This window comes from Dipteris shenzhenensis, chromosome 26, assembly GCF_047967505.1.
Source record: "Dipteris shenzhenensis isolate YYH24624 ecotype China chromosome 26, Dip_SZ_1.0, whole genome shotgun sequence".
In the NCBI taxonomy this organism is placed as follows: Eukaryota; Viridiplantae; Streptophyta; class Polypodiopsida; order Gleicheniales; family Dipteridaceae; genus Dipteris; species Dipteris shenzhenensis.
In genome coordinates, this window is record NC_141621.1 from 18,362,077 (window position 1) to 18,434,165 (window position 72,089).

General features: G+C 41.8%; 2 protein-coding genes and 1 long non-coding RNA gene across 3 annotated transcripts; 1 reads left to right on the forward strand and 2 right to left on the reverse strand.

The window, feature by feature from the left end:
- Positions 1 to 5,599: 5,599 nt before the first annotated feature.
- On the reverse strand, positions 5,600 to 10,627 carry LOC147884763 (ubiquitin-conjugating enzyme E2 2-like). The gene is made up of 5 exons (XM_087397370.1): positions 10,358 to 10,627; positions 10,044 to 10,069; positions 9,867 to 9,956; positions 8,986 to 9,074; positions 5,600 to 5,971 (listed from the first exon to the last, which is right to left on the reverse strand). The coding sequence occupies exons 1-5, from the start codon at positions 10,480 to 10,482 to the stop codon at positions 5,843 to 5,845; spliced, it is 459 nt and encodes a 152-aa protein (XP_087253496.1). The 5' UTR covers positions 10,483 to 10,627; the 3' UTR covers positions 5,600 to 5,842.
- Positions 10,628 to 25,639: 15,012 nt separating this feature from the next.
- LOC147884764 (Leucine-rich repeat protein kinase family protein) lies at positions 25,640 to 29,622 on the forward strand. Its single transcript, XM_087397383.1, has 3 exons — positions 25,640 to 25,835; positions 25,968 to 27,515; positions 27,753 to 29,622. Exons 2-3 carry the CDS (start codon positions 26,140 to 26,142, stop codon positions 29,212 to 29,214), a joined length of 2,838 nt encoding a protein of 945 aa, XP_087253509.1. The 5' UTR covers positions 25,640 to 25,835; positions 25,968 to 26,139; the 3' UTR covers positions 29,215 to 29,622.
- A 9,203-nt stretch (positions 29,623 to 38,825) lies between these two features.
- On the reverse strand, positions 38,826 to 41,237 carry LOC147884765 (uncharacterized). Its single transcript, XR_015543520.1, has 4 exons — positions 40,777 to 41,237; positions 40,585 to 40,652; positions 40,304 to 40,411; positions 38,826 to 38,877 (listed from the first exon to the last, which is right to left on the reverse strand). It is a non-coding gene; the product is annotated as an uncharacterized LOC147884765 (long non-coding RNA).
- Between the last annotated feature and the right edge of the window lie 30,852 nt (positions 41,238 to 72,089).

The window sequence follows — 72,089 nt, forward strand, 5'->3', positions numbered from 1 at the left end:
TACGAATACCGAGCAACGTATAGGGAAAGGAAAAAATGATGCTAAAGATGTGATGAGTGATATGGTAGATGATGATGTGAAGAAACGGATGTATTGGAACAATGGAATAATGAGCTGCAATCAGGATGGTGCACCCAATAGAGATAAAACCAATGAAAATTGGAATCCAATTTTCAACATCCCATTACTTAGAGTGCATTTTTATGTGTTGCATGCCTAGATGCGGCTCATTGACAAGTTCCTTTACTTTGCACACTATATATGTATGGAACATGAAACCGAAAGAGAGAGTGGCAATGTGCATTGCAAAGCTTGAAGCTCTTCTCTCACACATGGGACTTCATGGAGGAAACGTGAAGCGATGCAAATACACACAACTCTCATGAAAATCAGGAAATATTCTAAATAAAGTGTACGTGGGGGGGTCAAAGGCACGAAGGATTTTGTCCAATCATGGCAAGAATTGATTAAACATGCTTGGAATTATTGGAAAGACTTGTGTGACTGTACCACTAATTTGGAAGTTGACCCTAATTTTAGAACTTTAGGAGCGCATATTTGAAAAGTGCTAGATAACTCGATAAAGATACTAAGAAAGCCTTCCATAGATAATGCAGATGTGCAACTATATGAAATCGTAGTGAAAGAGTTCACCGAAGCTATGGTGGATGGATGGGGTGAATCACATATTACTCCTTACACAGTTTGTTTGTTCTCGACAATTTCATTTCTTTTCATTTTATTTGATGTTTACCTCACAAATCTTTCATATGGTTGCAGCACATTATTTTGCTCCCAGTCCATGGTTCCTTCAACAAAATGGTTTATTGAACGTTTGGAGTGCTCAAGCGATCAAGAAGTTACATTATAGAGCTCGAAGCACATACTTCAAAAGTACACGACATGGAGGTGGGGTTAATAGAAGTAGCACTCTGAGTGAGATGTTTGAGTGGTTTTATCATGGAATAATTGGGTCCTCGAATGCGAGGGAGAAAGCTTTGCAAATGCAGTTAGCCCAAATAGTATGTTTAACTCAAACGAGTAAAAGAAAGTGTTCATGGAAAGCTTTGGAACCATCCTAAAAGCACAAAGGATGGCTAGCAACTAGAAGCCGGTTAGGAAAGCATTGGGTCATCAAAAGAATGTACATTTGTGCCATTGATGAATCGAACCATGTTGGAAATATCTAATTTTGAGGGGGACGTTAACTTTTTGGGGAGACATAACTTAGGTTAATTTTAATTTAACCATTTTTGGCTTGTAAGAACTAAATTTCATCAATTAATTTTGTTTTAGAGGAAGGGGAACTAATTAATGAAAATAAGAATAAAAGTGGAGTAGGGCACATGTTTCCTATGGACGGCAGTTGGGAGTATTTTATTGGGGGGAGTTTATTTAACGAAATGTTTAACATGGCCATTTATAACTTTAACTATAAAAGTGACTTTAAAAAGTGAAATCCCCTTCATTATCTTAGTGTATCTTCTCCTTCACTAAAACTCCTCTCTCTCTTTCTCAAAAACTAAAACTTCCATCTATCATTGTTGCAAATCTCCTCCTGTCACACCCACATGGCAAGGACAAATCAAACTAGGAAAGTAGTGGACAAGAGGACAAGCAAACCAATACCACCAATAGCAGCTAGCAAACTTGGGGAAGAGCATCAAAAAAATATGGAGGAAAGATGGGAAGACACTAACTTGGAGTCAGATTCCAAAGTTGAAGAAGAGGAAGAACATTAGAGACAAGATGAAAGACAGTAAGAGAAAGAAGAAGACAGTGAAGAGACACATCTTGATAATGACTCAAACGAAGATGATGAAGAAGAACAAAGATTGTAGGCCTCAGGTGATAACAATAGATCCCAAAGATAGCAAGGAGAATCCTCTAGCAAAAGGCAACGTTTGGATGATGAGGAATGGAGGAGGCGCATAGAGCAACAAAGACATGAGGGAATTCTTGCAGCTTAATGGCACGATAGCATTTATAGCCATCTCCATGGGGCATAACAAGGTTCCAAATGTTTCAGCACCGAGACGAACTACTCGTGGAATGTCTTTACTGCAAATACTGTTAAAAAAACCTCGTAGAGGTTGCAAAGGTGGAGGTGGAGGTGGTGGAGCTAGGGCTAGAGGAAGAAGATATCGTAGAAAGCCAGGCATGAACACTCTGTAGGAGATACACACATAGCACAAGAGTGTAGAGCTCTTGATCCCAAGAGCTCCGTTCGCTCGCCTAGTCTAAGAAATTATGGAAGAGTACAAGGATAGCCTACAAATCCAAGCCCTCACCTCGTCTGCCTTGCAAGAGGTTGCCAAAGTGGCTCTGATAATTCTTTTTTAGGATATGGATCCATGTGAAGAGGGTGACCATCATGAGCAAGGACATGCAACTTGCTAGGAGGATACGAGGCAATGACTCCCTTAGAAAATCATGAATCAGATACATCATTTGTGGTGGTTGTATTTTTTTTTTGTTACTTTCACATCCGATTGTGAAACTTTTGTACAAATCTCATAAAATAACATTCTTTTGATCTTGCTAAAATTGTTGAATTCCTTTGGATTTAAATCCATGTAGAGATGATGGAGAGAGAGAGGGGGGGGGGAGAGAGAGAGAGAGAGAGAGAGAGAGAGAGATGTTATTTGTATTTTTCAAGTAGATACTTGAGGATTGCAACAAAAGTACATGGTTCATTGTATATACACATCCAAATCTAGCTTGGTTCCATTCGATATGTGTAAGACTTGCTCTAAAAAACTTGGGTTTTTTGTGACGAAAAGATGATATGGTCTTGGTACTTGCCTAATTTTCATGCCTACGGAGTTAAATTATTTTCATGTAATACAACCGTGTAGTTTATATCACATCTTACACATAGGATCATACAAACAAATATTTGAGAATGAATTGCTTAAGATGCAAGACTATTGTCATGCAACGTTATTGGCATGCTCTAAGGACATCCAAAATCTTCCCTTGTAAATGAACAAAGCAATAAGCTACAAACTATTATTGGATCAAATTTAATATCTAGGGCATGATATTTTCCTTAACCACTTCCAATAGTGCCCATCCAAGCCATTTTTTAATTTGTTTCCTTGAATAATGCAAACCAACCTCATTAGAAAGATTGCATTAGATATTGTGTGTAGATATCAAGAGGTAAAACAACTTTTTTTTTAAAAAGTTGCAAGCTAATAAGCTTGCATGAGCAAGCCTTGCAATGAAATAAATTTTAAAAAGGGTCTCCTTTGGCGTGCCGTCACGAACAGGGGTTAATTTTTTTGCATTGCAAAAAGCAAATAAGCTTGCATGGGCAAGCCTTTCGTCGATTATTTTAATTAAAAAATGGGGGCTCAAGGAGCCCCTATTCATGTGCATTGATGTCTGGCTGTTTGGCACAAACAGGGGCTCCTGGAGCCCCTTTTTTTAATCTTTTTCATTGCAAGCTAATCAGCTTGCATGGGCAAGCCATGCATGGAAGAAGGTTTTAAGAAGGGGCTCATGGAGCCCTTTTTTAAAATTTTTCTTCATTGCAAGGTAATAATCTTGCATGGTTAATCCTTGCAATGAAGAAAATTTTAAAAAAGGGGCTCCAAGAACCCCTATTCATGCCATCGCGCCAAACGGCTAGATGACGATGCTTGGAGCCCTTTTTTTTTAAAATTTGTTTCTTCGGACACTGCTAATATTTCCCATTTCTCCTAAAAATAGAAAAAAAAAATAATAAAATTACCTCTCTCTCTCTCTCTCTCTCTCATCTCTACTTTAATATAATAATCAATGATAGTTATAACACATTGTAAAGGAAGGTTTCTTTGATTACAAATTGAAAATCATGATGCAAAGTACACAAAAAATTGAGATGAAAATGAAAAGTATATGTATATTATCACACTAGTATGTGTACAAAGATGGTGTCATACACTGTAATTTAGAAAGTTTTTGTTTACATCATTTTCTTGTCTTTGGCCACTACTAATTTGTCAATGATAGTTGCTCTCCTCAAGGGTGCCAACATAGTTGGATATGAGAGTGAATCCTTAATTTGTGTGGCATCATAAACACCGACAGAACAACCCACAACAGCGGCTGCCAAAATTCTTCCATCAAGCTTGAGCCCAAATGCGGAGAGCACCACATCTTGCCTGACTAATATGCATTTGTGTGCCATGTGAACTAAAGGTACAAGGGACATCATCTTTGACAATGCCCTACACTTTAACAATCCTACCTTTCCATTTAGAGAGAACTTTGAGTGGGTGCAAACTAGGGTGCCACTCTGAAACAATCCCATGTAATGGACAAGCAAGGAGTCCACACCCAGGCTCTCCCCTCGACCCCTATGTCGCATCCCAAAACTATCAACTTCAAAGGCAGCCTGAAAATTGCAACAATATTATAATTCAAAATCATTAAGACAAGAACATAAAATTTGTAAAATAACATTGATTTTCAGTCTCTTATGCCTCTGTTTCATAAAAGCCTAGTTTTTCCAAGTTCATGAAGCTCTTGCTCTCATCCCCCCCCCTCCCCCCAAACACACACACACACAAATGAAGTGATAATTTGTATGTATTTTTTTAGATAGCTCTCTCAAATTCCCACTCCAAATAAACCTCAAGGCAATGCCCATAAGCATTCATGCTCTCGTATTATTTTCATTCAGTGAGTGCTTACAAGTCCAAAGAATCTTTTACTATAGTACAGCTCGACATTAAGATGCAGGTGCCGGACGGATTATCCTATGCTGTTTTATAGAAGAAATCTTGCATGCCTGATGATAAACTGCTGCTGGCCTCTCTAGGTAATGGACATGTATATTGTGCTTGAGTTCTATGAGAGCTCGTGACTTCCTTGGGCCTGCTCTGTAATTTGATTTCGCATACACCTTGTTTTGCTGTGATCCCCCCTCCTGTTCTTAATACACCCTCCCTCGACAACTCAGCTCCCTTTATAATCAATACCAAGGCATGGAGCATTTCTTACATCTAAACAAGCACCAGAGGAACTTTAGTTTCTTCTTTTGCCCCAACTTGTATTGAATATAACATCCTCAGTATTTATACAGCAAATATGGATGGCATCTCAACATAACAAACAGTGTAAATGATAAAACTGGTTTGAATCACCACCACTCTGTCTCTCAGCTATCCTCCTAAGTGACAGTACCTAAGCACCAGGGAGTCTGTAATCCTTGACTGCACAGCTTTGAAGAACATAGCCAAAACTGAGGGTTTCAGAATCTGTAACAATTAGGAGAGAACAGAGGAAGAGAGAGAGAGAGAGAGAGAGAGAGAGCGAGAGATGGCACCCAACAAGACGTGAACATTGGCAGAGGAACAAGTGATTTAAAACCATTCCTATGATGCCATTATCTAAGCATAGGCTGCTCTCCTGGGTTCCAGAATGAAGGTATCACCACCATCTCCATCAAACACTCAACAAAGGAAGAGAGAGAGAGAGAGAGAGAGAGAGAGAGAGAGAGATTTTCTCACTAAACCAGGATGGCTTTCAAAAGAAAAAGTCTGCGAGTGTGTTATATTTTGCTGACCCACTTATACCAACGATAATTCATTTAGTCAAACATGCAAGATAAACAATAAAAGGATTAACAACGCTTGCAATGAAGTCCCAAATACAACCAAATATACACACTTGGCAAACAAAGTTGCCTCCAGAAGATTACCACCAATGATAGTTCACTTAAAAGTTCAACACCTAAGCCACACAGACACAGGGGGCCTATGCTCCTGATTTTTTCAGAGGTCCAATCCCCCAAAAAAAGCCCTCAATAGCAGCTGCACTGCAGCTTTCATACAAGAAAGTATCTTTTCGATCATTCTGCCGTCCAACTCTGCTCAACTGTTTCTCGGACTCGCCTGTTGTACTCACGACGATTTTCACTGTACATGCGAGCGGCTTCTGAGTTTGCTGGTGAATTGGGATTTGGGTCACACAATAGCGACTGCAAAACATACCAATAATCTGTCAAATGACTTTACAGAAGGTGGTCACAAAGAGTATACCTTTCAATCACACATACCATGATTACCCATGGTTCATTGGCAAACAAGGCATCATAAACACAAAAAGCATGCCCATTTCCCATTTTGGACTATCATGAGACTCCATCATAAACACGCAAAGCAAGCTCAGTCTGGACTTCACCTTCAGTGGTGTTAACTTCACTCTGAGACTCCAAAGTTTCACGACAAAGAATCTCACCATGCATGTCATCAACCGTAGAGTATACAATGCTGAGTTTATATCCTTCCATCATAAAGGTTAGTATTAAAAAACAAAACTACTCACATGCAGTCATTACAATCTCCCAAAATTCCAAGCTCAAACAACACACTTCATTTGGATTACAACAATAAGAGGAAAGTTCTTGGCTTTGGATGAGTTCTCCAAACCATAGAATTCCTTCGACTAGCCTTTTTACTCTTGTGATGAGCCAACTTTCCTTCTAGATTAAAACCTCTAGGACAGAAGTATGTAAAGTTTTCATCCAAAAATAGTTAACCAGGCCTAGCTGCTTTGAAAATATCTTCCAAGTTTGCAATTTCTCCTTCTATATGCTCGATGGGAAAACGATGAAGGATTCGTTTTGTCATTGCTGCATATAAGAGGGCAAACTCAGCCATGACGAAGGCTAGCACTAAAGGATGCACCATTTCTACAGGCCATGGATGTAGTTTCCACAAATCAGAAGCATGCAACCTGTTTAAAGCCATACTTCTGTGAACATAAACCTAGATCACTGGCTAGGTTAGTTAAAGCTAGACTGTTGAAGTAGGCCCACTTCAATGACCTCATAATCAAGACGTAAGTGTTCCTTGGAAGGTTGTTGATTTCCTTGACAGGATGGGAAACCCAAGTTACAAAGGTAACCATTGTCTACCTATGTCTATGAGTTAATAATTTCGTTTGAGCATTGTCTCCTGTTTTCCTCCAGTTTATGTAAGTAGGCATTACCAACTGAAGTAGTTTTTGTCTAATAAAGGCAATTATCTGAGTCTCAGCGTTACATATATTTAAAAGAGTCCCCCATCTTGTTCTTTCTCTCTGTGTTGATCTAAAAATTGCCTATCTTTTCTTTTTTCCTTGATTTATGATGACAAATAATTTCACTCCTGAAATTAACAAATTAAAACTTTAATTCCTGGAACTGCCTCATGAGGTGACAGTTTAGAATTACCGATAGGCTTGGGTTGGTTCTCAACAAAGATCCTAGACAGGTGCTAAGAATGGCTAGCATTTTGTGACCATGGGATTAAGATAGGTTATGTATTCAGTAAACTGTAGAAAGGAGTTTGGTTCCCTAAACCAAAATACTCGTATCCATATGGTAACTTTACCATCCTACTAATTCAATAATTAGCTCAATGAAAAGAAAGATCATTCTAGAGGGAACATCTTGAATTCTTTGCTTTCTTAATGCTGTATCCCTTTTTGCATTCCCTTGCTAGAAATTATATACCTAGATGAATCCAGGGACATTCCCAAACTCATCCTCTAAAAACACAACATAGTGCAGTTTCAATCTCATGATAGTCACTCACAAGGTTGAAAACCATAAACTCCATCATGCATAGCAGGGACTAGCTACTATGACATCCCCACTGACGTCATCAGCGCCCAACAGTGGGTGTAGACCATAGTATAAAAATATGCTCTCACACATACAAATCCACACACCCACACATACTTGAGCATCCATTTATACAAAGTCTTCGTACTGAGTTTCTGTCGGCACTCCGGAGGTAAAGGGCAAACTCAGCCATGACGAAGGCTAGCACTAAAGGAGAAGGCTAATCAAAAGGTAGTCCAAAATCTCTTCATTCAAGCTACAGCTGCTTGTGAAGTCTAAACGTTTTCATTTTAGTCTCTCCCCAACAAGCATCTAAATCTAAATCTAGCTGATAGGGCAACGCACCATTTAAGATAGAAAGAATTATCACAATACCAGCAGAAATTGACAATTTTATATACTTGTTTCTATGTGGCTAGGACTTGACATTTCCCTAAGCTGAACAAACAAGGGGCAGTTCATGGAGAGGATGTTGAAGGAAAAAAACAAAAGCAATGCCATGCTTATGTAGAAATACGAGGGATAGGGTTGAGGGAGAGAAAGGGGGGAATTTTGAATGGGAGCAGAGTGTAGACCATAAGATAGCCCTTCTTCCTGAGTTTCCGTCAGAACTCCAACAGTCAAGGGTACTAGAAATAGGAAGGACTTAACACTATCGGCAGGCCACAATTCACAAGGTTTGGAACTATTCCATTAGAATGCTAATCACGTTCCTCCAGACCTATTGAACGATAATTATTATGAACGTCAATGTTTCACATCCCCAATCATTCATTTCAGCTTAACAGCCAGCTTTCTTAAAAATTCACTCTGAAGCTCCCGCATTTCTCTCCTATTTGCCTCTAGCTCACGTGAGCTTTTCTCAAGTCCAAATCTTATGACTACTGTATCTCTCTTTCCTGTTTCCAGGCTCTTTTTCTGCCATTCCTTTGCGTAGAAAGCCACCGAGTATTGCACACTAGCCTAAAGTGAGTGGTGAGAGAATTACCATGCACATTCATGATTCATTTTCATCTCTCTTACCAGTCTCAACAAATACAATAGCATCATGGCATACTTCAAGGTAGTAACATCCACAAAAGGTTTGACCAAAGGCTTTTCCTGTGAACCATTTTTCCTCATGATTTCCCAGTTGCCTATTTCATGCTTGTCCCATTAAGAGTCATGGAGACTGGAGTGTATGTGTGTGTGTGGAGAGAGAGAGAGAGAGAGAGAGAGAGAGAGAGAGAGAGAGAGAGAAGGGAGGGGGGGGCGGGGGGTTGGGGGGGCCAGGGGGGCAGGGATGGTGTTGACCTGAACTCTACAATGTTCTAGAGCAAATAGACTCCACTGTTTCTGAAATCAACAAAATAAAATATCAATCATCATTACTTTGGAAATAATACCTGAATAGAGGTTAGGATCGCGGCAACATCATATATAGGACTCCACTGATTTTGCAGAATGTCCAAACAAATGCTGCCGTCAGCATAAACTGCAAAATCCACAAAGCCACTTTCAACCAAAATATCCAGAAGGAAATCACACATTGTTGGGACTGCAAAACAGTTGACAAAACAAAAATGCTATTGTAGATCATGCAACCAAGAGTCCGCCTTGCATAATTGGGCCACACATCATATATAAAACGCTACTCTTCAGATAAGGAGTCCTGTCAACGGTCAGACATAGTGTTAATCACTAAACCTTAAGGTTGCTGTAAACTACATGCATTTCTACAAATACCTGCATGAAACTAAAATTCAGATAATCTTACGAATGGTTCTTTTCAAAGAACAAACATCAGAAAGAAAATAACAGGTGCACGATTTCTATGAATACCTGCATGAAATTAAAATACACCCTACCTTGTAAATAAATAGTTATTAGTTCTTTTGAAAAGCAAAGATTAGACCAAAAAAACAGCTCCACGCACACAAAGACTAAGGAGAATATTCAAAGAGAGAGACAAAGTGGGGGGGGGGGTATGAAAAGGGCACAAAACAAAATAAAGAATATGAAAGAAGAGTACTGGATTAAGCAGCGCTACGGTTCTGTTCTCATCACTACAGAGGCATTTAAAGATTATCATGATAATCGACACTAAACTACACATTGCTCTAACCTCGATTGCGCAAACATCTGACGGCAATCTCATTGACGGAAAGTGGCGTTTGGTCCGGTCAAATGTTTTGTGATTTTCACACACAAACCATTACAATGCCATAAAGACATGTTCCGAACCATTAAGATTATTCAATGTTTCTACATGAGATAGAAAGCTCACTATTGGGATGGAACATCTTGGACACGAACCGCACTGTCGGTGGCTTGTTGGGGTAATCTTCTGTGAACTGCAAAGTCAACTTGAACGTGCCTGGCAAAGGAAACATTCGTTGTCACTACGATTTAAGAAGTCGAATATGCAACAGAAAAGAAACCCATCTAAACTAAGAGGACGTACCTCCATCCCAAGGAGTGTCGTCCGGTCTGCACAAATTTCCGTTCAGGAGAAGGTGAGTAATCTCTCGAAAGCCTCCAAATTCAAAGCGTGCAGTTTCTAAGGACGCAGATATGAAGCAGAGAAAGTTGTACGGAGGCATTGTTTACAGTACTATGGGGCAAAAGAAGGCATCCTTGGAGTGCGCAAGTCCGGGGAAGGCCAATCGGTTGCAAAAAAGCGAGATCTTGCCAGATGGACGAAGGGACACACGGAACGAGCAAAACGACATGAGAAAAGAGGAAATTTGTGTGGGGGGGGAGGAGGGGGAAACCTACCCGAAGATGACGGCATTCCAGAGCATGATGTTGTTATCCTGAGGGGCACCACTGATACCGGCGGGGGGGTCATGCTGCAAGCGCTTGAAGTCACGCATGAGGCGTTTGCGGGAGGGAGTGGACATGGCGATGGAGGGAGGGAGGGAGGGAGGGAGGGAGAGAGAGAGATCGGAAATCCTCTGTTCCTCTGTTCTGTGCTCTCTTCTCTTATTCTTCTTCTGCTTCTTTGTTGATGTCGTTGAGAATGACAAAGACCAATCAATCTATAAAAGAGAGCAAGCATGTAGGTTTGCCTCTCATCACACAATGGCTCAAGTCAACATAGTTCTCCATCCATGGTTGATGGAACCCACAACACTTTAACCCAACTTCCTACCTCGCTCATGCATGACCCCTTGCGCCCCTGCCCTCGAGTAGCGGCCAGCACAAACAAACACCGATTGTAGGTCAACCCGGACAGCAAACAAATGGTTTGCAAACCGCCCGTCTCGCGTGAACATACCCTATGGACTGCCTCAGTGCTCGCACCCACGGCCACCTCCCCCGGTTCACACGTGCGGTGTAAATGTTGGACTCCTCGATCTTGCCTAATTCATTTTTGCCACCCCTCTCTGGTGGGTTCCCACAGCTCCATCACTCTCGGCCTACATGGAAAAGGGCCATGACCCAACCTTAGCGGAGCATCAGCAAGCCACGCAGTTTGGGCACTACCCACGTGATCAACTACTGCCCACGTTCGATAAGGAAAGCTTAGGCTTGTCAGAGTCGACCACAAGTGGCGTGTCCCTCGTAGTTGACACCAATCCCTCAAACCCACACAACCTTAGGCATCTAAGGCAGTTTGGGCACTCAATCGATTTGGGTGCTCGCCCACCTCAGCAACTACCCACACTCAATTCCCTTGAGGAACGAAACTTGCCACCTGTGAGCAACTGCCACGTACGATTCTCGAGGAAGGAAATTTGCCACCTATGAGCAGCTACCCATGTACAATTCTCGAGAAACGAAACTTGTTGCATGTCAACGTAGGCCACAAGCGACATGTCACTCATAGTTGGCCGATGTAGGTGAGGGGGGGGGGGGGGACATCTATCCCAACCTCAAGCCCACCCTTAGCATCAAGACTTCAAGCCAACATTTTACAGGAATTTTACTCCCTCTCATTTGTGCAAGGCTCTAAATTTGAGCCTGTTCCTCTTGCAATGTCCATTGTAAAAAGACTTCAAACTCTGTCTTACAATGCATTCTATACAGATCGCTAGATTCGTAATTGTTCAAGAGCGCTTCTAAGCATTAGTATGTGCTTGCATAGAGGTAGATGGATTACCTCTCCAGAACTACAAAGAGCAAACACTGACTGAATTTCTACTGAACATTAGATGCAGTCATTAAGAGTGGATATATTGTGTATAGTATGTGCAACCAAAATGGTAGAGGTCAACCATGTGGTTAAATCTTGGCTCAACAATGTAAGCTAATCTAAGATGGTGGCTATTCTTAGTAATTAGTAAGATGTTGTGATTGTCATCATCCTCCTCCATGTCCTTAAGGTGAGGGAATGGCAACCCCATCATGCATGTGTGATGCTCTGGTAAAAACCTTTAACACACTTCAAGGCAATAGGCAAAAGTAGCAATATCAGTACCCATGGCCTCCATTGAGATAATGACAAAAGACCCCATCAAATTACTTACCCCATATTGCATGTAGGTGGCATGCCCTACGTGTGGTCGTGCCTACATTGGGACCGCTGATAATGGATTATGGTCATTATTTTACATTACTAGGCCATGAGGTAAAGCCTAGACAATGGTTTGTCAAGTTATCATTGTTGACTAGTATGCCACATATCAAATGCAAAGTCATGCTTGGTGGGCCAAGGCAGCAATCTTTGTTCCTCAATGTATGCTCACCCCATTCAAGCCAAGCCTCTCTCACTTTGTTCCTCTTGTGGCCCCTATGCCTTGAAGAGGTTGTTCTTGCTATGCTAACTTATATATAGAAAGTGCTGAAGACTGTTTTGTCACTCTAAGTTGAGTGGGTCTTCCCACAATAAATTAGTGGGGTGAGTCTCACCATGGTATATTAGTTATCTAGATCATTTGTGGATTTACTAAAGCTTGTGGCAAGGCTATTATTCAATATGAGCTCCCTTCATTAAAAACTTTCATTATAAATTCAAGGAGATCCCTTGCAATGAAAGATGCACTCATTTTTGTTCGGAGTATGAACTCCCTTCATTAAAAACTTTCATTATAAATTCAAGTGCAGGGAAATATGCACTCATTTTCAAAGCTTAATCTGCCCCCCCACATACACATTTTCAAAACAAAGGCAGTGATTCTAAGGAGCATTTAGATTCTTTAGGGGATCTTGTGACCATTGAGCCTAGCAAGCATACTAGTAGGGACATACAAGACCTTGCGCTAAAAAAATATTCTCCTAAAAACAATGGGTACAAGCACAGCTTGTAAGAACACATGTGGTAAACTCAATACCTTTTAATCCTTCCCAAAACGGGTGTGATTTTTTGGTGAGCTTTTTGTCATGAGCTTTTTTTCAATTTTCATGAATATTGCGAGCTTTTCATTCACCTGAGAGAGAGAGAGAGGGGGGGGAGGGTTCATGGAGTGGGGTGGGTTGAAAGTTTGGGTTGTGGTTGCAGTTAAGAGGAGAGAGGGGGGGGAAGGGGAGATAAAGGAAAGGGGGAGGGACGAGCGCATGGGTAAGGTGGCATGGAGAAGGGAGGGGAGGGGAGTTGGAACATATATTCATTATCATAGTGGAGAACGTAAAGGGGGAACTTATAAGGTATGCAAAGAGGAGTGCAAGGAGGAGAGAGAGGATGACGAATGTGAAAGTTATGTTCATCTACTAAATGTAAAGGGGAAGGGAGAGCATGTGGGAAATTTGTTTATTTTCAAAGTGTATAATTTGACAGATTTGACCTCATATTTGGATTCCTCGTCGAATTCCGGTCATTTTGAGTACCAACATGACCATATTCTGATAAAAATTGAAAAAATGGTGTTTTTGTCATTTTGGCCTGTTTTGGGCCTATTTTGAGTCTGCGGCTAGAAAATTGAAAAAATGGTGTTTTTGTCATTTTGGCCTGTTTTGGGCCTATTTTGAGTCTAGCGCAGACTCAAAATAGGCCCAAAACAGGCCAAAATGACAAAAACACCATTTTTTCAATTTTTATCGGAATATGGTCATGTTGGTACTCAAAATGACCGGAATTCGACGAGGAATCCAAATATGAGGTCAAAAGTTTCAAATTATACACTTTTAAAATGTACATATCCCCCATAGTTCCTCCCTTCTACTTTGAATATGGACAAATCTTCCATAATTTTTTGCCTCCTACTACCACTCATATCCGCCCCCCCCTTGTGCATAGTATACACTCTTCCACCCCTCCCACATGCTATGAAAATGAACATATTCTATATTCTCTCCCCCTCTTTCTAACCTCCCCATCTTTCTTATAACAAAAACATGTATGGATTTCTAAAAAAAGCTCGCAAAAACAAAGGAAATGGTAAAAAAGCTCACATTAAAAAGCTCGCCAAAAGATTTCCCCCTCCCAAAACAAGGTATGCCTTGTCAATGATGGCATGCCTAGTAAAGGCAGTACACTGATCTAGCAAATGACTTATTGGGAGATTATATAGTATGACAAAGGAGGCATTCTTAGTTAACTTATGAGAAGATTTATTCACTATCCTCATTTTCTTAGTGACCTTCGCATTGTTTAAAGTTAAAGAAGTAAAGAGGACAAGGGTTAGATACTGTAGATTATCCCATGTCATTGATTAATGGATAATTCTTTGGGATTCCTTTTTCTAAAAGGAATATGCCTTTAATCCCCACTCACTTTCTCCTTTTTTCTAAAGGAATATGCCTTCAATCATCACTCACTTTCCCTTCATTATTATTTTGCTCTCCAAAGAGATGGCATCCCTCCATCCTTCCCTCATCTCTCTCTCTCTCTCTCTCTCTCTCTCTCTCTCTCTCTCTCCCCCTCTCCCTCTCCCTCTCCCTTTTGCTCTCCAAAGAGATGGCATCCCTCCATCCTTCGCTCATCTCTGTCTCTCGCTCTCTCTCTCTCTCTCTCTCTCTCTCTCTCTCTCTCTCTCTCTCTCTCTCGACACATGTAGGTACATGCTTACAAACACGTGCACACATGTACACGCACACGCACACACATAGTATAATTGATATTTTTATTCATCTATAATGCATGCTATTGGTCATGCAATCATAGCAACATAGCATAGCAACCCATTGAGACCACCCTAAGATGACCCATGGATTATTTATCTTGCATAGATGTTATGTCCAAATGGGCATAAATTCCACCTTTATAGCTACTTTCATTAACAAATGACAAAGTGGTAAAAGCCAAGCATGCAATAACATGATACAAATGAGAGGTTAAGATAGCCAACTCAAAAATTATAGTCATGATAATTATTCCATTACAATCTAAAAGCTACGAGGATATCCTACATAGATAGTTCCTCCTTTTTATCCACTCTTATTCTCCCATTTAGTGAAGAACATGGTACATTCCTAGTCTTCTTGGGCAACATTATTTGATTCCACCCATTGTATCCATGCATGAACAAATACATCTCATGCCCCACTAGCTTTTCTAGGATGGTTTTCATGAACAGTGACTAGATTGGGTCCTTGATGGTCTGCTCATTTAGCTTTTGATAGTCAACCTCGACTTGCAATTTCCCATTCTTCTTTCATATGATGATGACCAAAAATAAGTAATCACTTTTATCTACTAGTTAGATGAATCCTATCTTGAGCGATTGGTCAATCTTTGCCTTCACCAACTTTGCATAGTTGGGGATCATTCAATCTTTGCCTTCACCAACTTTGCATAGTTGGGGATCACTACTCCCAATTGGATCTGCATCTGGAATGAACGAGATGTGATGTTGAATCAAGCTTTGTGGGATCCCTTTCAAATTCATGTATTCCCAAGAAAATGCATCTTTGTTATCCCTAAAGCGTACTTCAAATTCCTTGTGGAATTCATGGGGAAGTTCTTTGTTGATCTCAATCAACTTTGATGCCTCTCATGATCACGGTTTGATCTTTGTGGCGGCCTCTAACCTTATTTGATTTGTTCGCTACTACCATTGACTCAACTGATTTGGTTTTTTGGTTGTTATTAGACTTCTCTTTGTCCTTCTTTATCTTAAGTGAAGCCTTTTAAAATGCCATGTGGAGCTCATTCACTTTTGTCAGCTAACCCAACCAACACTCATTCATTGTGTGGCCATCCCCTTTCAACTTTTGGCACCATGCTTCACTCTTCTTAGGGATACCTCTGATGCCCATTCCTTTAGAAGCCTCTTTAGCTCCTCCTTCTCGACCTTGGTGATTTTTTAATCATCGCTTCATCTTCATCTTATTTCTTCACTATCTACTTCTTAGTATAGTGCTTTCTTCTCTTTCTAGGGTTTCAGATGCTCCATCTTCTCAAATACTATGTGTTTATTAAGCAATTCATCACATGTCCTTGTTGGGTAAGTTAACTCCATGTTGCACAACTTAGTGCCACAAAGGAGGCCATTCATCACCCGACTGCACTGCCATTTTGTCTTGTGTCTTTTCAAGCTTACTGATCAGCACCCTCATTTGTGCTACCAACAAGTTGTATATTAATTTTTGTTTCTAATTGGTTGATTTGATTGAGCTTTAGCAATACATCTTCCTTACTGGATCCATGCTACAAACTTTGCAACATTTAACATGTTGCACATGGAAAAACGCTCATCATGGTACCAGTCACACACCACTCAATGGATAAGTTTGTGAAAGTGGTAGGGAAGAAGATTAAGTAGATCGAGCGCTATGAAAGTAGATCACTTACTGTTCCTTCATATGGAACTGTAGAATCACTACCATTTGTAGAAAATTCCATAGATAAGATTGGAGATTTTCTTCCTCATGTCACGTGGATTTTTGGAATTTCATTCATATTTTTGCCCTCTTGCTATCTCAGCATCCCAAAGTGGACTGGCTCCAAACTGGTCCATAGGCTTGTTCTACATGATTGAATCTTTGCCCTTGTGATGGTTGTGAGCATCTACTTTCTTATTCTTGCCAGAACTCACTCAAATTTTGTTGTTGGTAGGATTCTTTAACTCTCTTGGCAACTCCCTCCTTCCTCTCTTCATTTGACATAAGTGGTGGAAAATCGTCCCTTAAGGCTTCTTTTCACGTTTCTCACTCAAGGCTTCTTCTCACTTCCCTCAGTTAAGGTTTCTTTCCTTTGGTGATCATTTAGAGTGCTCTTGCTTGAGTTTTAATTTAGGTCATTCACTCTTCTCTTTGTTGTTGGCATCTTAGTTGGCATCATGTTCTTGCATTCGTCATTTTTGACATTCACAGCGAGTCATTTTGTTAATCACTCTGTCATTTTTGACATTCATTGAAATTGCCTTCTACCATTACCTAGTCACAATTGGCAATCATATACAACGAGCTCAGAGGCTACACTCTATGTAGTCGTATTGTCATGGTAGCAAGAACAAATTAACTCCTAGGATTGTAGGACTTTGTATACATGACCTCTTTTGACATTTGCAATGGGTTCTACCTATCACATTTACAATTGTTTGCACCACTCGATCAAAAGGGGATAGGTGCCATTATGTTGTATTGAACTTTTTGACATCTTCCATCTTCACAAATCCTACATTTATCACATCTATCTCTTCCTCATGTACAGATCATTGGCTGTCAGATCCCTCATTGCTTGACTCTTCTTTAGAGTCTGGCCCCTCTGCTATTGCAATAGGTTCAGTTGACTCTGGTAGTTGAGGTCCTTTTCTACCTTGCATTTTTTATAGTAGAGCACCAGCTATGTAGTTGCTACAAAACACTACAAAACTTTTGATGCTTGTCAACAAATAGGAAGGCCAACCTTCAAAGACCATATGCCATTGCAACACATGAACCATTCCAAAAATGGGGATTTGGCCATGCATTTAGACCAAAACAAAGTGCTGACCAATCTCTCTCTCCCTCTCTCTCTTTCTCTCCAAGTTCACAATGATGCAAATGAAAAGAAATTAGACTAATATTTTAGGGGGGGTGGGGGGAGAAGAGACCGATAAATAGTATTAGAGGTCTAATTGTAACATGGATTGCATTGTGTCAAGCATGTATATCAAGTATGTGTATGATGTGCTCATTGTACTTCTTGTTCGGAGAAACTCTCATGTTTTGTGCCAAAATAATGTCTTGCATCAAAAGGACTTTCTTGCTTAAGTTTTCTCTCCTTTTCTTATTTTTGTTGATTCTGATAGGCCTCTTGAATTGGGTTACATCACCTCGATTAATTGCTAGAGTCTCACTGGTCCTTTTGATGGACAACACCTTCATTGTTGTGTGCCCAAGACTTTTTATGTTTGTTTAAGAAGGAAACAAGATAGAGAATGTCTACCTCTTTAGATATAATTGTTCTCTGTTGTGCACCCCTTTCACAATGTGCTCAAGTTCAAGAGTATAGTCTCTTGAGCATGCAACTTTTAATTGTTGGTAGAGTTGTTATTGAATAAATCCTCAAGTGAGGGTAAATATTCTAAAGACATAAGTTTAGTAGTCATTTGAATGACCTAATGCCCTATGTGGAATGCTCATGAGTTTTGAGACCACATCTCATTTTTTTTTTGTGATGGCAGTTCCCAAATGCATGCATTTGTTTTGGCTTGCTGCTTTTGGCTTTCTTAGTGTTTTTAATCCCTCTTCAAACATTGCAAACGTGTATTCCTTGTCATCTATTTCTTTACTCTTCAACCTCCTCCTTGTACCCTAACTAAATCTTTAAGATTTTCTATTTTGTAGCAAAGTGTGCTCTTTTGCTGTCTCTTTGTGAACATGTGTTGCCTTTTTTAGGACTTGTAAGTAATACAGTGGGAGAAAGTACTCTCTTATGGTTTGACAGTGAGTGGCCTCTTCATGGTTATTGTGTGAAAGGACCCTTTCCTCTTTTGGAGTTGTGATGTGGTGGTATGAGAGAGGAGTTTTCTGGACGTTGAATACTATGTGTCTTTTTCTCACATGAGTTTTGAGACCACATCTCATCTTTTTTTGTGTGATGGCAGTTCCCAAATGCATGCATTTGTTTTGGCTTGCTGCTTTTGTTTTTCTTAGTGTTTTTAATCCCTCTTCAACAATTGCAAATGGGTATTCCTTGTCATCTATTTCTTTACTCTTCAACCTCCTCCTTGTACCTTAACTAAATCTTTAAGCTTTTATATTCTGTAGCAAAGTGTGCTCTTTTGCCATCTCTTTGTGAACATGTGTTGCCTTTTTTAGGACTTGTAAGTAATATAGTGGGAGAAAGTACTCTCTTATGGTTTGACAGCAGCGAGTGGCCTCTTCATGGTTATTGTGTGAAAGGACCCTTTACTCTTTTGGAGTTGTGATGTGGTGGTATGAGAGAGGAGTTTTCTGAAAGTTAGATACTATGTGTCTTTTGTTCCCTACCATATGGCAGATAGCTCTTCATAGAATCACACTACTAAGCTTATCTCTCTATTGCATTAGTATTGTGGGAAGTATATTTGAAATTTCATGGGATTCGTCCAGTAAAATAACATTTTAAGTGAGAAGATTGATTCTCTGATCTACGATCTCGTATTTCTGTTAATTCATTTGGTCCTTGAGATCCTCTCAGTGGCTCTAAACTTTCATGTGTGCTGTTTTGAAGGAGGTACAATATAAGGAATGTCATGATCTCTAGAACCTGTAATAATCCCTTTATTAGGAGATGGTGCAACAATACTTTTAAGCACTATTTCTAACATTTTTTCTGTGAAAACTAAAAGCTAGAAGTAGGACTTAGAATGGGAATGAAAGAGATTTTCACATTCAACTAGAAGATTGAAGTGCTAGAATTTTGTTGACACGTTGACAATTCTTTAACATCATGTAGAGCTTGTACATGAGTTGTTTATGAACTAATGTTAGATAATATTTAAGAAGGGCTAGGAAAAGAAATTTAGCTCACGTGTCATTATTCTAGAACCTTAGCATCAACTTTGAAGATAGAACTTTGTAGAAACTAGAGATGCCATCGCATGGGATTTCTGAGCCTTCTAAGAGAAAGCATCCACTTTGCATCTCCACTAGTAAAGATGTGGAGAGTTCCAACAAGTCAAAAAATTGCATGAGTAGCCATCTAGAGCTTGAACTTCAGCAAACCAATATCCTTACTATGAACGATCAAAAGATCCCTTGCAAACTACTAATAGAATGAAATAGGAATGCAATAAAGAATACCACATGGGTTAGACTTCCTAGAGATTTGATGAAAGATAAATCCTCACAAAAAAATTACAGAGGGAATAAAGAGGTGTCGTCTCAATAAAAGCGATGGAACCCACTTGCTTAGTAACAATTATAGCCACAACACACAGAGTGATGAGTAGGGGCTCTGAGAACCAAAGCATTGCAACCTCAAATCATTGAAGTTGTTTCAAACGTAAGTGCTTGTGAAGGAACGTAATTCATGATAGAACCTATCCCACAAAATAGCAGTAGGATGGAAAAGCAGTCGATTGTAGGCTTGAATAGAAGCAATATAACCCCCTCTTGGAACATGGTGGTAGAAGTCCTTGAGCAATTTCTCATCCCAGAAACCTACAACATAGTAGAATAGAAGTCTCTTGTGTAATATGGCAAAGTCTACTTATAAGGATAACTCCTTAATAATAGTCGACAGCTATAGTAGACCTGGAAACTTCTGCATGATACTCAAGGAAGATGGGGAAGGATCTCTAGATTAGAGAGTGAACATGGCTCTGATACCATGTCACAAAACTAGAGAGTACAACCTACAAGTGTGGAGAGAGAGGAGGAGATAAGAAAAGAAATCAACCACACACAAAGTATATCCAAATGGGTCTTGACCCAATTGAATTTTAGCCCATATGAGTGGTAAAAAGCACGAGGCTACTCTCCCTTTATAGATGTAGGTGAGAGCTATCTCCCTTAAGATAAGCATGAGGCTAAGCCTTTGTGAGCCAACATGATTCATGCATCTAGATTACATGCCTCCTAAGGAATGGTTTCTATAAGAGGGGCATTTTAACATATTGACCCACTATAAGCTTTAGAATTGAGGTGCATAAGTTAAAACTGAGAGTTACATGGCCTAGTTGTGTTTTCGTTTTGACATCATGAGATTGAATTCTTAAAACATGTGTAAGGACTTCATCAAGGCTTTATGTACTCTGCGGGATGTAAATACTAATCTTGGTTTTAGAATTCAAACAAATATGCTTACATTTAAAAAATTGGAGTAAAGAATTCAAATAACTCATCAAGATCTGCAATTGTTTAGAGACAAAACTTTAGACTACACTCCACATCTATTTTGTTTCACCTTTAATTGATGTTACATAAAAAGCATACAACAACGCAAACTTTGAAATGAGAAACTTGCCATTACATCTCAAAAATTATAATTGATTTCTTAAGTTAATTGAATTATGTTATTGTCAAATCAAGCAATACGAGTTCTTTTCCCATGTGCATGAGTTGGCTTATAAGGATGCTTAAAAAAGGGAAGGGTTGAAAATGATGGTTGCTAAAGTTATTAATAAGATATATTATAATGAAGCATCTACATTTAATAAAATATGATCATGATTAGTTTAATTAATAGTGGATGTTACAATTAATTTCAATGATAAAATTCCATATCAAGAATAAGGTTGGTGCACCTGACGATAGAGAAAGACCAAGAGGTTGCATACAAGAAAAACATACATCGAAGCAATATCATTTTGATATTTTTTTGTCAATCAAGTGGGTCTTTGATAGTGATAGGGGATACATTACACATAGAATATGCAACCTTGATATACATAAGAGCTAATGGCTCCTAGGTCTATAAAAATCATAATTCAAAGTCTAGAATTTATAATCAAGCATAATTTCTCACAATAGAGAGATACAATTCAAGCTCAATATAAACAATTAATTGACATCATATGAAAACATAGTGTACATAATGTGTTTGTTTAGAACATTGTATTCATGAAAGTCATGATCATGTGGGATTAACCAATGGGTACACCTTTACATTTTTTGGAACTTTACAATGTAATATAATCATTTATGGTTTTAGGAATAGCATCATCACTTTATTAGCATTATAGACTTCAATCATGGTTCTTTGTTAGGTCTTCTGTCTCTTATTATACTATCTTTGTTAATGCCTAATTTAACATTAGTAGGCATACTTGTAGTGCTTGTTTTATCCCATTAGAAAACTAGGGTTAAAGCTCACTTTTATGCTATCATTCGAATTATCAACATTTACTATTTCTTTCTTGGAATTCCTTTTGAAGTAGATTCTATCAATGTGAAGATTTGTTATGTGTGAAAATTTATTTGTAAAGAAGATGTTTCTAACATTATTTGAAATCATAAGTGTTGTATTTTCCCCCATTTCCATACCTCTACCTTGGTATGATGTAACCCATAAAGATGCAATCTGATAATATTTTCCTATTTGAAGCATTTTAAATAGACACAAGTAGAACCTAATATATGATTCATTAAAAATTTCAAGACCATATATGTGTAGTAAATAATATTAGTTTGTGTTAAGCACACCTTGTTCTTTAGTTCATGTGCACCATGTTGTGCTACATATAGATTTCCATAAGTACTTCTTTGTCTTACATGATTCCACAAACCTAGAAGTATGATTTATGCACATCCTTTTTTATACAACATCTAATCATGCCATGAAATGTGTGCATGTTCTGCTTAAGTCCTCTACATTTACTAACTAGTAGGTTGCTCTTTATCCCGACTTATGTATTGCTACTTACCTTAGTGACATTTCGGATAGTTTTTTAATAAATCCACCATATCATTTGTATTTACATATGGAATAGTTTCCCTCCTCACTCACTTGAGGATTTTCTTAGCAATGGATGCTTTTTGCAATAACTCATCTATCTTAGGTAGGATACTTAAGTCAATGTCAAACCACTAATCCCGATAGTCACATTCTTCCTACACTTTAACATAAGAAACTAGAGCTTTGATCTCATATTTGCATCTTTTTTATGCCATACCACAATTTATTAATGACAAATCATTGAAATACTTGGAATTAAAAAAAATTTACAATATACGAGCATGTACTTGCTTCGGAAAGTCAGCCCAACTATCCTAATGCAAGTGCTACACACAATTATTCAAACGCCACTTTACAAATCCAACAATGTAGAAATCAACAAGCAATGGACAGAGCTTTTGGAATGAATGTTGTTGTTGTGTCTTGGGACACCTTGCATGCTTTTCAAGGTTTCCATATAAACCTAGATGTAGAATACAAACCACAAATTATGTGTTAACTAGAACATCTACCAATAATAAAATGATATGTGTTGATGTGTAGTGCACAATCATGAAAAATGCTGGACCGAATACTCGCAATCACATATGGACTTTGCACACAAAAGAAAGTTGAAAGGAATTATTGCTATTCTTTACATAGGCTCCAGGGATTTGGTGGAATGAAAGCATTGCTCAAGGAGGGATTTGGCAATGCAATTAGTAGATATGAAAATATTGCCTGAGTAGGGATTTGGTGGTGTGGCTGGTAGATGAGTAGAAAACATTGGCAAGCCCTATTTCAGTAGACGTACAAGTACATGAAAGTGCAAACATGGATATAAACCAATCAACACCGATTTCGTAAACATTAGATCCATAAACATTGCATCCATTTGGAAAATGTTAAAATCACAAACATCAGACCCATATGTCTTTTAAATTGGTGAAAATTCTCAAGGAGGGTGTAGAAGCCAAGGTAGAGGAGGCACAAGCGAGGGCCTTGCAAGCACGAGAGCAAGCTGAGGCCACTGCAAAAATGATTGACATGGAAAGGCATAGAAGAGAAGAAGCAGAGAAGTGCATCAAGGAGCTCCGAGATAGGATTGAAGAAGTTAGAAGTGATGGGGACATCGCGGACAAGGAGCTAGCAATGATGCAAAAGGAGCTTGAAGATCAGAGAGCTGAAGGGAGCAACATGCATGGAAAAAGAAAGACACAATGGGAACATGCATAAGAACTTACATAAAACATTCACATAAGGGACCATGCATACATAAGCACATTCACGTAGAGACACATGTTGGGGCGCTAGGGGAAGGGGTTGTTGCATGCAAAAACGTTTTAATTCTCCTCTTATTTATGGTTTTTGTCTTATTGTATTGTTCTTCAAAATGGGATCCCATACAACCTTAAATAACCACCCTCACATTCTCATGAGATTGTTTTTCCTTTAGTAGGCGATGTAAAGTGGGGCATAGTAGTTGTAAACATTTTCATGAGTAATTCAAATGGAAAGCAAGATGTTGCAAGCATAAAGCTTAAGATCACTTGGCACTACCTTTGACACTTTGATCAAGCATCTTGATGCTTCCATCGTATACTAGATCTATAATAGCCCACAGACATGATCAAAAGCTAAGACATGGATTTTTATTATGAAGGTTATGTGATTGCAAGATAGAAAATGTACATGAGAGTTGAGAGTAGCCAAAGAATTCATACCTTGAATCCCAAATGTGACAATGGAAAACACAATATAGGTAGTCTTTTGCTACCCTTTAAAGACTAAAGGGAAACACAAAGTTTTGACTGTCTAAATAAACCAGAACAAGCATAGTTCATGAACACATCCAAATAATTTTAATAAATCTTATGCGTTTTAATAGGAAGCACCATGATCTTAAGAAGACATTCTAGTTTCAAAATGATAAAAAATAGCAAGTCTTGCATTTAGAGATTTTCTTTCTTGTTGACCTTTGTCTTGTCCTGCTTCCATTAGAACATCATAGGGAGACTGAGACATTGACATGATTTTGGGAGACTAAGATATTGCCATGATTTTATATTGTCTTACTCTTCCACTGATCTATCTTCATTCTTGTTGAACTTTATCTTGTCCTCCTTCCATTACACCATCTTACGGAGACTAAGGGGTTGACATGGTTTTTTGTTTGCAACATGGATTCTATCCACATGGTTGCTTGTGGATCATTTTACATGGGGTATTTTCATTTTGCTCGAGCATCATTACAAGTTGCATGCCACATACTACCTCTCTTATTGCTAGGTGTGACACTATAATTACTAGAGAGAGAGAGAGAGAGAGAGAGAGAGAGAGCTCGAGAGCTCTACACACACACACACACACACACACACACCCCACACACACACACACACACACACACACACACACACATATATAAACATATAAATATATAGATATAGATGTATATATAGTGTGATTCTTAAGTAGAGACCTGTCCATGTCATGTATCACTTCCTATGCACCATTTTGTGTGCATAAGGGGAGTTCACGAATTGAAGGGCCCCAAGAAGACAAAGACTCTCTTCTTACAAGTACGTTAGGACCCTTTGTTGTAGAGGTTTTTTTAAAATGAAAGGTTTCTAATGTGGATGGAAATTTAGGGTGACCCAAGTGTTGAAATGATGAGCCCTTGAAGCTATTTCATTTTGTCTTCTTTGGTTGGTGGTGCTCTCTTTACTTTTTTGATATCAGGTTTTTGCCATTTGATCCTTACCCTCCTCTTTATTGACGGCTTTCAAGGGGGTGCACGATAAGGGCGAGATACTTGTGGTTGATGTTTTCGGGGGTCTAGGGGAGGGACCTAGATATTGGTACAAAAGGACAAGGTTGCATTGATGAAGGTGTTGTGAGATTGGACACACGGTAGAAGATGGAGATTGGACACACTCTAGAAGATGGGGAGGTGATGCACTAGTAGAACGTTGGCTTAGATTGTTTTTGTCCGTTGATAAAAAGAAAAAGGCAAAAAAAAAAGGTAATACGGCCTGGAGTGAAATACGGCATGTGATGATAGGCAAAAATCTAGAGCTTAATTAAATGACAGAGGTTAGCGTAATGAGGCTGTAATAGCCTGTAATGTGTAACGGCCAAATCCAAAACAATCTGTAATTAATGACAGAGATTAGCGTAATGAGGAATGCTGATAACGGCAGGGGGAGACCGGATGAGCCGGTGGGAGAGGGGAGTGAGAGAGGCTGGGAGGGGTGGGGAGACCGACAGGTGGCGGTGGGAGATATAATGTAAATTGTTAGGAGGAGGAAAATTAATTTCGAGAAGGGAAAGGGGAAGAAAAATGGGGGAAAAATGAAAAAGGGGGTCATCTTCTTCAGAGGGGGTTGCAAAATTTGGCAAGCTTTTTTGTTAAGTGGGGGCCTGTGTGGTTCCGCCATAGCCAGACCTTCGAGCTTGCTTCCGCCATAGCCAGCAAGCACCACAGCTCACAAATCTCAAACTCTTTCCTCCTCCATCCCCAGCACCCCCTGCTTTTTCTCCCCATCCCCTCCACCCCTTCCCCTCTCCTCCTCCTCCTGTCATGCTCCGGTAAGAATTTTTTTCCTTCCCTTGCCTGCATTCACTCTCTGCCTTGCTCCCTTGCGAATTTCTGCAGTTTCGTTGCTTGCATTCACTCCTCTCTTCGTCTCTCTCATCGGTGCCTTTGCTTCTCGCTTGCAGGGCCGAGATTCATCCTCGCCATGGCCTTCCCTCTCTAGTTTCCTTTCGCAATTCATGGGGCTGGCGCAGCCTCCCCATCCCCCCCGCATCGCTCGGCATCTTCATCGGAGATCTGTCGCAGTTGCTGTAACCGGAAGGATATGCTGCTCTGCCCTTTGCGCCATCGACGAACATGACGAGTGGCGCCTCCAACACCTGCAGAACGAGACGTAGGACAACGAGGAGGAGGAATCCGCGATGTGCTACTTCCGATGCCCTGTTTCCGCTGCTTCTTGGCATTTGGCTTTGCTGCAGCAGAGTTGTGTCTGCCTTGAACGATGAAGGGCTGGCGCTTTTAGCTTTCAGAAAGCAGATCACGCAGGATCCGTTGGGTGTGTTCAACACATGGAACAGCGGCGACGCCAATCCTTGTGCATGGACGGGAGTGGTCTGCGATCCGAACAACAATGTCAGCAGAATTCTGCTCCAGAACTTCAATCTCTCCGGCACGATTTCCGGCGAATTGCGCAGACTTCATCATCTCCGGGTCCTCCTCCTGGCCAGGAACTTCTTCACAGGCTCTATTCCGTCGCAGATTTCGGAGATATCGAGTCTCTGGAAGTTCAATGTGAGTAACAATGCCCTGTCAGGCTCCATCCCAACGCAGCTTGGCCACCTTGGAAGCTTGCGCATGCTGGATTTATCAGGGAATTTCTTGTCCGGAGGAATCCCAGCGGAGCTTTTCTCAGAATGCGGAAGGCTGCGATACGTTGCGATGTCTAGTAACAATCTGAACGGAACAATACCTCCTTCACTTGGAAGCTGTCCTAGACTGGTCGGAGTCGATTTCTCTAGCAATAGCTTGCAAGGCACCATTCCTGCAGAATTGGGGAGCCTTTCTGCACTCCAGTACTTGTTGCTCGGCAGCAACGGATTTGCCGGATTCCTTCCTAACGCGCTTGCGAATTGCACGTCCTTGAGTTACATAGATGTAAGCAGAAATCAGATGTATGGACAGATTCCTCTCGCGTTTGCAGATCTCAGGAGCCTCTCCGTTTTGATTGCTAGCGAAAATTATTTCTCTGGGGATCTATCGTCCGAAATTCTGTACCAACCGAGCTTGCTATCCCTCAATCTCTCTTACAATGGGTTCTCTGGACAGATAAGTGCTCTGCCAACTGGAACAAACTGCTCTAACATTCAGGTGCTGGATCTTGCCACTAACAACTTTAGTGGCTCTATTCCTGAAACTTTGGGTTCGTGCTCACGACTCTTAGTTCTGAATGTCTCTGGCAATCAACTTTCAGGACACATTCCGACGCAACTTGGCAGCCTTTCTTTGGCACGCATTGTTGACCTGAGTGCTAATAACCTAAGTGGTGAAATCCCTCCTGAAGTTGGAAATCTAAGTAGCTTGTCGATTTTGAGGTTGGGAAGCAATCCGGTTCAAGGCTCCATCCCTTCCGATATCGGAAGGATTGAAGATCTGATTGTTTTAGACCTGCAGAAAATGGAACTACAAGGAAATATTCCGTTGGCTTTGGCAGACTGTAAGTCTCTATTGGAGATGTAAGTGTGCGATTTCCCTTTCCCCTGACATTGTATGTTGTCGCACATCTGGTCTGTTGTAAGCTAGATGACTCGTAAAGCAGTGAATAGAAACAACTTTAGCTTGAAGCGGGAAGGTTGCTTGCTTTTTTTGCTTGACGATGCTACGAATCATCTGTGAAATATCTCGGTTTACGGAGTTAGCTTAGATTCAATGATGCTTGCGCGGAAATCTTTATCATTTCATATGCTCCACAGGTACCTGTCCCAGAATAATCTCACCGGCACTATTCCCGGGTCTCTCAGCAACATTACGTATTTGAAGGTGCTTGATTTGCACAGAAACAAACTCTCTGGCAACATTCCTGTGGAGCTTGGGAATCTTTCAAATTTGGAATATCTTGATCTTTCCGTGAACCAGTTATCTGGGAGCATTCCTTCTTCGCTCGGAAATATTCAGACTCTCACGTTTCTAAATTTATCGTACAACAGACTTTCTGGACCAATACCACGGAATGGATCTCTGCGAAGGTTCAATATGAGTTCTTTCCTAGGAAATCTTGGTCTCTGCGGTTTGCCTTCCGTTACTTCCTGCTCAGCTTCAGGTCCTCTTGCATCACAAGTCAGTACGAAGACTCATGTGCTCAGGGCGTCTGCTATAGCAGCCATTGTAGCTGCTGCGGTCATTGCACTAGGCGTTGTTATTATCACTGTCATGAACATCAGGGCTCTGAGGAGGAGGACAGAAGCTTTGGTCTATGAGAGTACACCTCCTTCCCCTGATTCAAACCCCATTGTTGGGAAACTCGTCCTTTTTAGTAAAACCTTGCCATCTAAATATGAAGATTGGGAGGCAGGCACTAAGGCTCTTCTGGACAAGGAATGCATGGTTGGGGGCGGTGCTCTTGGAACAGTTTACAAAGCCACTTTTGATGTAGGGGTGTCTATGGCTGTCAAGAAGCTAGAAACCTTGGGAAGAATTAAGAACTCAGAAGAATTTGAGGAAGAGATAGGTCGACTCGCAAGTGTGAACCACGGTAACCTTGTGGCTATGCAAGGTTATTTCTGGTCGTCAACAATGCAACTTCTCCTGTCTGACTTCATTCCTAATGGCAGTCTGTTTTTCCATTTACACGAGCGAGGTCCAAGCCAGGCTCCATTGAACTGGGGAAGAAGATTCAAAATTGCACTAGGAACTGCCAGGGGGCTTGCTTATCTCCACCATGATTGTAGGCCTCAGCTAGTACACTTTAACTTGAAGTCCTCAAATGTACTTTTGGATAATGATTTTGAGCCTCATATCTCTGACTATGGACTTTCAAAATTGCTACCTATGCTTGACACCTATGTTTCTAGTAGAAGATTCTATTCAGCATTGGGGTATGTAGCTCCAGAACTAGCCTGTCAAAGTATTCGGCTCACTGAGAAATGTGATGTTTACAGTTTTGGTGTCATTCTATTGGAGCTTGCAACTGGTAAACGACCTGTTGAGAATACCGAATCTGAGGACGTTGTACTGTGTGAGTATGTACGATCCGCACTTGAACAAGGCCGGGGAGCCAGCTGCATTGATCCCAACCTACGAACTGCATCTGAAAGTGAGATTATGGAAGTTCTTAAGTTGGGCCTTATTTGCACATCCCAAACACCATCTAAGCGGCCAAGCATGGCGGAAGCAGTACAGGTACTTGAATCCATAAAGCCTGGCAGTGATCTGTGAGACACCACCTATCATTTTTTGCCTTGCTGTGGCTGTGGGGGCCACTCGTACATATGCCATACCATTGGAGCACCATTAGCAGCAAGGCCTACATTTTTTTTTGGGCATTATGTGATCTGCTTTACATGTTCGAGATTCTATACTACGACTTGTTCGTCAGGCTAACTAACCCGTATGGTGATGCAACATAGCATTGAAACTTGTGGGGAATTTAGGTATTAGGGCACAATTCTTTGGATAGAGCAAGTACAACTTCCCACTGGGATAGAGTTTTCCTTGGACAACAGGATTGACTTAGTGCCTTGGGTTGCACTAATACAATGGATGTATGCAAATTCAGGCGTGCTTGATTTGTTGGGTCTTCTGACACAATTGGCTAATATATTTTTCTTTCTTCAATGGTGTAGAGTGTGTGGAGTAATTCAATGGAGTAAAATGTGTTTTCCATCTCCTAAGGTTTTGTAATGAATAGTTCCGAACCATTACTGAACATTGGTTCTTAACATCAAATCATCACGAGGGACTGCTGTGCTATACAGTTTGAGATCATTGGAAGATCTATAAGAGTTTTTAAAAGAAGAGTATGCAAGATCTATGTTTTTTGCAGTATTCCTTGTAAAAATAACCATGCAGTTGTTAGACTTAATCGGATCCCCAGTGAACACTGAAATTGCGGCAAAGCTAAGTTTCACTCGAATTGCAGACTTGAACGTTTAAGTTAAACTCGAATTGCAGACTTGAACAAATGGGCTACAACCTATTCTTCAGAAGGCAGAAGGGATGGAGCAAAGCCTTGTTCTGTATAGGTGCCATCTGTTTCTATATTGGAGGGGACAATTTGCAAAAACCATGTCAGCAGCAACATATGTATCAAATGCAATATGTATGACTTTTTTGTGCGCAGATGATACTGATATACATGCGTTTGTCTGTTTTAATGGGGAAGTATAAAATGTGATATTCTGCATGCTGAAAAACGCGTTTTTGATACTGTAGGATATTGTTTTTCTTAAGCTTCTCTTTCTTGTTTGTTGAAAATGCAATTGCCTTGACGAGAGCGTTGTTCTCAATGGTGCAGTGTAGCATTTTCCACTGGAGTTTCATGTATTGCAGTGGAGCAGTGTTTGGTGGAATTCATGCTCCATCCTTTTACCCTACTTGTTGCAACGACTCTCTGCACTCGCACGTTGCCTACACTGGCTCGCTCTTGTGCATAAACTGCCATCAGCCACATTTGGCGCACTGACCACAGCCAGGCCTCAGCCCATGGCAAAGATGATATGGACAGTCACAAATATTTGCCATATGAGTCATTTTGGTGTTAGCGTGGGGCCCCACCTCTGACTAGTGTTTTACCATGATTATTATGGGATCACCACACATTGATATGATACCTAGGTGACTTTCACAAATTTGGAGGACTTCAACAATGTTTGCCATATGGGTCATTTTTGGGCAGTATGGGGACCTCTAGCTGGTTGTTTCCCAATGGGTTTTGAGGTAGTATGGGGACCTCTGGCTGGTTGTTTCTCATTGGGCGAAGTCAATAATGTTTGCTATATGAGTCATTTTGTTGCATAATGGGTGCATGTTATATTTTTGTTGTTTTTGTAAGATTTCAATTAAATGGGATGGGTCCTTTTATTGTACTAGTATGTCTATAGAGAGACGTATTGTTTAAACTAATTGGAAAGGGAATTAGGTCCTTGAACATACGTATATACATACATTATGTATGTGCATGCGAGTGTACGCATGCACGTGCGCGCACACATGCACACGCACATGGATACACACATGTGCACACACACACGCATGCCACACGCATGTGTGGCCACCCCACACACACACGTACACATGCACATGCACACCCATGCATGCACTCACACGCATAGACAAACAAGCACACACGTGCATGTGCGTGCACTCAACTAGGTAAGAGGGGGAATTAGCTCTATACACAACTAAAGGTTTGTAACTAATAAGTAACCATCTTGTATAGTTTTGACTTGGCCTCAATCTTCAAAATACGTAATAAAAAAATTGATTAAAGTAGCATTCCCACGGCGACCTTTTAAGTTAAACCTATATTTCTTTGTTAACCAAAAAAAAAAAAACCTATATTTCAAGTTCTTTCCCTTCACAAAATGTCCTTAAGGTACCTATCTCCTAAAGGTTAAATTTTCGAGCATCTTTACCACACCATTAAGAGATTTAACATAACTAGAGACCCTTGAATCCCAATCAAAATGCACACTTTGGTTAAAATCCTTAACTAGTAGTGGGAATAAGCCCTTGCGATTGTAGAGATCATACTGTCCATGTAAGTGACCATGGATTTATGATAGCTTTTTTGCTAATCAGGGTCGATGGCCCTTTTGCATGAGTATCGGGTCAAGCTCAACCTGTTAAAAGTGGGATTGAAAGTGGGATTGACTACCATTATTAAACTTAAGATTTATTTGATATTTTAATGTTGCCTTTAGCATGAGAGCTTATGATAGTTATTTAGTTATTTTCAAGCTAACTACAACACAATTCCATTCCCATTAGTATCCATTATGTTATGCATGAAGTATTCTTAACTAGAAATTTCGGACATTGTGATGTCCATTGTTTGATCTTCCAATTACAATAGATGCTTCTTTTCAAGGGTTGCACACTAGTTCAAAATCTTTAGCTAGTCCTTCTTGACTACTAGTGGGAATAGGCCCTTTAGATTGTAGCTAGCATATTGTCAAGTAACGGACTATGGATTCATGTTGAAATTTTTGCTAGTCAAGGCCAATGGCCCTTTTTGGCCTGCCCTAGAGGGGGAAGGGTATAGTGGCCGGTGTGTGTTCCGTGAAAGCCAAAATTCAAAATTTTCTTTTTGTGAAAGTCCTAAATTTTATGATTGGTCCAACTCCCCACTTTCTATTTCTTTCCCTTGAAATCGTTCACCTTTTTCTCTACCCCCCCCTTCCCTTCTCTCTCTCTATCTCTCTCTCTCTCTCTCTCTCTGTGTCTCTGTCTCTTGTCTCTCTGTCTCTCTGTCTCTGTCTCTGTCTCTCTCTCTCTCTCTCTCTCTCTCTTTGTGTCTCTCTCTCTCTCTCTGTCTCTCTGTCTCTCTCTCTCTCTCTCTCCTTTATCTCCTGTGGTCTTCCTACACACACCATCTCCAGTGTATTGTTTTTTGCTTTTTTGATCTTGGGTAGGCCTTATGAATGATTAAATATCATTCACGTTGTTTATGAGTATTGGGTAAAGCTAACCCTATTAAAGTGGTTTGGACTACCTTTATATACTTAAAGATTCATTTTGTATTTAGTGTTACCTTTAGCATTGCTTGAACCACACACTAAGAACACTTCTTTGTAGACAATGACAAACTTGAGAACAGTATAAAGAAATCTCTTTGCTCCTGAGTTAGGCATTGTGCTTTGAAGTGCGCCAACATGAAATGGAGTGAGTTGACAGGTGTTCTTCTTGTGGGAGGCCTAGATTCCTATCATTGCATGTGTGACCAATAGAATTAGGGTACCAATGTAGGTGCACATGCATGATTTGATATCTCATCCAGTGTTTGTTTCTAGAGGCTAGTTCAATGGGCTTTGGACTTGTTGAGGCAAGCGAGATCATTTGTTAGCCCTTATAGACGAGTGTGATTTCGGGGTTTGTCGATCGAATTGCACCTGATGGGGTGAGAGATGGTGACCAGAGGGGAGAGGCTTGGCAAGGTATACGTTCTGAAGGTGAGAAGCTTGTGAGAAGGATCAAAGTCGTATGCAGAAATAGTTTTGTGTAAATTGCTCAGAGAGTCTTCTATTTTGTCGGAGGAAGAATCTTGGAATATTGTTTGTGCAGATGTGGCTCACACAGAAAATGAGCCTATGAGGAGGGATTTGAAGGAAAATGGAATGAGGCAAAAGTCTGTATGTGTCTAGACTTCAATTTGATGCGATTACACCTGAGATAAAAAAAGATGGTTAGTGGGGGGGGCTATCTATTTTTTATTGGTATTGTTACTACTTTGGGAGACCTTCAAGTGTTCTTGTCATATCCTAGTGGAAGGATATGCTACAAGGTTTATGGGATGAGGGTCCTTCCTATTGCCTTGTGTTTCAAAGGCCATTCGGAATGACATTATAGGGACGATCTAGTATGGGTTGACTTTCTAGTGATGCCTGCATGGATGGGTACCTTGGACAACTTTGCAGAAATGGTGAATGATGCGGTGGCAAAGGGTAAGCTCTGTAAATATGCGAATGTTAGACTCCTAAAGTTATTCCCAAAAAGGCAAAATAGATTAAAAGTGTGGGATTGGAGACCAATCTTGCTATTGAATACATCTTATAAAATCATTGCAAAGGCTTTTGGCATGCAAAATAAGGTTGATTTGTAAAACTGTGGTTGATAGGAAGCAATATGTGAGTGTCAAATCTAGAGATATATTTGAAAACATCGTGAATGTCTCTTCTCCATTGGATTTTGCTACAAAGGCAAGGCAAAGATGCATATTGTTAGGATTTGACTTTGATCACAGGCTTATGGTTGGGACAAGTAGGATTATATTTTAGCAGTGTTGGATTGATCTGAGTTTGGTATTGGCTTTTGTAAGTTGGTGGGTGCTTTGTTTTGGAATGTCTCTGCAGTCCTCTGTCTGAAAGGGAGTATAGTAGGAAGATTTAAGTTACATAGATCAATAAGGCAAGGACGTCCATTGGCACCATTGTTATTTGCACGATGCATAGCTCCATTGATTCATTTGATTGAAAGAGGGTAGTTGTTGGTGACATTAGGGGACTTGTGCTCCCTTTTGGTAAATAGTTTTTCCCTCAACTATTTGTTAAGGATATTGTAGCTTTAATGTTGGAGATTGAGAGTGTGGAACAGCTTTGTGTTGTGCCACAAATTTTTTTCTTAGTTTTGGGTTTAGGTTATAGTTTGGAAAAGAATTTTGGCCTTAGAGTTGATTTGGGTGGTAGGCCTGGATGGCTTCCTGAGTTTCTTGTGAAATGGATTGACAAGGGAACATTGATTTGGTATTGGGGGACCCTCTTGGTATAGGTGTCACCTTGAGGCAACAGTTTGACTCATTTAGGGAGAGTTTGGCAGAAGATAAGATGGTGGTTTGGGACTACTTTGGGGTGGAATGCAAGAGTGCTTGTTGTGAAACATATTTGACGGTTTGAAAAGAGTCATTTGCTTGAAATTGAGAAGTGGCTGAGGGCATTTCTTTGGGTTGAAGACAAGGAGAGGCGTAGGTGGTGTTATGTCCTGTGGGATGCCATGAAAGTCTCTTAATCTAATGGGAGTTTGGGTGTCCCTGATGTTGGGAAAAGAAATATTGCTTTGATTTGTAAGTGGCTTCCTAGAATTTAAGTGTCGGGCTCCGTGGGTGGTGTGTGTGAAGTGGTTCTTAGGTAAAGAGTGGGGACATCGAAGGAGATGATTTGATATGATAATTTGTGCTCATGGTTCTCGATCAAAATTGTGGGGTCTAAGATCTAGTGGAGGCCTGGAAAGCTTGTAGTAAGTTGATGCTTTGGAAGGGTACTAGGTAGATCTGGTCTTCGAGGGAATGCAAGCTTGTTGGAATGTTTCTGGTGGAGTTGGGCTGTGAATCTTCAAGAAGGCAAGGCCTTGGCTTGCGGTTTGCACCTTTTAAAAATACCTTTTATAGCCCAATGCCCTTTAAAAAAGCGTCCTCTTTCTCATTTGCATCCAAAAGTGCTTGCTTTACTACTATATTAGCCCATGTGCATTTGTGCACTCTTGTTAAAGACCTGGGGGTGATGATAGGCAGAAAAGACTCCTTAATAGTGAGTCAAGTATTTTTTGGAGTATTTAAACTTTTAGTCAAGCATGGGCCATATGTAGTATATCCTTTTTGGATAGCCGAATTTGTAATATATTTTTGCTTTTCTTACAATAAAAGATGGGGAGTTTGTATTAACAAAAAATAAAAAATAAAAGCAATAAGGAGTTAAGGTTTTCTACATGTAAGACACTTCTTCAATTCCATGGTTCCCATACATTTATTGGCCCTTCCCTCTCTTTCACGTGTCTCCTCCTCTCTTTTCATTCATCTTCCTCTCCTCATATGTATTTTAGTGTCTCCTTCATTAATCTTCCTCTTCCCACATGCATTTTACTTCCACTTGCTTTTTTGGCCTACCCTTGGAAGGGTAAGACTAAGTGAAGTTGTGAGTCGTTCGAGAATGAAAATTAATTTTGGGATTTTTTGTGTGGCTTGGCATTTTTGAAAAACTAATTTGGGGCATTGAATGAATGCTCATAGTAAAAGCCCACGATATCACTGACCAGTGGAGGAACCCACCGCATCGCTTATGTCATAGCTTCACGCATACACTCGCTTGAAGCTTCCCCATCTACTTGGTTAGATGAGCTTTAGGCGTGCCCTTGTGGAGCTCAGGATTGCACATGTTGTCGAGATTCCGAAGAAGATCTGCATGTGGACAGAAGAGAAGGTCCACGATGCTACCTTCAAGCTTGCGTAGCCTTAGCTGAGAGAGCTTGGGAGGCCTAATGACTCTCGTTCATTTTGTTCTTCCCAATATACTCATGTGGCCTTCCCCTTTTACATGCTAATGGAAGATTTTATTTTTGGCTTGCCGCTTGGGGTAGCCTTAGCAACGATGCAATTTGGGCAAAGCAGAAATTAGGCATTTTTAAATTTTTTGGAAGTGCATTTTTCCTACTGGACAATATGTTGATATGTGGCTTCTCTTCTTCATTGGACTTGAATGCATACTTTAAAGTGCTTGACTCTCTCTCTCTCTCTCTCTCTCTCTCTCTCTCTCTCTCCCCTTCTTTATCTCCTCAAGTCTTCCTACACACCTTCTGCCCCTCCCCCCGCCCCCCCCCCCCTCTCTCTCTCTCCCTCTCTCCCCTTTATCTCATGGAGTCTTCCTCCACACCATTTCCAATTGATTCCTTTTTGTTTGCTTTTTTAAATCTTGGGCAGGCCTTATGAATGACTAAATATCATTCACCTTGTTTTGTCAATTCGTGTGCTTCAAATTTTTAGCGTGCCATGGGAGGCCTTAGTGAAGGCGAGGCTTGCTTCCAAAGCAAAAAGTATTTCTATTTATTGCTCCACCATTTTCTCCCACTTCTTCTCAACTCTCTCTCTCTCTCTCTGTCTCACTCAAGCTCTCGATCTCTAAGCCCACATTATCATGATGCCGCCAAGAAGCTGCAGCCTTGCTCCAACTCCTTTTGGACAGGCCTTATGAATGACAAAAGTCATTCAACTTGTTTTAAGGGGGACTTACTAACACTGTAGTGGGTATGCCATTATGGGACTTTGTCTTACTATACGAAAACATTACATGTCTGCATTTGGTTTCGTTACAACTCAAGAGAAAAGTTGAGGACCCAGACAGTATCAGAGCTCCAGACTGTCAAGTATTGCACACGGACAATGGGAACGCAACGGGCTGGGAAGTTGGAAGACGACGTTGACAATTAACCATTCGACACAGAAGACTCTACAGCGGTTGGCTCCAGAGTCCACGCAGGTTCAACGATCACAAAAACTTGCCAAGAAGGTTGGGTCGACACACTGGCCTGTTGGTAGACTATTGGCAGCCGTTTCGCACGGTTATCCTTCCGTCTCTGCTCAGCCATGAGCCATCCTTCTCCCCAGAAGGCCTCACAACTCATACGCGGTTGCATTCAAGCTTATCTGCTGCAAGTCACGGATCGCACTGTTATTCATGTTTACGACAGCCCAACTTCCCACTTCTACAAATATTTGGCTCCGTGATTCCATCAGCTGTCGGTTGCGATCCGTGCTATTGAGATTCCGGAACACATAGTGTAGTACTGTAATTCCTATATGTATTTGTCGACTTATTTAGTAACGCCGATGCACGTCCCTTCACAGAACCCGAGGCTGATATCGTTCGAACAGATTCTCGACGGCACAACTTCCGCGCAACGCTGCCCAACCGCGTTTTTGTTTGATGACGATGATAAATAACGTTAACCGTAGTCTTCGGATATGGACGTGTCGGCGTCAATATTGCTTGCGTTGAAACGTGACAGCAGCCCTCAAATTTGAAGGGTGCCTTAGCCTTTCATTTTGAAGGGTAAAATCTTTCAAGCATCTCTTGAAAGAAGGGTGAAAAAATACTTCTCCCTTCTTTTGAAACTCAATTTTTTTCACACTTCTTCTTTGAAGAACCAAAAAGAGAACTACTTTTCTTTTGCATGGTAATATGTTTATTACCCTTCACAACATTAAACTAAAAAGTCCAAAAAATCACCATCATGTGAAAATAAGTCCAAGAGTGAACTAATAAATTTCAACATTAAAGAAATAAGTCCAAAAACACCATCATGTGAAAATAAATACATCATGTATATAAAAAGTTTGATGTACAAAGAGTTTGATGTACAAAATTGGTTATAATATAAACAAAAGCTCATATCAAGACCATGCAAAAGTGCTATACTAGGCTACAATAAAGGCATTCCTTTCTTCATAGTGCCTCAGCTAGAACTTGGGGATTTTAACATTAAACAAATTAGTCCAAAAAATCACCATCATGTGAAAATAAATACATCACATATATAAAAAGTTTGATGTACAAAGAGTCTAATGTACAAAATTGGTTATAATATTAAAAAAAGGTCATATCAAGACCATACAAAAGTGCTATACTAGGCTGCATAAAGGCATTCCTTTCTTCATGGTGCCTCAGCTAGAACTTGGGGATGCCTTGCCTTCGTATCTTTCCAAACATCAAAGATTAAGTTCCAATCCACTTCGTGTACTTGCTGAGGAGCTGAAAGTGAAACAAACATCAACATATCCAAAGTCTTTAATGACAAACAAGACCGATCATTACTTTTAACTGTTTTGCTTGGAGAAACCTCTCTCACAGCAAGCAGAGCTTGTTGGTAATACCACCACAATCTACCATAACTTTCTAAGTGCAGGAAACATTTGTGACCACTCAATTTCTGAGCTACATTGCTCCCATGCATCCAACAACCCCTTTGAAGGATATGCCTCAGCAATACTAAGAACAAATCACTGCAACTCACCTTCACAATGCTTGGATTGGATAAGTGGTGTACTCCCATTTCCAAACTTGATACAAAGCTGATCAAGATATTGCCACAGTGTGGCCCCGAATATCAAGATCTTTGGGATAGTTTTTTGGTGAAAATAGTTTGGCTGCATTGAACAAATGGTGATCATGAAACCATTCATCAAAGGTAGAGACAAGTCTTCGAATGAAAGCTTAAGCAAACCAAATATTCTCCTCCACACTGACCGGCCTAGTATTATCAAGGAAAGATGTATGTTGTAACACATGATGCTGCATTACTCCATCCTTATTCTTGTAAGATAATATGCCATTTTGGACTGCTTTTAGAAATCCATTAAAATTTTTGGAATCTTGAGCAAATGAGGCATGTAGATATTGAATCTTCAAGATAGTTAACATCACATCAATCTCTCTCCCAATCATGGATATATCAACACTGTCTGCTTGAAATTTTATATTTAGCATATCGACTTCTTTTAACACATTAGCTAAGAAGTGGACAATAAATAGAAGCTGAAAGTTTGTTGCTCTCTTGTACATTGCTGGGTATTTTTGCTTCCAACATTTAAGCAGAACTGGCATTACCTTAACCAACCTAATTCAAAAAAACAAAATACTGATTATAAGCTAGCTTGCATGAAGTAAAACTGTCATAACTTAATCAAGCTAGAAAAATAAATGAGCTCACATAAAAAGTAGATTTTAAAGAAATTACCTTTTCATAATAGCACCTCGAGATAACCATCTCACTCCATGAATCCTTAATAATTCATAATGTTTAGGGAAAATTTCCTCCATCAGTTTCTTCAATTCTTCCCTTTGCAAGGATGAGTCACCCACCCATTCTCGTACCTTATTTGCAAACTGACCCATGAGTTTGCACTCACCAAAACACTCACATGTATCTTTGACAACTAGGGCCTCTCTATGGGCTATGCAATGAGCACCCACAAGGTGTGGCACTTCCCTTCGCAGCATTGCAATCAAGCCACTATTTGCTCCAACCATTGCTGCTGCCTCATCTGACCCCATAGCTATCATTTTATTCAAAGGCAATTCCAACTCTTTCAACACATTTTGTAATCCTTTATACATGGTATGAGCTTTTCCATCTTTTACGCCCACTAACTTGACAAATTTGGTTACGGCAGTCCATTTCCTCCTTTTGTCAAGAAAGAGATGTACAAAATAAGATGTTTTTCATATCTGCGATCTATACTTTCATCTACCAATATTGAGTACACCGGGCTTTTCAGAATTTCTTCTTTGAGCTTTTCCCAATAAACCATATAAATGGTTGAAAGAAACTCCTTTCCCGTGGCTGGATTTATGTAAGTAGAATACTCACAAGACAAGGGCATATTCGGAGTCCTCATGTACATGTGGAACCTACACTCATCAACAAAAGCTTCTAAGGACATGTCTTTTTGAGTTGCGTGATACATGATATGGATTATACTAATAATCCTTGATTTCTCACTATCAACTCGTAACTCAATATGCTTCTCAATGCTTATTATCTTGTCCTTCTCAATGAAAGCTTTGCGCTGCTTTGCCTACTTGTGCGACTCAGAAGAATCATGGATAGCTAATGCTTGCTTTTGGACTGTTGTACTACCAAGCTTTGCATATGGATTATTCATGCTCATTTCCGTACAAATAGAGCATTAACTCTCTCCCTCCCCTCCTCATCAAACATTGAGTATGACCATGGATACAACAACTTCCATGTAGGAACAAACATGTGCAAATAAACTCTCTTTCTACCCCCATCTAACTGTTGCTGTACTTTCCCCATCTTCGAAGCCTTCCTCATGCACTCGTACACTTTGTGTAACAATGCCCATTTGCTCCAATAGACGTTGGCGTTTATCTTTTTTGGGCCTTCCCATCTACCTAATGATTCATGCATCCCCAATTACTATTGCATCATACATGATACTCAAAATAGATATTATCATCACCTTATAATAAAGAAGCTGACAATAGTAAATTAATGTGTAATGGAAAAGAGGCCTCACTTGGTAAAAACAATGAGAAAGAGTAAAATTGCAACTAAATAATGCTATTCTTGGAGTCTAGTGTCACTAATTGGATAGCTTCAAAATCACACAAGATGTCCCTCAAATCTGTAACATTCAACAAAGGGTTCACACTTTCTATGGGTGCGTGAATTGCCATTACATTATGGTTACTCATGTGGATCACATTATTCAAGGTGCAGATAGCATATTACAAAGCAAATGGAGAGACATGACGATGCTATCCAAACATTAATTTGCAGGAAATTTTAGCCACTTGCCTTTTTGCACGGGCGTCGCAATTCAAGTGAATAAAAAGAAAGATGAGCGAATCATCAATAGTGCTTGCCTACACCATAGCAACGAATTCTGATCAGAGCGAATTAATTGGAAGGGATCGAAGCAATAATTACATTAACTTTGCTAAAACAAACATTCCACTAAACATACATAAAATCCCATCTGCATCTTACCTTAACAGTAGGCCACAGAGTCGATTGAGCAGATTTCAAAGAGACCGATGCTCTGAACAAATTGAATGAGCCCTTCAAAAGATCCTCCAGCATGAGCTTGATAGATCATAGAGTATGAACGAAACTAGTCGAATGAACCCTTCATCTCCCTAAAGATTCTCCCTTGCGTGAGCTTGACATGGCTATTTTGCAATGAAATATCTATGTTTGAGCTGGAGCTGGCCCTCAAGCCTAGTAGCCTGGTTGTTGACCTCCTTTTGGGTTGCCATTTTGCAATGAAGATAGCCCCCTTTTCTGTGGAAATTTGTGTTCGAGATGAAAGGCAAAAGCGAGTGATGGACTACTTGATTATACCATGGGCAGGGCCTGGATTGGCGGTTTGATCAATACCTGTGGCACTATGAACTACAAATTCCAATGGGGTCATGCTCAATCTCTAGCTTCTGTGACTTGCAGAATAGCAATCCATCATCTGCAGCTAGCCATGGTTTACACATCATCTAGCAATGGTTTTGGACTCAACTCAAAGATGCATGATGCTCATCTCTATCCAATCTCTAAGGTTGAGTCCACACGCTTCATTTGTTCTTGGATATGGCATACCCCGATATGGCATTCGCTCTTGGATATGTGGTTGTAATTGGCCATTGCATGGATTTTTTCTTGTCTGCAGACTGTCGTTCTTCGCTTTTCTATTCAAAGGTCCCACATGTAGTATGCGCTCGCGGCTCTACTATAATATATCCTTTGCTTTTACAATGTGCCCTCGATCCCTATCGTTCACCCTTTCGTATGCCCGACATGCTACCTTCTCCCACATTGCACAACATCATTGGCACTCGACCGTTCCAGAATCTGGGGGCAATTGTTGAGGGGCTGTAGAGTCATGCACTGTGGAGCATGAAAAGAGCAGTGTTAGAACTTAGAAGAATGGGATTTGGGGAAAACGCACGAACTGCACGAGACCTCTGATGCAAAACGAATAACGTTAAACGATTGAAGTCTCAAAGCATTCGCTGTAGTTCGAAAGATCAGTGGGCATACGTTGCATCCATCGTATGAATATTGCGAACCAGAGAAACCACTTGCCCCTGTCACAAGCACCATTTTATTTGCTTGGAAGTTTGGCACTGTTATATTTTGAGGAAAATAACGATGATCAATAATTCCCAAGTCTTGCCGAATGCACACAGAGATTAGAAAAATTTATCATGGCTGTTGGCAATGCAGATCTAATGCCAATCACTTCCTTTCTAGTCATACCTATTACCCACTATCGAGAAAAGGAACTTAAGAGCATAGCTGCTGAGCCATGTGCATTTGTTAGGAGAAAGAGAACAAAATGTGTGAGCTTTGAAGCATCGACTTGAGCCCTGAAGCCGAATGTTGAAACCGATTGTGCCTTGCTTAGATTTTTGGGAAGCTTTGCAGCCCGCGGGGCGTAAGGTGACTCTGTTGATGAAGCAAATAGGACACAAGAGAGAGCTGATGCATAGAAGCCATGGTTTCAAACAAACAACCACAGAGTTCAGTTTGTGCAAACCTTTGAGCTAGGGACAAGACTCAGACAAAGACCTCCCTGCTCTGCACTGTTGAATGTGTTTCCCACTAGTTTGAAGGCATAGCATTGAGCAGTCCATTAAACGTTTAGTCAATCCATGGCGCTTCAATCAATCCATGGCTTCCTTTCGCTTCTTGTGGGGAAAAAAGAATGATGACCATTGCCTCTCAAGCAACCTTGGTCAGGGTCTGGGTACAAGAAACACGGGAAGCACAAGGAAAAGATGGCGCTTCAAAATTCACATCAAGAAAGAGAGTGTACCAGTAACCACTACCCACAAAAAGTTTGAACATGGCTTAAGGAGCTATTAACTACCCACAACTTCTTACAATCATCAACTTGACAGCTTGAGCCAATGATTTTTAATTTCTGTATTTATTTTATAGTATTAATAATTTTTAATTTTTAAAATTTTGAAGGTCAAAAATATGTCCGCCCTTCTTTTGAAGGCCTATAATAAGTGCGTCCTTCTTTTGAAACATAAAAATAATAATGCCCTTCCATTCTGAAGGATAACTTAAACATGATAATTTCATTTGAACGTTTAAAAAAATTACCTCATTTTAAAATCACGATTCTTTTGAATGGCTTAAAAAAATTCACCCTTCTCTATAAGGGTAAACCCCCCTTTGAAGGGTGTTGCAACCTTCAAATTTGAGGGCTGCATGATAGCTTCAAGACACCTAAAACATCTAAAAGCCTCTCCACATGAGGCCTAGAATGCGAGGCTAGTGGCCCAAATTTCGAGGCTTGGTTGGAGCACTACTAGTGCGAGAATATGCATCTCCATTTTGGAGGGTGCAAATTTGGGCCTCGGTGCGCAATCTGTCCTCCAACCAATTAGCAAATGCCACATACCTCTCTGCAGCTCAGACAGACCTTCCTGCAGCTCATAGAGAGCTCTCTGCAACTCGTCAAAAGCTCTGTCAGATGCATTAAAGGAGCCAAAATTTTGTTCATATGGAATAATACACTTTTGCATTCAGCGTCACACCAACTACGCATTTCTAACCCTGTCTGCACTAGCCCTAACATGTGGCAATGTTATGGATCTTGAGAAAGCATATGATAGGATAAGTTGGGACTTCATCTTGCAAATGATGGAGGCATTGGGGTTTGGTAGAAGATTCTTCAATATGACCAAAATGTTGTTTGCAAATACGATGGTAGTCATATCGTTAAATGGATACCAGTATTAGAGCTTTACTCTGCAAAGGTCAGTCAGGCAAGGTTGTTTGCTAACCCCCCTCCTCTTTGTTGTAGTGACGGAGCCTCTTTTATGTCAAATTGACCACTAGCTAAACAAAGGTTGCATAAAGGATTAAGAATGCTAGATAAGTCAATGTTTTGTACACAGTTCCAACACCAGCATTCAAGAGGGAATGCATGAAAACATTGGCAAATTCTTAGAGATCTTCAACGAGTTTGCCATGCTCTCAAACTCAAAAGTTAATAGCAGCAAGACTGAGGCTTTATGGCTAGCTTGGGGGGCAAAACCAGATTGGGCAAAGAGCCTACTAACAAACTGGATACCTGCTGGTCAACTGATCTATTATCCGGGCTGCCCTATGGGGGTAGCCACTTCTCTTAAGAGCAAATCCGATTGAGCCTTTTAGAGGATTAGTGCCAAATTGACAAATGGAGTTGCAAGCCAATCTCCCTGATAGGGAGGGTAACTATAGCGAAGCATGTGCCAGAGTCATTTCCAATTTACGTTTTATCTAGACTGCCATTCTCTAATGCTTGCCTTGTGGGGGTTAAAGGTCACTGTGCCTTTACCCCGGTTATGTACAATACTCAAACACATATATAAATGAATGAAAAAGAAGATTAGGGGGTTCTGCACCCACCAAAACTTGTGTGGCTCTCTGTCTCTCTCTCTCCCTCTTCCGTTCTTGCTTCCGTTGAGAGCACTCTCAACTAGTATCAGAGCCCGAGTGATCTAGCTGAGCATGCGTGAATGCTTGAAGCTCAGCAGCTCTGTGGGAGGAAGGAGAAGCTCTGTGGGAAGCTTTGTGGGTTACTTTACTTGCATCCGAGTATGCAGAGACCTTGGAGGAACCTTTGGAAAAGCCACTTTGGTTTTGCGAAGTGGTTTTGAGAGCCTGTTAAGTGTTTTCAAAGAAAAAGTCGTTTTTTGAGCTTTTCCCTGTTCCGTTCGATGACAGAGACTCCGTATTGACTTGTAGAGGCAACTATTGCTTGCTTTTGGTGTCCACTTCACTTCAGGACCTTGGAAACACCTTCATTCTTGAATATGGGATCATTTCATTGGATTTCTGACTCACTGTGTCAGTTTCTGCGTTTTTCTACCCGGGTGTTAGAACTCAAGTTTGGAGCAACCATTTGCAGATCTGTCAGTTCTGCTGGACTCACGAGGTTCTAAAACTTCTATGTTGCTCATCATTCACACTCCGGTGGAGTTTACAAACAGTTCTGTTTCCAAAAACGTTTTTTAGTCCATGTGTTAGACCCAGTGATTGAGACCACAGTTTCCAAAACCGTTTGTACCATTGCGTTTCGGACGCCCAAAAACCCCTATCTGTCAGTTCTTACGTGATTCGGTGAAGGATTTTTAGAGTTATAGATCTCTGTGTATTCGATTTCGTCTCTCTATTATGCATTTTTCATTCTAAGGTTTTGAAACCTTAGATTTATGCCACATGGCAGTGGATAAGTATTGACTCCCGTTTCTCACTCATTGGTTGAGATTTTGGAGTTTCGACAGAAGAGAGATATTTGCAGATTTTCTTACTGAGTCCGATTATGCAATGACGCCCATGTTTCGAGGCATCTCAGGTTGTATTTTTAGTAGCTGTCATTACCGTGGGACTATGATTTCTTGAGCATACCTTATGCAGATCAGTCTGGTTGTAGTTTGAGTAGTGTGTGCTCATTCGTGGTGTGCATTGGGTTGCAGTAGATGATTTATAGGCCATTTGGATGCATTGCGATCCTTATTGGATGCGCTGATAGGCCCAAATTGCCTTGTGGGATGCTATTTTTATGGACGCTTTGCACATGGATGCTATTTTATGCTGAGGGACAGCTTTGACACATTGTAGGTGATGCACTGATAGTGCTATGCTCTCTTGGATGAGATATTATTAATGCATATGCCAGTGGACGGTGTTTATGCTTGAGTCATTTGGCACTTATTGGCATTTTGGATTGCCATTGCAGTTGGCATTTTCTTTTGGGCCAGATTTGCTCATATGGATGCATAGTATATGCACATGAGTCAGATGCTTTGAGACATGAGTTTTGGTGATATTTCACTCTATTGTGGCATACACATTTGGGTGCACCTGGTATTTGGTGTGATTCTCTCTTGTAGGCACTAGCATTTGGGATTTTTGCTTCATTTGCATCATGGCATCCTCTTCCATGTCTGAAAAGGAGCTTTTTAGCATTAAAAAGTTTGATGGGACAAAATTATCTTTGTGGAAAGAACAAATAAGGGATGTGCTTATTCAAAAGAAGCAGATTAAACCCTTGGCACGGATTGAAGCTAAGCCTGCAAATATGTCTGAGGATGATTGGAATGACTTGAATGCATTAGAAAAATCTACTATTAGACTTCATCTTGCAGAGTCAATTTATTTCACAGTAGTAAATGAGCAGACTATGGAAGATTTGTGGAAGAAACTGTGTGCCACTTATGAAAAGGAAACTGCCTCTAATAAAGTTTACCTCATGAAGAGGTTGTTTGAGCTGCAGATGAAGGAAGGGGTCTCCATTGCTTCTCACTTGAATGAATTCAATATTATTTTCAGCCAGAGCTTTAGGCTTAGAAGATGAATTTTGATGCGGAGACTAAGGCAATATTTCTCTTATCTTCATTGCCATCCTCATGGGATACCTTCTGTACAGTTGTCAGTAACTCTGCACCTGGTTGAGTACTGAAATTTGATGATGTTGTGGGTAGCTTGTTGGCCGAGGAGATTAGACGAAAGTCTATGGACGGCAACAAGCAGGATGCAGCCTTAAGTGTGCAAAGGGCCAGATCACAGTTTAGGGGGAAGTCTCAAGAAAGAGGGAAGTCTCGTAGCAAATCCAGGGCACGGAACATTGAGTGTTACCACTCTGGCAAGAAGGGCCATATGAAAAAGGATTGCTACAAGCTGAAAAGAGAGCAAAAGGATAAGAAAAAGAATGCAAATTGGGGTGCAAATCAAAAGGAAGAGAGTCCAAGGGAGGACAAATGAAAAGTGAAGATCGAGGAAATCAATGCAATCACACATGATAGTGACAATGACGTTCTCTTCATGTCTAGTTTATCTGCAGAGTTGCTTACAACTTCAGATGATGCATATTCCTAGGATTGGATTTTGGATTCTGGTGCTTCATTCCATGTTACTCCCCATAGGGAATGGTTCTCTTCTTATGACAGTGGAAAGACAGGTTGTGTGCATCTTGGAAATGACTATGCATGTGACATAGTGGGAGTAGGTGACATAAAGTTTTCTTTTGCAAATGGTTCTGCATTTATTTTGAAACATGTGATACATGTGCCTAAGTTGACCAAGAGTCTTATTTCAGTGGGTCAACTAGATGACGCTGGTTTTCATACAGGTGTACCGACATTGCATAGTGATTCCATGAGTGCTATTTAGCTAGCACGGAATTCGGTCTTTCATGCAAAGACCAAACACATTGAGGTCATGTATCATTTCATCAGGGAGGTACTTGAGGACAAGCGCATAGAGCTTGTCAAGGTTCATATAGATGATAACCCTACAGATATGCTGACGAAGAGTCTACCTAGTTAGCAGTTTGAGTATTGTCGTGTATTGATGGGCATTGGATAGTATGCTCACTGGTTGTTCTTTTTTAAAGGCACATTGTCCTTTAAGTGGGAGGTTGTGGGGGTTAAAGGTCATTGTGCCTTTACCTCGGTTATGTACAATACTCAAACACATATATAAATGAATGAAAAAGAAGATTAGGGGGTTCTGCACCCACCAAAACTTGTGTGGTTCTCTGTCTCTCTCTCTCCCTCTTCTGTTCTTGCTTCCGTTGAGAGCACTCTCATGCCTAAGAAATGAAGAAAGGAGAATCACAGATGTTATTTGGGAGGGGAGGTGGCACTCTTTCAACTTGGACTTATTCACTTACAAACAAGGGGGAGGTATTGGGTTGACTAGTATGACATCAAAGAATGAAGCATTGTGCATTAAGAGGCCTTTCCAGCTTGGAAGCAATTAGCTGTGGGCCATCATTGCTCCTGAATTAAACTGTATAAATGTGCTGAAAGGCATCTCATATCCTTGGCAAGACGTCTTGCTCTCAGAAAGTAAAATTAAAATACCTCAATCAGAGCTCCTCTCCAAGCTCGTTTCGATCTGGAAGGGAAAATCAAAAGGTAGCAAATGGGATGGATTGAGAAACCTATACGAGAATGCATATGGGACCTGGGAGGTTTCAACTGAAGGATGCCATAGCAAGTGGCAGAAATTTTTGGTCTTGGTATTATAGAGATGCAGTTGATTAGAGACATTATTAACAAGGTTAATGTGGATGGGCCGACCAGCCACATATTCAGAGAGACTCTAGATTTTAAAGGGTCTGTTTGGCATAATGGCAAGGCTTTTGCCAAATTGACACTCAGAGACTTCAACGACGAGTTAGGATGAGCAAGAATAATGAGTGCCAAAAATCACTAGAAGTTATTTGCGCGAGCTCCTCATTGGAATAATTTTCAAATTTCTGGTGACTTGTAAGGATTCATTTGGAAGAGTCTTTGGAAACCCCGCAAGTAGAAAATCACTCTTTCCTTTTGGCTTTCTATTCATGGAGGGATTGTAGTGAAGAAGTGGAGGGGCTCTATGTTTGGGGTTGAGTCTACCTATATTCATTGCCATACTAATGAGGAGACTATTCAGTATTGTTTATTGCACTATAGATAGGTGACACTCATCAAAAAGGGGATTTCCAGTTTATTGAGCAACTTTATGCCTTCTCCTTTCTTCATGACCTATGGATCAAGTAGCTTGGATTTCTTTTTTGAAGCCTCAAATGTTTTATGAGAGACATGGCTCTTCTTGAGCTCCTTCATTTTGATGACATTTGGTTGAATTATGTTGTCTACATGGCAAACTTGCCTTTCTGTATTGTATAGATCTACACATGTCTCTATGGATACTTCATGGGGGATTCAAGTGAGCATATACACATGTGGAGATCTAGATGCAAAAAAGCCTTAGATGTACCAAAGTCCACCAAGCACACATTGGCCAATACTTTAATAGATGTAAACATGTTAGTGGCCATTTGGGGGAGTATGCAAGGGTCTTTCTAGGCAGCCTCTACTAGGCTTCCCATTCTTCTCAGAGTCCTCCATAGGGTTGAGGAGGCAGTTTCAGCCTCACCTTTAGGTTTTTTATAGCTCTCTTTATAGAATCCTAATTCTTCCTGCCTTGTATGATGTTCTACTCCCTTGAGCTTTGGTCTTTGAGTTTCTTTCATACTTAATAGGAGCCTTTTCTTTGAAAAAAGAAGTAGCAATTTCAAAGCCAAAACTCCAATTACTCACCCAAACAACTGAGTCAATAGATGAACTAGTAACCAAAGTCCTATTGAATCATAGCATTGTACGTTATCAAGAGCTAGCATAGCAGTCCTAGAAGCTAAAGATCGTCTTGAAGGGTGTGCACAAATCCAATAGAAACACCTCCAACAAAAACCCTATCTACTCCATCAACCATGCGTTGGGAACAATCCATGGGTGAAAAACACTTGCAGCGCATATGTCATGACATGATGACAGATGAACAAAATATGTTTTGTCTTTCCATCCATGCAAGGTTTATTATAAATGGGAAGTATGCTTTCACTTCCTATGTATGCCTCATGGGGAGTCCTTGATTGGCAGTCTATTGCCCTTATTCCAAAAGCCCTCTATTGTCCATAGGGCATGACACCACCCACATCACCACCTTAAAGTTGTTGGTCTTGTAGCACTCAGCAAAAGACCTATGGAATTGGGGGTGCACACAACCTGTCATAGATCATCAAATTTTGGTGATCCGTGCAACAAGTTGTGTGCACCCCCAACCTGTTCCATGTACAACAAGTGTGCAACAACCTGTTGCATTTGCAACAGATTATCTGCCCCAACCTGTTGCATGTGCAATAGGTTGGGGACATGCAACAGGTTGGGGGTGCACACAACCTATTGCAAAAAACACCAAAATTTACACACACACTATTAACAAGAACATAGGAGGCCAGATCCTAGACATGGCGACGCTCAAGAGCCATGGAAGAAAGGAAACATGAGGGGGGGAAACGTTAACATGGGAGGGGGAAAGGAATTAAGAGGGATGGGGATGCAGAAGGAGACTATGGCACAAGGGGGAAGGGAGAGGGGGAAGAAGAGCATGTACATCATGGGAGGTGGGATGTAGAGGTGGAGACATCAAGGGAAGAGAGTCATGCTTTATTTGTGAGGAAGGATGGAGAAAGCAAAATACTAGAATATTCTAGTATACAAGGATGCACATATCCCATCAAGGATTAGCCCGGTTCTTTTATAGCCAAAAGAAGGGTCTCTCCTAATAAATGCCACCCCCCCACATGCATGGTGTGAGAGGAGGTTTCTTCCATGTGAGCTTGGTGGGTGCGCACTCTCAATTGTGTGCGATAAGCCTTTTCCACTCAATTCAACCCCCATATCCTATAGTGTATCAAACTCCCATGGGTTCTTACTAGATTATAATATAAACAAACATTTAGGAGGACAAGTGGAGGGTTGGCACAAGGAATCTTGCCACCTCATCCTACTTTCCCTATTGTTTAACTTGCATTCTTGGACTATCTACACCCCTCCCCCCACATGGGTCTATCCTACATGGAGGGAGTAATCTAAGATAATATCCATCTCCACCTATTTTATATTACTTTTCCCATGTTCCTTGGCCCATGTCTCACTAAATGCAGACATGGGGCCGCCTAGGTGGAGGGGTGGCACATGGAGGAACCATGCCACCTCAATATTTTATAATCATTAGGGGAGAATTGGGGTCTCCAAAGGGCCCCCAATTAGTGTTTCCTAATTTCAAGGGATTAGTGAGGTGGAGGGTGGGTAGATTTGCAAACAGCCCCTATTGGCTACTCCTCTTACACCGAGGACCACTCAAACCATCCCCCCCCCCCTCAACCCATGCTTGACCCTTCTCCCATATGCACCTCCCCCAAACAAACCTACAAGTCATTCAAGAGGTGGTGGACCCTTCTGGGCAAATTTTCCCCCCCTCTCAGCTTGTTATAGGCATGCCCCCTCCTCTTCTTTGGTCCAGCTCCATTCTCCCTCCATTTTTCAAATGTGGGAACTCATTTGGCATCTTCTTTGCCCCCTCTTGCTTTGGTCCACTGTGTTTCTCCCTCTCCAGCACCTCCTGTAGTAGCTGCTCATTCTCTCTCCATTCCTAGCTATAGCACCTCCTACAGCAGTAGCTGCTCATCCCCCTCTACTCTTTCTCCCTCCATTCCTAGATACAGTACCTCCTATAGTGGCTGCTCATCCCCCTCTGCTCTTTCTCCCTCCATTCCTAGCTACAACACCTCCTGGAGTAGCTGCTCATCCCCCTCTACTTTTTCTCCCTCCATTCCTAGCTACAGCACCTCTTGGAGCTTCTCTCAACCTTCAGTTACACCCTCTATACCTTCTCCCTCTCTCTCCCTCTATCGGAGCTGCTCTCTCCCTCCAAGCTACACTTTCTAATCCATTATTGCTGGTGTGACCTCTGTACAAGCATGGTGAGGAGACCATACATGTACTCTGTGTCCCAAAGGAGCAAAATGCATGGGGTGAATGGGTGCCTTGCACCTACAGCTTGAATGATTGGATAGTCATGAGAGGATCTACCAAGGGTCCACATAAGCTTCCCAAGAGCAAAAGAGGTGATCTTTTGCATGAATGGAAGGGCCGCATCCCATGAAGTTCAAGCTTGGGAAGAAAGGATGGCTTGCATGGGGAAGGACATGCACCTTCCTCCGTCAAGCAATCAATCGACAATACCATCGCATTGTAAGTCTGCATTTTGTGTAATATTTTGAAGTGTAATAAGTCAGTTTGAAATTGTATTTTGAAATAGAACCCAGTTTGAAATTGTATTTTGAAATAGCACTTGTGCATAGTAGATGTATTTCCTTTAGACTTTAAGAAGTGGGAACTAGTCGAGTGCTTCTTAGGTAAGTTTACTGCCATTCATGAGGATTTAGGAAGGCAAATGCATGCTAGAGAGAAGTCCTCTACTTTGAAACAGAGAAATATCTATTGGTATAATGCCAAGTACATTACTCCAAGGATGGCATCAGGCTATGGCCATCTTCAATGCATTGCAACCAGCATGTGGACACAAGAACAATGCAATCATACAAGGAAAAGATTGCAAAGGATGTGGGCATGGCCATGAAGTTTACATTTAGCTCTAAATGGGTAAGGTTGTCTTGGTTTATGCCTCTGCACATTTTTGCTTCTTGTTTTCAGAATATCCAGATGCATAAAACAAAAACCATGTGGTCATGCAAGTGCCTACATGAGAATGCCCTTGAGGAATTGCTTGGGGTGAATTGGGGAAGCAGGTTAGGTGAACAAAAGGGTGATCTGTTTCAATGCCATGTATGTAAGGACAATGTGGTTGTTAAGTACCACATCTCCTGGCAAATGTTATATTTTTCTTTCCAATATAGGCGCTAGAAGAAAACAAGTGGCAATTGGCTCCCCCTTGACTCTAACGATGATGATAATATAGGGGTAAGTTTATGTATTGATTCTCATTTAGGAGATGTCAAGAATGTGACTGTCACTTCATACTGGACTCTCAGGGACGTGTGGGAACACCTATTGATCATGGAGGATGGCATGTCTGAGTCCTTTCACTTTACCTTAAATGGTGAAAAGGTAGGAAAGCATGCAGAGAAGCTCGTGCATAGTGCCACTTTTATCCCTCTTGCAATATTGAAGATTGTAAACAATGTGGAGTGGAACAATTGTGGATTTTGACATTTTCCAATTAATAGTCATGCAATTAATTTTGATGTTTTAAATGGTTTTGTTTCATGTCAATGTCAAGTTTTTCCCCAAAAAATTATAATTCTTTTTATTTTATATATTTAGAACATTTGGGTATATATAGGTTATAAAGGTACTTTAGTTTCAAAGTTTCACTATCATAGCCATAGTTCTCCTAGCTACCAAACTACCATGGATTCTGCTAGGTCTACCTTCCACGATTTCATCTTTCGTACTCCATTAATTGATAGAGAGGAGGAGTTATTTCTAGTCTTTGATGAGAGCATAGATGTCCTAGGCACCTACTTGGGAGCCTGAGATGATTTTGAAGACCTCATCAAGTACATGCAAGACTACATCGCAAGTTTTGCATATCAACTTGATGAGTCTACAAAAATATGGGTCCCAATTGATTATTTGAAGTACTTGTTCAATCAAGAACCCAGGTTCGTGAAGTGTTTAGATCGCTTTTGAGCCCAACTCACACCCCTAGGGTTTAGGGAGGTGGACACTGATGACCTCCTAGCATGTGGAGTCGTCGAAAACATAGGAAATAGGTTCCTATCATGGGAAATGACCTTTATTTTTCTTCTCCAAGATGGACAAATGGAAGAGGAGGCCTCGACCTCAAGCCCTAACCCTGTCCCTGCCCTTTCCGATCCTCTTATTTCTGTAGATGAGCCCAACATCTACAATGAAGAGCCCATAGATGAAGAAGATGAGGAGCGAGAAGCCGCATTGACACTAGAAGTGCTCTAGCGACCTCCTAAATCCGATTCTACTTCTCAAATTCCATCCACCTCAGGCATCACCTCTGTTGACCTCACAACAATGATATGGTTTCTTGCTCCCCTTCTATCCCCATGGAGATCATTGATGTGGATGGGGTCTTGGGGTATGGCCTTGCCTTTGGAGTGTGGATCGGAGTGCTCCATTTGGTGCTGCCTACGTAGGAATGCCTGCACCTATCGATCTTTGTACTAGGTGAGCAGTTGACTGTGGAGGGGTGGTTGCACAGGGTAGCTGGCAAGGGTGGTGCTCGGCTCTGTCCTTGATCGCTTTGGTATAGCGGGTCCTTTTATAGTTTTTGGTATCCCTACGGTCAGGGGAATGGTGTAAGGCAACGGGTCATGGGGATAGGAGTTATGGCGATGGTCGGCAGAATGGGAACTATGGCAACGATCGGTGAGATAGCAGAAAGGCAATGGCCATGGGGATAGCCAAAAGGAAACGCGGCCTTGGGGATAGCAGTTGTTAAACTTTGAGAGAGATAAAGGGGGTGTGTGGGGAAGGAAGAATAGGAGGAGGGAGGGGGGGAAGTTAAAAAGGACAAAGGGAAAAAGGGAAAAGGAGAAGGAGGTGGTTCTGGATGTCAAGGATGTCGTGCAAAGGGAAACATGTGGTGAACAGACTAGGTGTCGCATGGACTTGAGAGGTCAGCATGCAAGAATGCAAATCATGTAGATAATGCACAAGAGATGTACTGGCCATATTCAACTATTGCTGAGTGTGAATGTGAGTGGGTTCATTGGCATGCTAGGGACTTATGAGTTGCTGGTGCATGGTGGTGATATGCCTACCGTATGGACTCACCTAGACCTAGACTTGATGCTTATGTAAGACGTAGTGGAGACGAGTGTCGAGTGATCGCATAGGTGTCATCAGCCAAGTAGCACACATGTTGAGTTTGTGCCTCATCCTGGTTGTCAGTGGTGTAGTGGCGCGATGGTGTTCACTCGGATGTAACTCTTTTAAGTTAGGGTACATGGGTTCTTGTGTGGCCTGTAACTGAAGTGGAGATAGGTTCTTGTGGTACCGCAACCCTTGTTGTAGTAGGTGGTTTATGTCCGGGTAGCACTGTAGGTGCTCTCATGAGTAAGACATCCTTTTATGGCGAGTGCATGGGCCTGGAGGAAGGTTCTTGTGTAACTACCCACTTTCTAGGGGTCAGTTATTGTGTTGCTTCCTCGTTGGTCTAGACGACCTTTTCATTGAGTTGCACTATTCGTGGAAGCACTCCAGGGACTTGTTCATCATAACAGGCTCAAGGGGAGGTTCTTGTGGAACTGCATCCAGGGTTGACATAGGTTCTTGTGTTACTACCTTTTGAACCCCTGTGAGTTGGGATTGTGTGTTTGGTGTCATAGGAAACTTCTAGACCCAAGCGACCTGCTTGCCTTGGTAATAGCCCCGAGTTTCCAAGAGCTTTTTGGCAACCCAATTCTTGTGGGGATGCTATCTTAGAGTGGCATATTTGGGCCTAGAAGTCGAGGTGATTTGTGACGTCAGGTTCTTCTCTTAGATGGGGTTGCCCGTGTTAGTGTAGGCCAAGGGGTGATTGGAGGCCCTTCCCCTACTTTGATCTTTTTGGGACACCGATTACTACTGAAGTGGCATTGAGCATAGAGAATAGCTTCTTGCACCTGATGTTCACGGCATTTCTAGGTGGGTGGTAGGGGTGGTGGAGTAACTTGCAGTGTGACTCTGCCATAAGTGCGATTAGGACTTTGTACTTTTCGGTATTCGACTTCCTTCTGAGGGTTAGGACCAAGAGTGCTAGAGGTTGGTGCGGCCTTGGAATCACCTTCATTTACAACTTCCTTGCCTCTGGTGGATGGTGGTACCGTGGGGGAGTGGGATGAAGTTCACAAAGCAGAATTACTATAGTCCTCCCCCCATTTGTGAGAGATGTTGTTCTAGCTCTCTAGTTGATTTGGCAGTTCACGATGTAGCACCAGGTCCATCATATGTTCATCAGTCGCTTTTGTGGGGAGAAGATAAAAACGAATCTCTAATTCCTAGTGAAAAACCATTAGTTTCAAGTCCACATGCCCTAATGTACTTAAGTGTTGACCGTTGATGGCATGTACTAAAGCCACAGTAAGGTTTAGGGGTACCTGCAGCTTTTCCCATACTTTGTGAGAGATGAAGTTATGGATTGCTCTGATCCATGAGTGCATGGATGCATAAGCTCAAACCCTACAATTGGACATTTAACCTAGCTGGTTCTACAGTTAGCTCATCAATTTAGCCCTGGATGTTTGAGTGTTGTCTTAAGCAAGGCCATTTGCTTACGTTGTTTGATCTTGGCATTAGGTGCCTTAGCTACTTTGATGGCTTGACGTTTCATTCGGGCCACCTCAGCCTTAAGCTCCTTTTCCCTATGGATGGCCTGGAGGGTCTGTAGGGTGGAGGGGCCATAGTATCTTTTCAATTTACTCCCATTGAGGTAGCCATCCATTTGTACTCATCCAAGGTATCTATTCACGGCACACCCCTTGCGAACTAATCTCCACCACACGGTAGCGACTGATGCCCCTATATTTAAGCTTACATCTAGTGTTACAGATGCTATAGAGGAGTGCGAGATCTCCTTCCAGTAGGTCCGTGTTTTTTACGTTGCGATCGAACCATTTTTTGTGTCGTGCCTTCTCCACTTCAAAGATAGTAGGCTGCACATAATCTTATCTCATCTAGCTGTTCGAGATCGATTAAGTGTTCCACCAAGGCATTTTTTGTGAGCCTTTCCTTTACTGTAATGCAAAGGCTGGGCACTACATATTCCATTGGCATAACTTCCTCCACCCTAAAGGCTAGGGTAAAGAGGGTGTCGTTCGTGGCCACTTTAAAATGTTCGATAGGCCCACAAAGCTGTGATGAGCTTGTGCTCCCAATTGGTATGACTGGTTGCAACTATGCAAGTTATAATCTTGAAGCATGTTTTTGTTCGAGCTCTCAGCCAGGCCATTTTCCCTAGGATAGTATGGCTATAGTTTCATAGAGGAAATGAGTTCCTCAGTCACTGACCAATATTAAGGGACACCCAAACCGTGCGATGACTTGCTCGTATAAAAACTTAGTGGTGGATCTCGGATCGTCTTTTCTTGTGGCTCTCCCTTCCACCCATTTGGTGAAATAATCTGTGGCCAAGATAATGTATCTGGCCCCTATTCCTTTAGCTATCGGGCTTATTGGTCCACTAAAATCTATGCCCCATTTCTCAAAGGGCTAATCGGTCAATATTCCCATTAAGGGCATCATGTCCGATTTATGTGGGATTTGCATGTGTTGGCAGGGGTCGCATCGATTGATAAATTTAGCTACATCTCCAAAGAGAGTCGGCCACCAAAGGCCAACTTGCAGCACTTTATGGGCCGTAATGTTAGTGGGGCAAAGTGACTACTTGCTATCTCAGAGTGGGCTTCTTTGAGCACATCGATGTATTCATTCTCACACACGCATCTACGCATGATGCCATACTTGCCTTGCAATTAACTGATATGGTGTTGCGTCCTTGATGATTTTGCAGGCTCTATCTTTCTTGAGGCTTTGTCCAGAGGCAACCCATTGGCCAAATAGTGGCCAATTTTGGCCACCCATTCAGGAATATGTCAATGAGGAATAGGGGAGCATTGGGGAGATCATCTTTGACTCCATCAAAGCTTCTCCATTGGGGATCCTTGAGAGGTGGTTGGCTAGGATGTGGGTCTTTCCCTTACACACTCACCACCTTGTGATGCATCGCATCATGCAGGGCTTGTAAACCAAATACAGTAATGCTTGATGATTCACAAAAAAGACAAACTTGTTGGCTAACAAGTAATGCTTGAACTTTTTAACTGCATAGACCATGGCTAGGCCTTCCCTCTCTTTTGTCATGTAATTGACCTCAGCATCGTTTAATTTCCAGCTAGCAAAGTACATAGGGTAGTCCAAGTTATACTCCCTTGGTTGGGCTAACACACACCCAATAGCAAAATTGGAGGCATCTATGTGAATGTGGAATATTAGATTCTAGTCTGGCCATAATACTGGTGTTGTGGCCAGAGCTAGCTTGAGGGTTTCAAAGGATTTCTGACATTCCTCGATCGACTCAAAGACTACTAAAAGCTTGGGCTATGTCTATGTAGAACAGAATGAACCTTCGATAGTAGTCCGTATGGCTTGTAAACTATTGCATGCCCTTGGCATTTGTGGGGGGAGGTAGTTCTAGAATGAGCTTGATCTTGTTGTAGTCCATGGAGATACCATTCTTGGACACTATGTGGCCAAGAATCACACTGTGTTTGACCCAAAATTGGAACTTGAGGTGATTCAGTAATATATAGTACAACTAGCAACTTTCCAAGACCAGTTTTAGGTATTCTAGGTGATCATCCCATGTCGAGTTCACACACACATCATCCAAGAAGACTTCCACAAAGTCCCTTACGTACTCCTTGAAGACGGTGATCATCAACCGTTGGAAAATTAGGGGGCACATTGGTAAGCCCAAATATCATTACTTTGTATGCATACACACCCCACTTGGTTGCAAAGGCAGTTTTATGTTGATCCTTTGGGCCGATGGACACCTGATTGTATCTTGAGAATCCATCTAGGAAGCTATGTGCTTCCTTTTCGGCTACTTTTTCTAGAACATGTTTCATGAATGGCAAGGGATAGTGGTTGCACCTAGTGGTGGCATTGACTTTTTTTAGATCCATGCATACTCGAATCTTTCCATTCCTCTTTAGGACTATCATGATGGGTGATACCCAGTCTGTATGCTCTATCTCATAGATGAATCCCACGTCTATGAGTTTTTGGATCTCCTCTCTCACTATGAGCGCATATTTGGGATTCATGGGGTAGGGACACTTATGCACTGGCTTGGCATCATCAAGCATGGATATCATGTGCTGCATGACCTCAGTGGGCACACCCTTCATATCTGTGTATTTCCATGCCATGCAGTCCTTGTACTCTCGAAGGAGGGCTATTAAAGCATTCTCCTCATTGGGGGTGAGATCATTTGTGATGAATACTAGTTGGGGTCTTCCCATTCCATTGCCAAGTTTACCTCCTTAACCTTAGTTGGACCATCATATCCTTGGAAGCACCCTTCTTCCTGAGTTCTCTTGGTCTACTAGTATCTCCTCCTCCACTCCCCCTTGGGGGTTATTCCTCTTGGCCCTGGCGGAAGCCTTTGGTCTTTTGGAGGTTGGGAGCTTCGGACCTGAGGGGGGCTTCTTCATGGCACTTATGGAGCTGATTGTTTAGGTAACCTTTCTCAACCATGCTCCCCAATTGGAGGAGAACTCATGGTGAGCGGTAGTGGCCCCCACATATGTTAGCCAATGGAGGTCCGATTCGACCCTTACTGTCCCTTGGCTCACCTTGGCGGGTTTGAGCATATTAAACATTCTAAGGGGAACCACCAAGCTCAACCCTTCATGGTTGGGTGTTGTCAATTGAAACCCTATTCTCTCTGGGACATCAATGTTTACCAGAATGTGCATCCAGTTTTGACAGAACTCTGGCTCAGGGAGAGGGGCATACCAAAATTCATCTACCTCCCTCTCGTCCTCTTCATTCCCATAGGTTTGGAATAGTTTTAGGGATGCGATCATATCGGGTGTGTCAGATTCTACGGCAAATATTTGTCCTAACAATCGGTGGGTCAAGTCCACTCGAATGATTTGCTCCTCATGTTGCAAATAGATGTTGGGTGCACCAATCATGTACAAGTATAGACATTTGTAAGAAGGCTTTGCCTAGGATGGCTTCATATCTAGGCTACTGGGTAAAGTCCATGGCTACAAATCTAATGGGATATGTGAAGCTGAATACCTTAATGTTAATGCCTGTGAGGACTCCCAAGGGTTCAACATTTCCACTGTCAGCTAACTTCACTACCGGGTGGGTTTTCTCGAGAGAAGGTTTTCCCCACCTCTCCCAACATTCCTTGGTGCAAACACTCACACCCGCTCCCCCATCCAGGATGGCATCAACATTTTGGTTCTAGTGGGTTATGGGAATAGCCACATTAGTATCATCACCCTTCGAAGTATTGGCCCAACTTATTGATGGGGACCTTGGGTAGATTCTAGCCTTCCTCCTATGGTTGGTCGACTCTAGGGCTGGTAGGTCCTAGGGGCAGGAATTGTCCTTTCATCCAGTTTGAAAGGTCTCGCCAAAGGGTAGGATTCCCTCTTAACAATAAGGATGTGATTGGCATCTTAACCTCTTTGGAGAGGAAGACTGCCAACCCGATGCTATTGCATGGTTCCTGAGAGGTCTCCCTACCTATTGATAGCAAATCCTTGAGATTGTAAATGTATACTTCCTCTCATAGGTTCTGTAATACCAAGTCCTCTTGGAACATTTGCTGCAGCAAGTCTGGAGCCTCTGATTTATCGGAGCTAGATCATTCCTCTTCTTCCACCCTTTTTGTAACCCAAAGTGCCTTTGATCCTTGCTAAGTGGTCATGTGGTCTGGGTGGATGGTATCCGCCGACCCTCTGCTAGCCTTGATCCTATGCTCAAACTTCTCTTGGCATTCCTGTACAACCAAGTTCTAAGCATCTGTTACGTGTTGTTTTTCCATGGATGGGTCCGGATAGGTTCCCTTATACTAAGGTGGAGATGTGAGGCCTTGGGCCCGCACTGGCTTATTTACATCCGGGTATGGAGGCATACTCAGGTCATCCTGGGAGAGGGTTCATCCATAGGTAGAGGAGGTGGTGAGGGTGGCTATCTCCTCATTGGAACCTGAAGGAACATGTGGCAAGCTATCTCTATGAATGGAAAGGAAAGAATGCAAGACAATGGAAATAAAATGAAATGGAAGTAGACAATGGTATTGAACCAAAATACTCACATGTAGATAGCTTGATGTTGACTGATGTAACAAAACTAGAAAGTACAATGCCTTTATAGAATAGGCACACACACACTCTAGGTGTCACATGTATATGGGATAAGTCCCATAGTGACACATGGCACTTTAGGATATAAAGTAGTCTAGTACTACTCTAGAACACTAGAAAACACTCACTTTGGCTTCATGTTCCAACACCCCCCCATGAAGGCAAGGTAAGAGATTACTAGAATGGAGCCAAGAACAAGACATGACATGATGAATCTACTAATCTGTACATCCCAAATAGCTCAGAGGCTCAAAAGAGAAGCATGGCTACCTAACCCAACAAAACGGTCTAGGGACTGCGCCAACATCTTGGAACTCAGCCAGGCCTGATAACGAAATCCATCAATGCCAATAATAGGACTCTCATAGTACATCCCCCCCTGGCTTCATAACATGAAGTGGTAGGAAGCCACACACAAATAAAGTAAAAGAGAATAACATCATTTTAGGAGGACTGTCCAAGGCTGAGAACCTTTATTGATTCAACACACATGATTTATTTGCATTCATTTTAGGGGGACTCCCAAGGCAGAGTACCTTCGACACACTCAAAAAAACAAAGTCAAGATCATTCGATGCATAGACCTCTTTATTAAGAGAGAGATCTTGGATGTGAGCAGTGAGAGCATGAATTGGAGTAGAGGTGTCTGCATCGTCTTCGTCTTCGTTGGATATAGTCCCAACCAAGTTGGCATGGTCTTTAGATTGTTGTTTGGCCAGCTTTTGGAAGCAACGATCTTCGGTGTGACCAAGCTTTCCATAGTAAGTGCACTTGAAAGGTTTGAAGTTACCTTTCCCTTTAGGAAACCTCCCTTTAGAAAATAGTGCATTGGCGTCAAAAGTATCACTATGCCTTCTTTCATGATCAAGAAGCATAGCAACCATGTCATGGTAGCTCATGCTTGCCACTCTTAATGCTGGTATGATCTCCCGATACTTAGGAATTTCTTCAATGCTCGTGAGGAGCACTGCAACCTGGTCATCATCCCCAACTGGGGCCTTTAACGTAGCAAGTTGAGTGATGAGAGACTCCATATGATTCAGATGGGTGAGAAGAGAGTCCTCATGCTTCATCTGGAGTTTGAAGAATTCTTGATGGAGAATTGATTACCTTATTGCCAAAGAGACCTTCAAACTTCTCCCATAATTCTTGAGCAGTGGAATCAAAGTCGAAATGATGAATAACTTCATCACCCAAACCCAAACCAATGAGAGAAAGGGCTTTGTCGTTTAAATTCTCCCAGTGTAGAATTTTCTTCTCATCTAATTGTGGCTTTTTATCCTTGCCACAAACAACATTCCACACCCCGTCTTTCATAAGGATAAGATGCAACTTTGTTTGCCATGTCGGAAAGTTCTTACCCGTGAACTTCTCAATAAAGGCACTTAACTTCGAGGACTCCATGGCAATCAACTTGCAAGTAGCAAATTCAGAGGTGGAACCTTGTGAACATCAATACCTCGTGTAGGTAATGAAGCAGGGAGCCATGAGCTAGATCCAGGGGCAGCCACGAATTGGAGCAAGGTAATCCATGAACGAAGAAGACATCATGGGCAGTTGGAGTAGATGGAGCAGGGCAGCGGCATAGGAGAGGTAAACTGCATGTTGTTATGCAGCCAAGAGATGTGCCACAAGGAGGAAGAACACGGTGCTCGATGAAGACAGCAGGTGCGTGTAGGAAATGGGCAGAATTCAGCACCTTCTCCACGCAGATAGTAAACAGCTGTAGCTTCTTCTCGTAGGCAGCTTCTCCATGATAAAATTCAGCAGCTGGAAATTGTGAAGATGATCGTGCTGAGGATGGGCAGCATTTGTGCTCGTTGAAGAGCTTCTCCATGCAGCAGGGTGCACGCATGAAATAGGCAGAATTCAGCAGCTGCTCCAAACAATCTGCTGCAGCAGGAAATGGTGAGCTCACGATATGGAGATGAAGGTGGACAACGATGCGTGCTTGAGCTGATGATCAATGGCAGCAAGTTCCATGGAAGCTGGGAGGCAAGTAGAGTGGAGAAGGGAGGAAGAAGGAGACGATGATGAGGTTAAGGAAAGGGAGCATCTCTCTTGCACTTAGAGAAATAGAGAGAGGGCATGGCTTCCTTTTCTGGCCTCCCTCTCCTCAATCTCTAAGAGCAATGTGGCTCTGATACCACATGAAGGAACATGTGGCAAGCTATCTCTATGAATGGAAAGGAAAGAATGCAAGACAATGGAAATAAAATGAAATGGAAGTAGACAATAGTATTGAACCAAAATACTCACATGTAGATAGCTTGATGTTGACTGATGTAACAAAACTAGAAAGTACAATGCCTTTATAGAATAGGCACACACACACTCTAGGTGTCACATGTATATGGGGATAAGTCCCATAGTGACACATGGCACTTTAGGATATAAAGTAGTCTAGTACTACTCTAGAACACTAGAAAACACTCACTTTGGCTTCATGTTCCAACAGAACCATCTTGGATGAGCAAATTGTCCACTCCTTTGCCTACCCGATTGGCCTTCTTGGACCTAGTCTGTATGGGTTAGGACGCCTTTGGGTTTTGCGAGGTAGGGGCGCTTTGTCCTTGCCTTCTTCTTCACTTCCCTACATATGGCTCTAGTTTGCATCCTTGTGAGATGACCTTCAAGGGTACTGCTGCTACTTGACCCTATTCAATACTCAGCAAATTAATGCTAGTGCTCCTTGGCGGGGAGGCCGGAGTCACTGGTCTTCTCAAGGGGCAATCCTTGAATAAATGCTCTACTCCACAACCAACACATAAGGGTGTAGGGAACCAACACACAAGGGTGTAGGGCTTGTCATGGGAGGAACTACAAGGGTAAGATCCCTATAGGGGTAGTCCTTAAAAAATGCGGCCCCTGGGACTTAAAGCATGACATCAAAGGGTTCACTGAGCCCTTATATGGGCACTCACTTGCCCTGGCAAGTATAACATTGGATCGGGGGCCTTTGCATCACGACGTTCATGTCTCTTGACCTTGCGGCCACAAGAGTTGTCTAGAACTCTCGGACCTATTGACCCTCATGTAGGAGGTAGTGAGTTATGGTGCCACTTCCTTCCTCGCAAGGGTAATAGTCGCGAAGACCGTGGTCTTATTCTAGCTCCTCCTAATCATTGGGTAGTTCCTCCACTAACACTTGATTGATTGGGGTTATACGAGGTGGGGGAGGTTGTGGACCTAGTATGAGTGGTGGTAGGGGAGCATGTTGTGCCCTATACTACCCTAAATTGGCTAAAGGGGCACCTTGTGTGTTCATAGGGTTGGGTGGGCTATCAAGGCTAATGGGTGTCTTGCTTGGTAAAATTGGTTGGGGGAGGACCCTCGAGTCCACTTTTGGCCTAGTTGATTCAGCAAATTTGAGGCCAACTTGCTCATATCCAAGCCCTTGGGCTCATTGTTCTCCTTCTTGGTAGGCTACACAATAGAAGACCTTACCGATTTTGATACCTCTGATTGTAGTGTTTTCTTGGACAACCTTATCCATCATATTATCACCTATATAAATAGCCACCTTGCTACAGAGTTCAAATGAAGTGGAATTCATAACCATTAAGTGGTCATGTAGCTTCGGATCTGCCAAACCAATGAAGAAGCGAGACAGCAATCATTCGTTGCTCATCCTCTCATATGGTTCGCAACAACAGGAATTGTGTTTGATCCTGGCAATGTAAGCCTAGAGGGTTTCCTTTTCATTCTGCTTCACCTCATATAACTGGTTAATCAGGTTCCAATTATGTCCACTAGGGGCAAATCCTACAATGAATGCTTTATGTAATGTCTCTTAGTTGACTTTCTCTTCTAGGATTTTGGGCCCTATACTATTGGCCTGCCTTGCCATCCAAACTAAGGCCAAATGCATTAACCATTTCTAGATCTTTGGGAGCACCAAAGGCTTCACATATTTGCTCGAATCACTCCATGTGGGAGACCGGATCTCCTTCCCCAAGGAATTTAGTCATCAACTTAGAGATGGCTATGGGTCGACTCCTAGAGGGATTGGTGATCCCTGCTAGAAATACTGAGGTGGTGCAACCCCCCTTCCTAGTGTTTTCACCAAGATGCACATCGCCTCATCTAATAGCACCGTTTGGAAAATTGGTGGAGGCACTGTCATTGTGGGCCTAATGGGTCATAGAGGTTCTCAAGCTTGGCCATTGTAGCGAGATCCACTGAGCTGCCGGTGCTGGTGCTGGGGTTGAAAAGCTTGCTCCCCCATATATTGGAGTAGTAGCTGCTACAGGAGTGAGATGTTGGACTCCAAGAGGGAGCGGGTCACTAGGCATCTACATGGACATTCCTTGCATTGGATGGTAACTTGTGGAGCCACATAGTTGGCAAATGTCGAGGGCACCTAGAAGGTCAAAAGTTTGTAAGAGTTCCGCCCTTGAGAGTCTCGTGCATTTCCTTGGCTAGGGTCTCGCCTTGTGAAGTCCCTCATCCATGGGTCTTTATCCTCCATGCATTCCAAGTCAAGATGCCTCGTGAAGGCTGTGGGCCCTAAGTCCACAAAGGCAGCGGTCTCAGTTCAGCTCAGGATCTGATTGTTGCTGGCCTCTCCTTTCCATGGACATACTAGCGAAGGGGTTCTCCATGTCTGCTAAATCTATTTGGCCTAATCGTCCAAACATGTTGGATATTGTACCTCTTAACCTGGAGGCTACGGAAGGAGCAGGAGAGTTAGGTGGAGCCAAGCTAGTGTAGGGAGCTTTGGAAGCCCTCGGACCTACGGGGTCTTGCATTTCCTTGTTTGAGCTTTGTGTCTCGTCGAATTTAGAGGGGTCCTCCCATTGAGGCCCTAACACTGAGTGAGAGCTAGGAATGGAGCTTCTGGTTTGGGCTGTTAGGGCAAATAGCGAGTTGAGCATAGCTCAAAACACTATCCTCGGGCTCGGGTTCCTTGGACAAAAATCTTCCAGACCTCAAGTGCATGTATAAGATTCCCATGGAGGTACACTTTGGCTCAAATAAAATTCTATTTTTTCTTGGCTGTCCTAGAGATATCCCAATGCATGTAGGGATAGAGCTAAGGTGACGGGCGTAGGGATAGAGCTAAGGCGATGGGTGTAGGGATAGAATTAAGGTGACGGGCATAGGGATAGAAAGTTGACACAAGTTAAGGGATGGAATGTAGATGGTATGCCCATGATCATGGGGTTAGCGCTAAGGCTACGAGCAGCTAGATGCTCAGGCTAGTTGGATGTGATTATGGCGACGGTTGTAAGGCTAGCTATAAAACAATAGGCATAGGGATAGCCCTTGGAAGGTGATCAGTGGATTCTCGGTGGTGAGATGTAAGTAGGGCGATGGGCGTGGGGTCGACAATAGGCCGACAGGTTGTGGGCATTGGCTCAAGACCATGGGTTAAGGCTTGTCAAACTGGTGGGATAGCAGATTCTTACATGTATTAAATAGGGCAGCAGGTTAGATGGCTATCAAAAGTTAGGTCGTGGGGATAGGGTCTAAGCCAAGATGAGTCAACAAAGGTTTGACCATGGGGATAGCACTATGGCCACAGGTTGGCGAGATAGCACTATGGCAAGATGACCCATGGGGGTAGGAAATGTTTGAGAACTTGGATTTTGCCCTACTTTTGTTTGGTGATTTTTGGTGATTTTTGAGTTTTTGTTCCAGCTGTAAGTGTTTGTGGGTGCTATGCACTACCTAAACTACCTATACTAAACAAAAAATAACCAAAAAATCAACTTTTGGTGCATGAATGAGAAATTTCTACAAGTTGGGCTGTCCACCCTCAAGAACCATTTTAAAATTGAGCTTCCATCTCCATTTTTGGGTGTTTTTGTTAGAGTTTGCTATCAAACACACCCTAGCAATCTTCTAAAATACCTTCCTATCACTTCAAAATGCTAACAAACATAAAAAACAAGCTTCCAATGATCAAAAATGCTTTCCAACAGAAAATGACAATTTTTTTACCTTTTGTCCATCCAAACACACATTTCTTCACTCATTCCACTCCTACAACTCCGCTGACAAAACTCCAAGTTAAGCTTAAAACAATGAGCAATGGGTAGATGACAAGAGAAGGAAGATGCAATGCAACTCACGTGTCGTGGGGGATCTTGAAGGAATGCTGATGGAGCATCCACTCCAAGCTACTCCTTGTGAGAGAAATCCAAAGCATAAGTCATCCACATGTGTCACTCAAGCTTCTCTCGGATTTTTGCAATGTGTTTCCACAAGAGAAAGGGGGAAGGGGGAGAAGGGAGAGAAGGGAGGAGAGAAGGATGGCCGATGCAAGCCTTCCATGTGCTCACAAGTCTTGCGATCAACTCTGAATTAACCACCTTTATTGGACCCAATCGGTCATACCAGGACATGCCTGTCCATACCCCAACCCCCATCATTTGATTGGCTCTATAAATTGCTTTATAATCTCGATTCTCCACCTAAAGGGAGCATCCCTCAAATATACGGCATAGACACTTACAAATTAGAGCTATGTTGTGAAGCCTGATGTATGGATGTTAATAGCCACAGCTACAGAATGCACGGTACAGCCACAAAATGCATAGTAATAAGTGATTAGAGGTGATTAGGCTTCATGATTTACTTTAATGACTACAACCATGGATGGAGTACAGTTACGGGCCTTATGGGTTTTGAGTCCCAAATGGCTCAAGATCGACCTCGCCATTCGGGTTTTGAGCTTCAAATAGCTTAGGACAAAGGCAGGTGCTAGAACCTTCTAGATCGGCGAGGTTAACACGTGCTATTTGGGACTCGGGTAGAAGCATCTCCTAATTACTTGATTGTCCCACGTGCTAATATATGGTTAACACAAGTGCTATTTTCGACACACAGAAAAGTGTGACAACAAGAGCTATAATAGAAAGAGGGAAGGAAAGGATAGAGAAGATGCCTTGGCACCCTATGGGCCCAAGAGCCCTTGTGAATGAAAAGAGAGGGACAATGCAAAAAGGAAAAGGGTTAGCCCTCCCTTCAAAAGGTGACTTGTATAAAAGGCCAAATGGTTGACTTTGGTCTTCATTATTGTATGTGCAAGTTTGGAATACAAGCTCCCTCTTCTCTTCAAGAGTGTCTTTGGTATCGCCTCGGTGTGTCCTTTGTGTGGGGTGGCGATGGAGACGCTAAGGCATTTAACTTGGAGATGTCATGTGACAAAATCTATGTGGAGGAAAGTCAAAGGAGCGATTCAAAGATCGAGGTTCATGAAACGCTTTACTTTTTCCTGGCAATTGGCTTTGCTGGGTGAGTCTATTACCCTACCTTTGAATTTGGCATGTGCTTGGCCACATGTGAGAGTAGCTACACTCATGGCAATTTGGGAAATTCACAACAACATTGTATTCCATTAATCCACCAGGTGGGTATATTGGAGAAAGTTATCTTGGGAGTGGTGGGGGTAACTTAAGGGATATGGGGGTGCTCTTTGGGTGAAATTTCCCCAGTTATGAGCCATTCCATATTAGGTTTTGATCCCTTTATCTATTGTGGTTTCTTCTCTACTTTTTAGCATAGGCCAAGGGCAGGTTGCCTATTTTGTTGGCCAAGTTTTTGTATAGTTTTTTCTTCAGGGTCTAACCAACCCATAGTAATAAAATCAAAAATTTATATTTAAAAAATAACATTAATAATAAAAATAGGGGTTGCATTGTCCATTACTTGGGATCACCCTTGACTATGGGTGTAACTCTTAGGCAAGGATTTGACTGGCTGTTGGAACACTTTAAGGCCATATTAAGGAGATGGGACACAGTTTATCTCAACTCAACTGGAATGCTTGGGTGTTAGTGGTCAAGCATATACTTGCTCATGCTATGACATCTCTCCCTAATTTGGAATCTTAGGGCTTGAGAATACTTGGTGGTTCAAAGGCATGGCAGGCCGCTAGCTGAACTGGATCTTAGGAGAACTTATAAAATTCAGAAAAAGGGAATTTCTAGATGGATTCATTTATGGAATAACAAGTTGGCCTAATGGTGTCCCGCTGGATCAATTTGTTGATCAATATAATCTCAATAAAGGGAAGATCAATGTGGTATGTAGTGTACTTGAGCTTGTGTCAGATTGGTGTCCTACCAATTGTGTCACCTTTGCAAGTTGGAGGGTAAATCAATGGTCAATGGGTAGAGCAAATTTGATGTTGTCGGTAAGATCTATTGCTTAGGTGATGACGTGGGGAGTCTCACTTGTTCCTTTCTTGAATCAAACTTGGAAGCTTCAGTGTGGCTCGGCGTGGTGGAAAGCCAGACTTAGGGAGACTTGGCATGGCTATAGCTCAGGAAAGACCTACTTTTTAATGTGGAATGTAATGTGTAAATGGCTGCCTGTAAGAAGTCGTTTGGTGAAATACATGTGGGTGAATCCTATGTGTCCTCTATGATGTAAGGCCATGGAGGAGGTTGTCCATCTTCGTTGGGGCTATGTTGTGTCGAGAAGTCTGTGAAGGAAGGTGCAAAAAGCCATCCAAAGCTTGGGACTAATTGTGGTTGTGTTTTCTGTATACATGAATTGGAGGATGGGCTTGATAGGGGAGATGAAGGGCCTCACCTCTTCACTACATGCTGGCCTTATGTGCACGCATCAGTGTTACCTGCTGTTTGGATGGGGTGGAACCAAATAGTCTTTGGCAACAAGTTTGTTCCTAGTTACTATGATGGTCTACTATTTGGTTTGCTTAAGGGATACTTGCATGATTTTGCAGTGATCACAAAATCAAATCATAAGTGATTAGTCAGAATTTATTTTTGGTTTGCTCTATGCTAAATTAGTGGAAGGTTGGCTCCATTGGCCCTGGGCAGTTTGCCCTATGCTAAGTAAGTGGAAGGTTGGCAGTGTTGGCCCTAGGTAGTTTTGCCCTTTGTTGGGCCCCCTTTGTTTGTTGTATGGGCTGTTGCCATTCTCATTAATATAAGTCATCTTCCTTTTTTTTTAAACCTTGGGGTTCCAACTTTTGAAGTTTTTTCTTGAATTTAAAGCTAAATGGTAACTAAATACCTAAAATTTCATAGATTTTTCAAAATTGAGAAAATGTTGTATACAAGTGAAAGTGAAACTATTGTAGGTTCATTGTATATAGTTTGCAAACTTTCTCTAATGATGAAATGTGCAGAATCATAATCTACATGTCTCAAATGCATCTGCCCAAAAATAGCATGTCCCAAGTTTTGACTCAATTGTCCACGCATCTCACCTAAAACAGTTATATAGTCCATAGAGCTAACTTGTCACCGCCTCCTTAATCCTTTGACAGCCAAGAAAGTTGGGGGATCCATGTAGAATCATAATCTACCTGTCTCAAATTGTCACATGTTTCCAAAAACACTTGTCTTTAGTCAACTTGCCTCAATCATTCATGTGTCTCACCTAAAATGATGCTATAGTCCATAGAGGTGATTTGTCACCACTTCCCTAATCATTTAATAGCCAAAAAATATGGAAGAGGAGGCGTTTCTTGCTAAAATTATGGCTCATGAGTTGCAGGCTCCACCCACTCACCATTTTTTGGGTGAGAAATGCCTCCTCCCCCACTGCCACTACTCCATCTTCTGTACAATATCCCCCACATCTCCCTATTTCATGCTCCCACATTTTGATCTCAACCACCCTATGATAGCTCCAGAGGCATTGAGGGATCATCTCCAGAAATCTAGCAGAGCAACAATGGCATTGACCCTCCACTCGCATTTGCTCCAACCACAGGCCAATGGGAAAGCCTCCATGGGTGGCTAACCTTAAGAAGTAGGAGATCTTCCTCGGCTGCAAACTAGACCATAGACTCATCCAAAACCTTGAACAGACCTCTTGGGGCACTCTCTGAGCCACCTAATGCCTCTCCCCAAACCAAAGAGTCCATCTGAAGCCTCCTACCAATCCATGTGATGTAGGAAAAGAAGGGCACCTCGTCCACCTGCTCAGCGAGGCTAATCCTAGAGAGCCAAAACCACTCTCTTGGATCCCACTGGACCTCCCTCAAGGGCCTACCCTCCCAAAGCCCAGAGGCACCCTCCTGGGGCATGTTGCTCTTGGATAAAGTGCCACTCCTTCCCCAATTGGCCCACCACTCTAATCATTTGCCAATGAATCCATCCGAACTCCCATCCATCTCTGGGTCTCTCTCAATGAGTGCCTGAAGTAGGCCTCCAAGTCCCACACGAAAAAAACTAGGCTGCGTGTTTTTTTGCTGCATCATCATCCTCAAGGGACCCCAGTCTGAGAAAACTGATCCAACCATTTGCTATTGATCCACATGCGAAGTCCCTCCCACCAAGACTCAGGGATGGTTAGGTCAATCTCCATCATCTGCTACCCTGCCACTCTCATGTGCACTACAGCTCTAATCCTCACCTCTGCCTCCATGGGTAATCTACTCCATTTGCCAAAGGAGTAGGCCGAGCCACTATCCCATTGTGCCCAACCAATGTGAGTCCGTTGCCCAAGCATATGCCCATCTGATACTTTTTACTATTTTTAAAGTCAAATTAATTTAAAATTGTTTTATTAAGTCTTTAAAATTTTAAATAAAGTTACAAAATATTTAAATTAAAATTTTTCATTAAAAGATTTAGGCATGCACTTTGAGGGACATGCAAAGGTTCACATGGGCATGGAGGGGCATGCGAAGGGGTTTGCAAAGGGGGTTTGGGCCATGGATCGAGGCCCTAAGGGTGGGGGATTAACCCCCCCTCCCCAACCTATTACGTGCTTTACCTCGGATAGTGGTTTAATTGGGCTCCATTTGGGACCACTTGCACTATAAATGACTGTGCAATATGTCCCAATTGGTCTTCTCTTTAGAGTTTAAGGCTCTAAACCATTGGTCTGCCTTGCCATCGAGGCTCATCCCAAAAGCATTTATCCAAATCTCCCACATTACTGAAGGTTTTATAGATTTGTTCAAACCTTTCTACATGGGAGACTGGGTCTCCTTCGCTTAAAAACTTGGTGATGAGCTTAGAAATGGTGACTAGTTTGCTTCTCGAGGGATTATTATCCCTAGATGGAACACCAAAGGTGGCATGGCCCCCCTCTTCCTTGTGTGTGCACTAGGATCCTTATAGCTTCATCTCATAATATAGTTTGTGTAGCCAGAGGGTGATTAGGAGCATAAGGTACTCCTACCCCATATGGTTATTGCATTTGTGGTGTGCTTCCCATATTAGGTGGTTGCATATAAGTTGTGGTGGAAGCTCCACTCGGTATATGTATTAGGACTTGGGGTCTTGTAGGCTTATTGGGTTGTAGTGATGGGCCTTTGAAATTAGGCACTCTTTGTGGGGGTTAAAGTTCACTGTGCCTTTACCCCAGTTATGTACAATACTCAAACACATATATAAATGAATGAAAAAGAAGATTAGGGTGGTTCTGCACCCACCAAAACTTGTGTGGCTCTTTGTTTCTCTCTCTCCCTCTTCCGTTCTTGCTTCCGTTGAGAGCACTCTCAACTGGTATCAGAGCTAGGGTGATCTAGCTGAGCGTGCGTGAATGCTTGAAGCTCGGCAGCTTTGTGGGAAGAAGAAGAAGCTCTGTGGGAAGCTTTGTGGGTGACTTTACTTGCATCCAAGTGTGCAAAGACCTTGGAGGAACCTTTGGAAAAGTCACTTTTGTTTTGCGAAGTGGTTTTGAGAGCTTGTTTAGTGTTTTCAAAGAAAAAGTCGTTTTTTGAGCTTTTCCCTGTTCTGTTCGATGACAGAGACTCCGTATTGACTTGTAGAGGCAACTATTGCTTGCTTTTGGTGTCCACTTCACTTCAGGAGCTTGGAAACATCTTCATTCTTGAATATGGGATCATTTCATTGGATTTCTGACTCACTGTGTCAGTTTCTGTGTTTTTCTACCCGGGTGTTGGAACTCAAGTTTGGAGCAACCATTTGTAGATCTATCAGTTCCGGTGGACTCAGGAGGTCCTAAAACTTCTATGTTGCTCATCATTCACACTCTGGTGGAGTTTACAAACAGCTCTGTTTTAAAAAACGTTTTTCAGCCCGTGTGTTGGACCCAGTGATTGAGACCACGGTTTCCAAAACCATCTGTCCCATTGTGTTCCAGA

Excerpts from the sequence above, each read along its gene's own strand:
- LOC147884764 (XM_087397383.1), top strand. The coding sequence starts at position 26,140 with ATGACGAGTGGCGCCTCCAACACCTGCAGAACGAGACGTAGGACAACG. Across the intron at positions 27,516-27,752 it reads TGTAAGTCTCTATTGGAGAT|GTACCTGTCCCAGAATAATC; the intron begins GTAAGTGTGCGA and ends TATGCTCCACAG.
- LOC147884763 (XM_087397370.1), bottom strand. The coding sequence starts at position 10,482 with ATGTCCACTCCCTCCCGCAAACGCCTCATGCGTGACTTCAAGCGCTTG. Across the intron at positions 10,070-10,357 it reads TGGAATGCCGTCATCTTCGG|ACCGGACGACACTCCTTGGG; the intron begins GTAGGTTTCCCC and ends AAATTTGTGCAG. Across the intron at positions 9,075-9,866 it reads CAAGATGTTCCATCCCAATA|TTTATGCTGACGGCAGCATT; the intron begins GTGAGCTTTCTA and ends TGGATTTTGCAG.